The sequence below is a fragment of the Phoenix dactylifera genome, unplaced genomic scaffold (genome assembly GCF_009389715.1).
Source record: "Phoenix dactylifera cultivar Barhee BC4 unplaced genomic scaffold, palm_55x_up_171113_PBpolish2nd_filt_p 001388F, whole genome shotgun sequence".
Lineage (NCBI taxonomy): Eukaryota > Viridiplantae > Streptophyta > Magnoliopsida > Arecales > Arecaceae > Phoenix > Phoenix dactylifera.
In genome coordinates, this window is record NW_024068710.1 from 24,843 (window position 1) to 96,931 (window position 72,089).

A 72,089-nucleotide genomic window follows, 5' to 3' on the forward strand; every position below is an offset into this window, starting at 1 on the left:
ATATAGTCTTTATGTTTTTCTGATGATCATCACGTGATGCAGTTTTTATATGTGCCTTTGTGAAAATAAGCATTGTAGCTGGCATTTTACTTTTTTGGATAAAAAATGCATTCAGAACAATGGTGGTCATTTCATTCACCTAGCAAACTGGAAATTGCCAACATAATATACCCCAGCCAAGATTTTAGTAATGTTTAAGGAGATTGTAGGTGGTAAGTCGGCCATCACAAGACTGCCCAACACAAACTAAGCAAGCACCTAGTCAGGCACCAAGTGAGGCAAATATGACAGAAATAACAAAGAGAAAGATAAAAAGATAGTCATAATCCCCAAACTGAAACACAACACATTAACAAAGATGCCAGTAAGAAGTACCAACTCACTGACATCGTGCACAAATTCAGAAATCAATTTCATCCTTTATGCTCAAGCATGTTATAGAACACTAAGATGACAATTACGTGATGCCGCCTAGGGCCACCACCTTGGCATCCGCCTAGGCCATCTATTGAAGCACTGGTCTACTAATATAAGGAACACTATTGTAGACAAAATTCAAAAGTTCAATCCTGTTTTTGGATTCAATTCAGGCTTGTTGAGTTTCAATGTCTCAGTCCAACTTCAGTTACTAAGATAATTTCAAGGAAAACCAGAAGCTAATACAAGCTAATACATACATACATGCATACATACATCTAGGCTTTTACTATATTTTGCAGTATATTGTTAGACCATTATCTTTTTTTCCCTTCTTATCATTGAGGTTGCCTATCATCACAGAGAATTTTTCATAGCTTTTTAATGGTTGGCAGAGAGGTGTCTGCTCTCTATTTCTGTGTTGCAAAGACCTGACTTCATCTGGCATTCTCCTAGAGGATCCCACCTCTATAGACTCAGCAGCAAGGTTCGTCGTCTCGGTACCGGACCCCATACCGGTGCCACACAAGCACTGTGTTGGTACGGTACAGTTTTTTTGGTATACCGAGTGTTGGTACGCCATCCGTATTGAGTACCGGTATCGAACCGATACGGTATGCTTCGTACCGGGTATCAGTACCTTACAATCTGTACCACTTGGTTCGGGCCAGTACGACATACCTTGCTCAACAACATCCATATTTGCCTCAAAAGCCAAGAAAAATGTTATTCCTTATTCTTGGCAAAGTGTGATATATTAAAGTGACTTCTCTTTCCGAACTCCTTGGGACTTGTTCCAAACTATATAGTTTAGCATGTTCGGATGTCTCCATTGTCTCCAACATTCAAAGTTGCAAACCTAGGGCCAATAGGCCTGGTTCAATCTTTTTCCCTCGTAGGAACTCTTTGACACCATTAAAGGAACCCTTACCCATGTCATCTTTTGAAACAACAATGGCATCACAGATCTTGGTACTGATCTTGCCACAACACTCATGCCCAAGGGCCATGTGAACTCATGGCAGAAAAGCTAAAGAGAAGAGATTTTGTTATGGTTCAATGTATTATTCAATTGTTTGATAAAAAACCTATTATCAAGTACATATAATGTGGTTGTACTACCAATATGAGACTGATAATGAAGATTAGTATCACAACAAACACCAACTACCAAGACAACAATTGAATGCAGCTCGTTCAACTACAGATAAGATTCCAGTACAGAACTCACAAAACAGATCTTTCTAGGGACCAAGGCGGTCTCAATCTACTCCTTGTAGGCTATATTTTTCTTCTTCATCAAAATATCTTTCAAAAGCCCCAAAAATCTCTAACATTTTGAAAAGGTTAACTCTGTGAAATTCCAGATATCTTAAAGCCATCAGATCATAGGACATACCTGAACATAATTGATGCTTATCATTTGACACAAGAAATGAATCCAGAAAACAAAAGCAGTCATCTCTTATTGAGATCAATTCTTCTACACTGGCTATCATTGCTAATGGAAATTTATTCTAGTTCTCAAACCAAGGATTGAAGTTTCATCCAAAAAGAAATCCAATTTATTTTAGGCAGAATCAAAACTGAAATTGAAAAGTTCGAGATTAAGATTACGATATAAAGAAGCTGCTATGGGGTGAAAAGGAAAAAAAAATTGAAATAGCTGGTGTGGCAAACGAATATATGAAAAAGACTTTATTGATAGAATTTGTCTGCAAGTGAGAGATTTCATTTAGTTGCAAATGCTTAAGACTAAAAGTTTCACATGATATGATGGTTATGAGGGAGCTGATACATGACATATTGATGAAATGCATGGAAAAAATAAAAAGAATGTAATACTGCTTGATGAATTTCTGATGTTCTGGATCTTTAGCTTTCTAATCAGTGCATCTTTAAAACACAACACGGATAGCTTTACACTAAGACTTCTTTAGTTTCATAAAGCAACCCAAATTAAAGACTAATAAATAATCTAAACAAAAGGTCCTTAAATTCTGAAACTATATTAATATGTAAACCTAACATATACATGATCAAAATGGAGGGATAAAGTACAAAGAATAGACAAATAAATATACATTCTGAAGAACAAATTACAAAGAATGGCTTACTCTGTCATGTCATTAACACAATTACAATATGTAAGATGGATCCAATTAATGAGAGATTGAAGGTAGCTTAGGTAGTTTCACCAATGACAAAACTAAACAACTCGATGCACTAGATCATGCCAAAGAAATTATACCGCATAGCACCAGCTTGAACGCTAGTAGAAATTGATGAATAACCCAATCTAATTCCAAATTGCTCGTCATACTAAAAAACTGATCATTGTGTTTGATCGCCACCTCCCCAAACCGTTTTAATTTTGTTCATATGGGAAGCATAGACTTCTTGTATTCAACTTGTGATTTCATATTAGCTGACTTCTAGCTCTACAGTCTGAAATGATCCAGAGGAGGAAGCTGTTGTCCTCAAAAGCCAATGGCAGCCTAAACCTCCACGGCCTTTTGCAGATTAGGCATGACATGCAAAGAATTATGCAGATCGATCCTCTTCATCTCACTCCTCCATCAAGTCTATCTTTTTCAAACCAAAACTCTTCTCAAACCACTTCATATGAACTTGCAACCCTGCATCTCTTAAAGCATTCAAGGCTGACTCGTAGAGTCTCTCGTCCAACCCCGTCCCCTCAGATTTCATGTCCTGCAGCAGCTTGACTAACTCATCAAACCTACTACCCTTCGAAAAAACACCGACCATTATCCCAGCCAAAACCCTATCAACCTTTCCTCGATTCATCTTAAACTCTTCATAAAACCTAATGCACTCATCCAATTTTCTAGCCTTGTTATATGCACTAATAATGCTTGTATAGCTAATCTTATCTGGTTCTACTCTCCTTCGTTTCATTTCCTTCCAAACTTTTTCCACCTGCCTTAGGTTCAAGCGTCTTCCATGCATGTCTATGAGAGAATTATAAACATAAACATTAGGCTCACATCCCTTCTCTTTCATCTTGGCCAAAAGCCTCATAGCATCCCTCACCCTCCCAACCTTCCCATACATCGATATCATATTCGAGTAGGCAACCACACATTTGTCGAACCCCTTCTCCATCATCTCCAGAAACACCATCTCTGCCTTCTGGAAGAGCCCCAAACGGCCATAGACATTAATGATGGAAGCATAGGTCACTTGCCCTGGCTCACATCCATTAAAGATGCATTGGTCGTATGCCCAGACCGAAGCCTTAAGTCCTCTTTTCTTAGCAAAGCCATTAACAACTGCACATAAAATGCAATCTGGTACCTTGAGTCCCATCTCCATCATCGCCTCCACAATCCTAATTGTCTTCTCTACCAGCTCCACTTCCACATACATCATCACAAGCTTCATAAAGACAGATGAGTCTCTCACCATTCCCTTCTCTCGGGCTTTTTGAAGGAGGTCTTCTGCCATCTCCACCTCTCTAGTCCCTGCAAAGGAACAAATAAGTGAAGAATAGATGGAAGGATTGGGCTGTATTTCCTTCTTTTCCATCTCTTTGAAGTATTTAAAAGCTTCAAAAGCTCTCCCTGCTCTACCCAACGAATCCAACAAGATCGAATAAATCTCAACAGAAATAGCCAACGAGTTCCAACTTTTCGATTCAAACTCGAGAAACAGGGCAAGCACAGTCTCAGTGTCCCCCATCTTCCGGTATGCATCCATGATCCAGCGATAGCAGCCAGAGTTTAGAGGAAGACCAGCCATCCTCACCTGATCGTACACTGCAACCGTACAATTGTGCATATGAAGCTTGTTGTAACCATGCATTGCGGAGCAAAAAGTTGAGATGGCAGTCGTCCCCTTCCTGGTTGCGAGAATTCGAAGCAAAGACTCGGCAAGCTTGAACCTTCTCGCTTTAACGCAACCACTGACCAATCTAGTACACATGGATCGATCAGGAAACAAATTGAAGACACCAAAATCTTCTACTAGAGCTGAGATGGAGCCCCATTGCTTATGTTTGAGCAGAATCCTGATCAAAAGATTGAAAGTCCTGCGGTCTGGATGAAACTTTGGTTGTTCTCTGGCTTTTTGATAGTATTCGAAGGCGAGAGCTTCTGTTTGAGGAACCCTGCACAAACCGCAGATGAATTCGTTAGTGAGGTCAAGGTCTGAGATGGGAGACGGTTGTCGGGCTGGAGAATTGGAGGGGACTTGGATAACTGGGACACCATTCGCCGCCTCTTCAAGAAGATGGGAAGGAGAATTGGAGAAGTTGACATTGAGGATTCTATGTCTTTTGGAGGAGAAGGTGATGGATGAACCATGAGAAGTTGAGATGGAAAGAGAAGTTCTGGGGAGGGATTTGCGAGAAGGGATGGAAGCCAGGGAGAAGTCGGAGCTCCATATGGCCATCGAACTTACCCGAAGCACCGGGGAAAAGATGGAGAACATGTCGTTTTTATATACGCACACCCCTTATCCTCTTCATACCAAACCAGCGAGTTATAAGAGGACGCGTGGAAGAAATGATAACCGCTGTAATTATCTGAGATTTACGACCGTTTGGGCTCGTGCAAATGTGGACTACCGCTCGCTAGATAGAAAAATATGGCATTTTTTGCATGAATAATTTTTTAAAAACCGAATTTTGCATGAATATTCTTTTAAAATTGATATTTGTATGTATGCCCTTATAAAACTCTGTTATTGTACAAATGTCCGTAATATAACGGTTGTTCTAACGATATTAAAAAAAATCATATTTATATTAATTAAAAATAAAATAAAATTTTAAAATTAAGCTATTGTCCTTAATTTCTTCTTCTGCTATCGGGATCGCGATCTATTTGTATGTCTACCTATTAAGGATATTTTAGTCATTTTAATTTGAAAACGTTAATTTTTTAACGTCGTTAGATAATATGGGTACATATGTAAAAACAAAAATAAAAAAAAAGGATAAAATGGCAAAACAAGTGTTTTACGAAGGTATACATGCAAATATCAATTTTGGAAAGGGTATTCATGCAAAATTCGATATTTAGGAAGGTATTCATACAAAAAAATCCAAAAATATATATATATAAAAATATCAGCCTTAAGGCCTACTTTAACACTGTACAGAAAATTATAAACGTAATATATAAATTGTACAGTAAATTATAAACGTAATATATAAATTAAAATTTGGTTGAACTGAAATATTAACAGGTGTATTCCGCGCAAAACCATGAAAAGGGAGTCAATTTTTCAAGAGAGTTGATTTTGTTAATTGATATCCATCAAATATTAATTAAAAATTATTCAATTACTCACCACATATCGCAAACGAGTATTTAAGAAATCTCTCTAAATTATAAAATAAAAATACTATATTTCAGGTATCTCAAACAAGTGAAAACCCTAATATTTTTGATAATTATCTAAAAAGGATCTAATAAGGAAGAGAACAACAGTGTACGTAGGAGTTCCATTTTGAAAAGGAGGCAAGACCTAAACTAACAGGAGGCTGAAAGCGAGAGTTCTATTATAAGAACTTGCAATAGTATTGAAGGTAACCTGAAAGAAGAATTATTAGAAACAACACATCAAAACGTACTCCACACTAATGGGGCAAACTTCTTGATCAATCAGATAATTACGCCTATTTTGTATGTCTAATGCATACTGTTTACCTCAAAAAAAAAAAAAAGACTTTCAGCTGGTTTCCAGTCCTTGAGCACATAAATAATCAAGAATGAGACATGTCAAAACAAGTTCTAAAATCAATCCTTTCACTAATCATGTGCCAATGGGTCTAACAACAAAATAACAGTCAATACAGGTTCTGTGAACAAGGCACCACCAACGAGCATCAATAACCATGATGCTAATTTCTTTCGCAAGAACCTTGGGGGAAAAACAAGGGGAGACTTCATCTATAGATCTGAACCAGATTGCACAATATAAAAAATGTATCCTGGCAACAAAATCACCAATTAACATCATCTTGACCCATTTTGGTGGAGGCAAGTATAAGCCAACACGAATGAATTAAAATTCCTGTCTGGAAGCAAGCTAAATAAAAGAAAATTTTCTAAGTTGCATTTGACCACCATATCAGGAAACATCACACGATAATGAACCATAAACCAGTCAATTGGAATCAGAACTTAATGACTGCTGGAGTAACAGTGCAAGCTGGCACTATATTTTTAACTGATATACAGTCCATACCCAAAAAATAAAAAAAAAACAAAGATGCATGGAATTGTATCTCGAGGTAGCAATGGTGCTACTAGAAATGCTTACAACTCAAAAAGCATTCACCTCATAGTAAACTTTTAACAATACCAGGCCAATCCCAGAAAATTTAACCCTGTAAAGTGCTACTCAGCAGAATGCTCTTTTCCATTTACAGTCACCATCAATGCAAGCCACCAATACTTGAACACAAGGTCTCATAACAACAAGCTCTCCCCTTGATACACACAAAATCCAATACCTCAGCAAATTAACCTTTTTCCTCCAAACCACTTCAAATTTCTACAGGCACAAATAGAGAAAGTGGCTAAATGCAAAAACTCAGACAGCACAGAAGTCCAGAAACAGACCCAGCTTCTGTACGAGGATCTCACGGGCACCATATAGAGGCTTTCCCTCACCGATCCAATTCTTCTCCAAGACTGAAGCTTTTGCATTTGCCTGCATATCAGCCTGGAAAGTGGAAATTATTTGATAAACCGATGTTCTAAGGACATCAGCCATGGTATAAGCTTTAGCATGCAGCGCAGCACCTCTCTTTTTACTTGTAATTGCAGTCACTCCATCTTTTCTGCCTGTGTTGACTGTAGCCCACCTGATGCTTGCAGGACCCATCAGGTGTGCAGGCTGTGGGTTGGTCTTCTTCCCTAGACAAGCCTCAACAGCTAGCAGGCAAGACAACAAAGTCGAGACCACAGCACTGTTGCAACCTGTGAGCTGAGAAACCCCATATCTATCCTCCCAGTGGGATCGTGCAGTCAATGTTGCTAGTGTCCTTGCACACCACGTGCACAGCTGTTGCAGAACCGAAGAGAATTAGCCTCACAAACAGACATAAGAATAAGCATAGGAAACTTCCAAATAACAGAAATAAGAGGCAGCTAATCCTTGTGGATCCTAACCCAAAAAAGGCATTATCTTATTGCAAATACACAAGTTTCCTAAGTTAATTAAGCAAATCAATTATATTGCAATTGTTACTTAAAAACTGTATTTACATCAAAAATTCAACTCCTGGAGGATAACTGAACCCAAAAAGAGGTCAAACAATTCTGACAAATGGTTAGCTGGGGCGTAAAAAGTTACGAAAAGATTCAGTTAGACTTTAAACTGCTCACTTCAGTAATATATTTGTGTATCAGAATAGAAGATATAAATAACAATGTAATATCAGGCTGCTCCTTTTTTTATTGGAGGCAAACCTGTAGGAACATCTATAAAGAGGATCATGAACCAATAATGAAAGGAAGCATACCTGGATCCATAAGCAATCTGATGAATGATCAAGTCCTTCTTAGTATCTCCCTCTTGGCCCTACGTTAATGACACACCCCGATGGCTGGTTCTATATCGATCAATAGGCAGAGGGTGAGACCCATAAGCCTTATCCTTCCATCAAGGATTAAGGGAGTTTCCACTTCTCTAGGAGTCAGTTACGGGATTCATTCTGTAACTGACCACGTTGTGGTCATGTGGGTCAAAACCCAACATTCTCCCACTTGGCCCATATGACCATACTTTAGTTAGAATGATATAAACATTAGGCGCGCATCATTCTAATCCACAGTCAGTTGGGTCATCATAATACCATAATTAAACAACTTACTAATGCGAGTCAAGGCGGTTCCACATCAACATAATGACATAGTTCCTTCCAAGTACTACAACACTAGCAAATTATTTAACCACAGTCCATAAATGAGAAGAACATTATGTCTTTGTCAGAGACAATTCCTGTAATCATACATTCAAAACCATACATGTACATATATTTGAAGAACAGGAAAATCAGAAACATAATCAATTATATCTAAGTGTCAAAGAAATAAACATAATACAATCCTCAACTAATATCATGGATTACAACTAAGACCCATTCTTTCAACATGCTCTTTAAAAGTCTTCGGTTGTAAACCTTTCGTCAAAGGATCTGCAATCATGAGCTCTGTCCTCATATTTTCTATAGACACATTTTGTTTCTGAACTTCCTCCTTGACAACAAAATATTTAAGCTCAATGTGCTTGGCACCATTAGAATATTTGTCGTTTTTGGAGAAATGGACGGCTGCAGTATTGTCACAAAAGATTCTCAGCGGCCTGGCAATAGAGTCGACAATCCCAAGTCCCGAGATGAAGTTACGCAGCCACAAACTATGAACCGTGGCCTCAAAGCATGCCACAAATTCTGCTTCCATGGTGGACGAAGCAGTGCTTGTCTGTTTGGCACTTTTCCATGAGATTGCTCCTCCAGATAATAGGAACAAATAGCCAAACGTTGACTTTCTACTATCCACACATCCAGCAAAGTCTGAATCCGAATAGCCAATCACCTCAAGGCTATCTGACTTTCTATATGTAAGCATGTAATTCTTTGTTCCTTGCAAGTATCTCATCACCTTCTTTGCAGCTTTCCAGTGATCCATCCCTGGATTACTTTGGTATCTGCCTAGCATTCCAACTGCAAAACTGATGTCCGGTCTGGTACAGGTCTGAGCGTACATCAAGCTACCAACTGCAGAAGCATAAGGTATATTTTCCATCTGCTTACGTTCCAATTCATTCTGTGGGCATTGCATGAGACTAAATTTATCCCCTTTCTGAATTGGAACAACACTGGCTGAACAATTCTCCATACCAAATCTCTCTAGAACTCTGTCTATATATGCCTTTTGAGACAACCCTAACAATCCACGTGATCGATCACGAAATATTTCAATGCCTATCACGTAGGTTGCCTCATTCATATCTTTCATTTCAAAGTTCTTTGAGAGAAAAACCTTAGTTTCATACAATAAGCCAAGATCACTACTGGCAAGCAATATGTCATCAACATATAGGACCAAAAAGATAAACTTGCTCCCACTGACCTTCAGGTATATACACCGATCAACAGTGTTTTCCTTAAAAACGAAGGAAATGATGGTATCATTGAACTTGCGATACCATTGTCGGGAAGCTTGTTTAAGACCATATATTGACTTCTTTAATTTGCAAACCATGTGTTCTTTTCCCTTTAATGGAAAACCTTCGGGCTGGTCCATATAGACTTCTTCATCTAAACTCCCATTCAGAAAAGCAGTTTTTACATCCATTTGGTGCAACTCTAAATCATAATGTGCAACCAAAGCCATAATGATTCTAAATGAGTCCTTTTTAGATACAGGAGAAAAGGTCTCTTTATAATCAATGCCTCCTTTCTGAGTGAAACCTTTGGCCACCAGTCTGGCTTTATGTCGTTCAACATTACCCTTTGAGTCGAGCTTGGTCTTAAAGACCCACTTACACCCAACTGTTTTACAACCTTCGGGCAAATCAACAACATCCCAGACTTCATTCTGATCCATTGATTTCAACTCATCTTTCATGGCATCAATCCATTTAGTAGAATCAACACTTTCTATGGCTTGTTTAAAAGAAACCGGATCTTTTCTTGTCCCTATATCAAAATCAAATTCTTGTAGATAAACCATATAATCATTTGAAATGGCAGATCTCCTTTCTCTTTGAGATCTCCTTAATGTCATCCCTTGTGGTTCTTCTACAACTTGTTCAGTGGTGATAACTTCGTTATGGAGTGTTTGATCATTAATTTGTTGTTCATTGTTATTAAACTGTGTGACAATTGTAGGAACAACAATTTTCTTAGAAGTCATGGGTAAAGGGACTTGCACCCTAACTTCTTGAATTTTCACATTTTGTGGTTTATCACTCCCACTGGTTTCACCATTCTCAATGAATTTGACATTACCGGTCTCTATAATTCTCGTACTATGGTTAGGACAGTAAATCCTATACCCTTTGGATTTTTCGGGATAACCTATAAAGTATCCACTAATCGTTCTAAAATCCAATTTCTTTTCATGTGGATTATAAATTCTGGCCTCCGCTGGACAACCCCAAACATGCAGGTGTCTTAAACTCGGTTTCCTTCCTGTCCATAACTCAAAAGGAGTTTTTGGAACTGCCTTACTAGGAATCCGGTTTAATATGTATACAGCGGTCTTAAGGGCTTCCATCCACAACGATATGGGTAACGGAAAATTACTTAACATACTCCTAACCATATCCATAAGTGTACGATTACGCCTTTCAGCTACTCCATTCTGCTGTGGCGTTCCCGGCATAGTGTATTGAGCACGTATGCCATGCTTTTCTAAGAGTTTAGCAAATGGGCCAGGGTGTTGTCCTGTTTCATCATACCTACCATAATATTCACCACCTCTATCAGACCTGACAATTTTCACCTTTCTATCTAATTGTCTTTCAACCTCAGTAATGTATACCTCTAGGACATCCACTGCCTGAGATTTTTCATGCAACAAATAGACATAACCATAACGTGAAAAATCATCAATAAAGGTAATAAAATACTTCTCTCCACCAAATGATGGGGAGTCAAAAGGCCCACAAATGTCTGTATGGATAATTTCAAGAAGTTCTTCACTTCTTGTGGCAACTTTCTTTGTGTGATGGCTTATATAAAGTGAATCTTGATAATCATTTTGCTTAACCACAAGGTCGAAGGTTCAAGCCCTTCCTCTAGCGCCATCTGATGCGGGATTTGCACCCCGTCACCAGCACAGCCCGCACACCAGCCGAGCAGGGAAAGTGACCGCGTCCTCACCGAGGTATTGTCCGCTTTGGGGATCGGGGATCGTGACCGCTCCCGGGGGTCCGTGCTCTGACGGCGCCCCGGGTGGAACCACCCATTCCACCCCTCACGGGTTTGCCCTTCAAAAGGCGCCTCGGTGAGAAGAGGTTATTGAGCCCCCCATTTAAGGCACGGACCTTTCCGCTAATTAGCCGATGTGGGACTAAATTCGGGGAACCCCCCGTAACACAGCCCCCCCAGCGGGAAGGTCCTGTGCCCGGGTCGGCTCCTTGCTGGATAGGCGGAGGGCCAGGCCCTCCTTCTAGCGCCATCTGATGCGGGGTTTTCACCCCGGCACCAGCCCACACACCGGCCGAGCAGGGAAAGCGACTGCGTCCCTCCCGAGGTATTGTCCGCTCTGGGCAGGCCCCGTGGGCGCGGAGCTCGCACGGGGTGCGCACCCACCTGCAGGCGCGGAGCTCGTACAGGGGGCTTGGGCGACCCTCACGGTTTTGTCCTATAAAAAGCGCCTCGTGAGGAAAGGTTTTAGGCCTCCTCATTATAAGGCACAAACCTTTCCGCTGATTAGCCGATGTGGGACTAAACTGGGAACCCCATCCCACAACACAGCCCCCCCAGTGGGAAGGTTTGTGCGTGGGCGGGGCCCTTCCTCTAGCGCCATCTGATGTGGGGTCGGAACCCCGACACCAGCCCACACACCGGCCGAGCAGAAAGAGACTGCGTCCCCCACGAGGTATTGTCCGCTTTGGGCCCCGCTGGCGCGAAGCTCGCACGGGGTGCACACCCACCCGCAGGCGCGAAGCTCGTACGGGCAGGCTTAGGCGTCCCTCACGGTTTTGTCCCACAAAAGGGCCCTCGTAAGGAAAAGGCTTCGCCCTCCTCATTATAAGGCACAGAACCTTTCCGCTCTAGCCGATGTGGGACTAAACTGGAAACCCCATCCCACAACACAGCCCCCTCAGTGGGAAGGACTTTGGGTTTTGACCCACATGACCACAACGTGGTCAGTTACAGAATGAATCCCGTAACTGACTCCTAGAGAAGTGGAAACTCCCTTAATCCTTGATGGAAGGATAAGGCTTATGGGTCTCACCCTCTGCCTATTGATCGATATAGAACCAGCCATCGGGGTGTGTCATTAACGTAGGACCAAGAGGGAGATACTAAGAAGGACTTGATCATTCATCAGATTGCTTATGGATCCAGGTATGCTTCCTTTCATTATTGGTTCATGATCCTCTTTATAGATGTTCCTACATGTGGTATCAGAGCCTGGTTCATCCTAGAACCAGATCACAGTGAAAGGGTAGATCACAGGGACAAGGCAATGATCGTTTTGGCCAGCATAGAGGCGATCTGATCATCGCCATGTTGACTGGCCGTCACTGGGATGTCGGGATACTGTGCCGAGAGTCGACCATTGCGTTGTCCCTGGATGGCTTTGGCACCATAGAGGCGATCTCATCACCTTCTGGCCCTTTGATAAAGGAGGGGGCAGCCAACACTGGTGCTTTGACCCTGCTGACGCCGGATCTGGCCGGCATATGTCGCCGTGAGCCATAAGAGGATCCGGCGTAGACGCCGGCCATGGTCTCCCTCCCACTCCTAAAAAAAAAAAAAAAAAGGGACGGGTCGGAAGATAAAACTCACCGGATGATCGCCGTCGGTCGGCGTATTCCTGCGGGTGACGCCATCGGGCGGCGTTTCGTCCGGCGTCGGGCCCATCCCGGTGGCGCCGTCGGGCGGCACTTCGTCCGGCGGCATGATCGCCGCCCGCCTCTCCTAAGGGCCGACGGGCTGGGTTCGGCGGAACCCTAGCCCGCCGGCGTTGCCCCTGCTGGCGTGCGACCGCCGGTGGGCTCGCCTCCGGGCGGCGAGTCCACCGGAGGGAGGCGGCGCGCTCACCGCCCCGGAGATCGGAGGCTGGCGGGCTGGGTTCGGCGGAACCCTAGCCCGCCGCTAAAAGAGGAGGAAGACGGGTCGGGACCCGACCCGTCTTCAGTTCTTTAAAAAAAAAATATATATATATTATTAATTTATATTCATAACGGGTCCGGGTTTTGGGTTTCGACCCGAACCCGTAATTGGTAACCCGTCTGCATCTAAAAAAAAAGGGCATAACGGGCATAACGGGCATAACGGGTTCGGTATTTTGGGTTTCGATCCGAAACCCGAATTCGTTTGGCCAGTAAAAGAGGAATTTTCAGTTAAGCCCCTATGGAACATTTTATTTATGCATACAGCCCTTCCAGGATGTTAAAAGGAATGAAAATGTTTCTGTTAAGTCCCTGTGAAACATTCTATTTATACTGAAGTCTTAGAGGGCTGTTAAAAGATAAAAATGTTTCTATTAAGTCCCTGTTAAATATTTTATTTATACTGAAATCCTTAGAGGGCTGTTAAAAGATGAAATTGTTTCTGTTAAGACCCTGTAAAATATTTTATTTATGCAGACATCCTTCCAGGGCTATAAGAAACAAAATATGTTAATGTAGTCCCTGTAGAATATATTATTTATGCAGAGGTCCTTGTAGGGTAATGTGATAAAATTTTCTGTCTTTTATTCTACATTTTTTGTATACTTGATAGCATGATATGACACATGTATTAATTGTGTAGATTAGAAAAATATTAAATATATGTTTTATTTTAATTTGTCATATTATGAATTGTCAATTATGTGCAATGTCATTATTTTAATTTGATGTCTATATTATGAAATAGTTTGGTAGTTGCCAAAGTAACCCAACTAGAATGTTTAATAGACATCAAGTCATCAAATACTCTAATCCCAGGTATTAAGATAATGACTTTGCAAATTATGACTTACAGTTTTTCAATCATGAGATATTATGGATTGACCCAAAGGTGCACCACTTTCAAATGATTGATTTGCTGAGTTAGGATAATTAATGAGTATCCTTGATTTAATAGGTATTGGATGCTCAAAGGCAACAGACCTATTTGAATTTTGGACCTATATCATTAATTATTCCTAGGTGAATTGGGAATCACCATAATAGTAATTTAGTGTTTCATAATTACAACCCAAAGGTGTATTATGGTAATACTGTTTATGTTATTCATCATTATTGCTAACTCAAAGTGTTAATGTTGTAAGCATTTTCTTATTGTTAATTTTCTTATTGCAGTATCTATTCCTGTTTCGCTTCATTCGCAAGCTTCATCTGTTACGATCTTTAATGGATCTAATTTCTCAGAGTGGAATGAACAAGTCCAGTTTCACCTAGGTGTTCTGGATCTTGATTTAGCACTCCGATCTGAGAAACCGGCTGACATTACTGATTTGAGCAGCTCGGAAGAAAGGTCTTTTTATAAGACTTGGAAAAGATCGAACAGATTGAGCATTATGTTTATGCGGATGAGTATAGCGAACAATATCAAGTCAACGCTTCCTGAATGTGACAGTGCTCAAGCATTATTGAAAACTGTGGAAGAACGTTTCCGATCTGCTGATAAGTCTCTAGCTGGGACATTAATGGCTAAACTTACCACCATGAAATTTGATGGTACTTGTGGGATGCATGAGCATATCCTTGAAATGACAAATATAGCTGCTAAGCTGAAGGCTCTTGGGATGGATGTGAATGAATCCTTTTTAGTTCAATTTATTTTGAACTCCTTGCCTCCTCAATTTGGATCATTTCAAATTCACTATAACACTATTAAGGATAAGTGGAATGTGAATGAATTGACCAGTATGCTTGTTCAAGAGGAGACAAGACTTAAGCAACAAGGATATCATTCTGTCAATCTTGTAAGTCATGGAGCCAAGAAGAAATGGAAGAAGCCAAGAAAGGGCATGAAGAGTGGACCATCCAAGGGTAAAGAGCCTCATCATGATACCGAGGTTCATAAGAAGAAACAAAACAAAGATAGATGCCATTTTTGCAAGAAATTGGGACACTGTCAGAAGGACTGCCATAAACGCAAGGCATGGTTTGAAAAGAAAGGTAAGCCTTTGGCTTATGTATGTTTTGAATCAAACCTTACTGAAGTTCCTTCTAATACTTGGTGGTTTGACTCAGGTTCTAATGTTCATGTTTCAAATACGATGCAGGGATTCCTTACAACCCAGATGCAAGATCCAAATGAGAGTTTTATCGTTTTGGGGAATGGGGTTAGAGTTCCTGTAACAGCAGTTGGAACCTATCGTTTGCTTTTAAATACTGGTTGTCATTTAGATTTGCTTCAGACTCTTTATGTTCCTTCTATTTCTAGAAATTTAATTTCTGTTTCTAAACTTGATGTTGAAGGTGATGAGATCGCCTCTATGGTGCCAAAGCCATCCAGGGACAACGCAATGGTCGACTCTCGGCACAGTATCCCGGCATCCCAGTGACGGCCGGTCAACATGGCGATGATCAGATCGCCTCTATGCTGGCCAAAACGATCATTGCCTTGTCCCTGTGATCTACCCTTTCACTGTGATCTGGTTCTAGGATGAACCAGGCTCTGATACCACATGTAGGAACATCTATAAAGAGGATCATGAACCAATAATGAAAGGAAGCATACCTGGATCCATAAGCAATCTGATGAATGATCAAGTCCTTCTTAGTATCTCCCTCTTGGCCCTACGTTAATGACACACCCCGATGGCTGGTTCTATATCGATCAATAGGCAGAGGGTGAGACCCATAAGCCTTATCCTTCCATCAAGGATTAAGGGAGTTTCCACTTCTCTAGGAGTCAGTTACGGGATTCATTCTGTAACTGACCACGTTGTGGTCATGTGGGTCAAAACCCAACAAAACCCACACAAATTTATTAGTGAGAAGAGAAATTACAATCGAAAAAATAGAGCATAGAAGATAAGGAAAAGCACACAATATTAACAATTTACATCCCCAATGAGGTTCCATAACTTAGAAACAAGAGGAAGTTGTCTGAGAGAGCAGAGGATGGACCAATCATTGAACAACTTAAAGCTTGTTGGGAACACCTGATTTTCTGATTGTATCCGATTATAGAAAATTCAGGAGTTTCTTTGTTTCCAGAAGGAACATAATATGCTGCCACTAATACTTGGAAAACCAGGTTAATGACCTTCAGATTATTTTGTTTCTTCCAATCTACTCACAAGGCTCTAAGTGTGTGGGCATAATACCGTATGTTGAGAGAATTTAATACTTCTGCCCAAATAGCTTAAAAGGACAATCTGATGAATAAACTAGCAAATTAAGATCAGAGGGTTAATGACAAGGATGAAACTGAATACTTTGTTCCTGCATCAAGCTATTAAATGACACTTTGTCTAAAAGGATCAAGCTTATTGTTTCAAATTTGTCCTAGAAGAAAGAAAGAAATAGGCAAAGCTTAGAAGCCAAGCCAAAAAAAAAAAGAAAAAACTCTTCTGATTTGCATGTAAAAGGGAGGTAAAAAGGAGACAAAGATGGGATTTTGTTGAATTCTGTGCTAAGCATGGCTTCATATTGCAAACACACCTTTTAAACACAATGAAGCTTCACTCGAAGCCCACTACTAAACAAAAGACAACCAATCTGGCTTATTTGGGCCCAAATCTCTCAAATGACAAAATATATAAAAAATTAACTTCATTACATTTAAAGTGCATGAAATTTTGTAAATGAAATAAAATTTGAAATAGATAGAAGTTACAAAGGGAATATGACATGATGCAAAATATTTTAAGATATTAACTAGAGAATTATATAAGAACCAACTTTATCCAAAGTGCTTATCTATAGAACCATGTTAGCAAGAATTTGTGATTGGCTCTACAAAAGGGCCAATAGCATGGTAGACTGAGACTTACACCCTGCTAGGAAAAAGCTGAGAATTTTCTTGTAACCAATGGATTATTCCAATATATTAGACGATGTCCACTAAGATATAATACAACTAATCTTCAACTACTATCCTCCCAAGCTCTTAACTACCAAGAAATGATGGGACTTTCTCTCCTTTTTGTTCATTTATCAACTATTCTTCTTGCTGTCAAAGGCCTTGATGGCTTGATCAAAAGCAGAATATGCTGTATCCAGAGGAAGTTGAATAAATCAAGCATAGATACAAGACCTCTATGGTTTAACTGCTTCAAAAACAATTCCGATTACAATTTGGCAACACCTCATACTACTCCCTTGTTCAGTGCCTACTTGAACAATGTTTATGAAGGAGAATATGTTTTTGTGGCACAAAAATGTCAATTTTTGTTTTTTAGAAATCAACTTTCCTAAGCAATTTTATATATAGTCTTTATATTTTTCTGATGATCATCATGTGATGCAGTTTTTGTATGGGCCTTTGTCAAAATAAGCATTGTAGCTGGCATTTTATGCTTTTTTGGATAAAAAATGCATTCAGAACATCTTGTGAACAACGGTGGTCTTTTCATTCACCTAGCAAACTGGAAATTGCCAACATAATATGTCCCAGCCAAGATTTTAGTAATGTTTATGGAGACTGTAGGTGGTAAGCCAGCCATCACAAGACTGCCCAACCCATACTAAGCAAGCACCTAGTCAGGCACCAAGTGAGGCAAATATGACAGCAATAACAAAGAGAAAGCTAAACAGATAGTCATAATCCCCAAACTGAAACACAACACATTAACAAAGATGCCAGCAAGAAGTACCAACTCACTGACATCATGCACAAATTCAGAAATCAATTTCATCCTTTAGGCTCAAGCATGTTATAGAACACTAAGATGACAATTATGTGATGCCACCCAGGGCCACCACCTTTTCATTCACCTAGCAAACTGGAAATTGCCAACATAATATATCACAGCCAAGATTTTAATAATGTTTAAGGAGACTGTATGTGGTAAGCCGGCCATCACAAGACTGCCCAACCCATACTCAGCAAGCAGCTAGTCAGGCACCAAGTAAGGCAAATATGACAGCAATAACAAAGAGAAAGCTTAAAAGATAGTCATAATCCCCAAACTGAAACACAACACATTAACAAAGATGCCAGCAAGAAGTACCAACTCACTGACATCATGCACAAATTCAGAAATCATTTTCATCCTTTATGCTCAAGCATGTTATAGAACACTAAGATGACAATTATGTGATGCCACCTAGGGCCACCGCCTTGGCATCTGCCTAGGGCAACTATTGAAGCACTGGTCTACTAATATAAGGAACACCATTGTAGCCAAAGTTCAAAATTCAATGCTGTTCTTGGATTCAATTCAGGCTTGTCGAGTTTTCGGTTTAGTACTTAGAGTTATTTTCATCTGAGTTTCGATGTCTCAGTCAAAACTTCAGTTATTAAGATAATTTGAAGAAAAAACAGAAGCTAATATAAGCTAATACATACATACATCCAAACTTTTATTATATTTTGCAGTATATTGTTAGACCATTATCTTTTTTTCCCTTCTTATCATTGAGATTGCCTATCATCACAAAGAGTTTTCCATAGCTTTTTAATGGTTGGAAGAGAGGTGTCTACTCTCTATTTCTGTGCTTCAAAGACCTGACTTCATTTGGCATTCTCCTAGTGGATCCTACCTCTATAGATTTAACAGCGACGTTTGCTGTCTCGGTACCGGACTCCACACCGGTGCCACACAAGCATAGTGTCAGTATAGTATGAAATTCTTTTGGCATACCGAGTATCGGTACGCCACCTGTATCGGATACCGGTACCGAACCGGTAGGGTATTCACCGTACCGAATACTGGTACCGAACCAGTACGGTACGCTCCATACCACCTGATTCGGGCCGGTACAGCATACTTTGCTCAACAGCATCCATATTTTCCTCAAAACCCAAGAAAAATGTTATTCCTTATTCTTGGCAAAGGGTGATATATTAAAGTAACTTCTCTTTCCGAACTCCTTGGGACTTGCTTCAAATTCAACAGTACAGCACATTCGGATGTCTCCAGTCTCCAATATTCAAGAGCTGCAAATACCGGTAACGAACCGGTACGATACGCTCCGCACCACCTGATTCGAGCCTATACAGCATACTTTGCTCAACAGCATCCAAATTTGCCTCAAAACCCAAGAAAAATGTTATTCCTTATTCTTGAAAAAGGGTGATATATTAAAGTGACTTCTCTTTCCGAACTCCTTGGGACTTGCTCCAAATTCTACAGTACAGCACATTCGGATGTCTCCATTGTCTCCAACATTCAAGAGCTGCAAACTTAGGGCCAATAGGCCGGGTTCAATCTTTATTCCTTGTAGGAAAACTCTCTTTGACACCATTTAAAAAACCCTTACCCATATCATCTTTCGAAACACCAATGGTATCACAGATCTTGGTACTGATCTTGCCACAACACTCATGCCTCGAGGTCGCTGTCTTTCCGTGGAGAAGCAATCCAAGGGCCATTTGAACTCATGACAGAAAAGCTAAAAAGAATAGATTTTGTTATGGTTCAATGAATTATTCAATTGTCTGATGAAAAACCTATTATCAAGTACATATTATGTAGTTGTACTACTAATATGAGACTAATAATGAAGATTAGTATCACAACAAACACCAACTACCAAGACAACAATTGAATGTAGCTCGTTCAACTATTGATAAGATTCCAGTACAGAACTCACAAAACAGATCTTTCTAGGGACCAAGGGGGGCTCAATCTACTCCTTGTAGGCTATATTTTTCTTCTTCATCAAAATATCTTTCAAAAGCCCCAAAATTATCTAACATTTTGAAAAGTTTAACTCTCTGAAATTCCAGATATCTTAAAGCTATCATATCATAGGACATACCTGAACATAATTCATGCTTATCATTTGACATAAGAAATGAATTCAGAAAACAAAAGCAGTCATCTGTTATTGAGATCAATTCTTCTACACTGGCTATCATTCCTAATAGAAATTTATTCTAGTTCTCAAACCAAGGATTGATGTTTCATCCAAAAACAAATTCAATTTATTTAGGCAGAATCAAAACTGAGCCCCCTCCCCCCACCCCAAAAATAAAAAAAGAAAATTGTGGAGTGATTGAGTAAACCCCTAATTGATTTTGATGAGCTCAAAGCATTTGAGTATGTTTTATGTTGTTCTAATGAATTCAATCTAGTGTTTCAGGTAAATCTTTGTGAATTTCTGCCTAAGTACCTCGGGCTTTGGTTCAAGATATTTTGATTAAGTATTGAACTCTATTTGAACCAAAGTCTAAATCACGAGTCGACTCCTGAATCTTGCGAGTCGACTCCTGCACACTTTGAGTTTCTGGCACAAGCTCGAGTCGACTACGGGACTCTCCGAGTCGACTCCGACTGAGAACAGACAGAAAGACAGAACGATGATTTTTGGACCCTGTTAACAAGTCGACTCCAAAAGGTTGCGAGTCGACTCCGATGCTTGGCGGGTCGACTCCAAAGGATAACAGACAGAAAGACAAAACAATGGATTTTAGATCCTGTTACCGAGTCGACTCCAGAAGGTTGCGAGTCGACTCCGACGCTTGGCGAGTCGACTCCGAGTTTGTCCGAGTCGACTCCCAGAGGAAAACAGTCTGAAAGGCAGAGACTCAGTTTCGGAGACCCTGTGAACGAGTCGACTCTAAGTGTTTCAGAGTCGACCCCCAAGTTAGCCGAGTCGACTCCAACAAGGCCCGAGTCGACTCCGAGGCAGATCAGTTCAAAAAACAGAGAATCAGTTTTTACGTTCTCTGAGAACGAGACGTCTCCTGAAGATCTCGAGTCGCCTCTCTAAGTCAGCCGAGTCGACTCCAAGTAAACCCGAGTCGACTCGAGGAAGAAAAACAGAAAGTTGAGTTTCTGGAACCCTGAGAACGAGCCGACCCCTATGTGCCCGAATCGTCTCCAGCTGTTGGCGAGTCGACTCCAGTTTGGTCCGAGTCGACCCCAGGACGAGGCATGCACTTTAATTCAAATCTGGAACAGCGGGCGAGTCGTCTCCAGTAAAGCGCGAGTCGACTTCAGTAATAGCCGAGTCGACTCCAGTAACAGCCGAGTCGACTCCATATCGCACGAGTCGACTCCGATCCCAACGAATACATTGTCAGGATGTGCAGACGGGATAGAACGGCTCCAAATCACTCTCTAACGGCTAGTTTTCGAAAGGAACCATTTAAATAGCCTGAGTGAACAGTAATAGACAACAAGAGAGCTAATCCATTTGAGCATTAAAGCATTTCAACCACCAAGGGCTTCCAAAGAGTGAATCCAAAAAAAAGAAGGAAGAAGTGCATTCAACTCAACCAAAAAAGTGCTTCCTTCGCATTCAAGAAAAAAAGTGTTTCCTTCGCATTCAAGGCTCTACTACTGTCCTCCATCCTTCGGCACATTCAAGAGGAGACTCAGAAATCGAGAAGCCCCCACTTCCTCATCTAAAATCTGTTTGAGGGCTTCCAACTCAACTTTGTTTATATTGTTTCACACTTGCTTTTTAGAAGTTTCTTTCTGTGAACTTTAAACTCTTATTTTATATACTTGATTCAATTAGGAGATTGAATCAAGGGTTGTAAGGTTTGTTGGTGAGCCAAAGATAAAACCAACAGTGTAAGGTTGTGGTTGGTGTACCGGAAAAAATCGAGTTTGATTATGACCTCGGAAAAACAATCGTTTGGTTCTAGTCAGTGAGCCTGTCAAAACCGATCGAGTTCGTTGTTACCTCGTGAAAACAAGAAGTTAGGTTGTGAGGTTGTAAAACAACCGGCTGTAATCCTAGGGATTATAGTGAACTCCTAAGTACGGCTTGGGGAGTGGACGTAGGAGCAAGAGTTGGCTCCGAACCACTATAAATCTTTCTGTGTTTGTATTGCATCTTGTCTCTCTCCACTCTCTTTACTCATTGCATTTAGTGATCTAACTGATTCTCTAACAATATATTTAGTTAATCACTAACTTTATTTTTAATTGATCAATATTTAATTAAAACCCAATTCACCCCCCTCTTGGGTTGTCTCCTTGGGTAACAAGTGGTATCAGAGCAGGTGCTCTCATATCGATTGGTATTCCAATCCTTAAAAAGAGTAAAAGATTAAAATGACAACCCGTTTTGGATCTTTCCTTAGTGAGGGGCAATCCACCAATAGGCCTCCATTGTTAAACGGAGCTAACTATACCTATTGGAAGGCTAGAATGAGGATATTTATCCAAGCTCAAGATTATGATGTTTGGAGCATCATAGTTAATGGACCATATGTTCCTTCTATCTATGTTGATAACATTGCTATACCCAAACTTGAAAAAGATTGGGATGATAACGATAGAAGGAAGGCACAACTAAATGCCAAAGCAATGAATGTTCTCTATTGTGCCTTGGACCCTAATGAATTCAATAGAATCTCTACTTGTAATTCTGCAAAAGAGATTTGGGATAGACTTGAAGTGACCCACGAGGGCACAAATCAAGTCAAAGAATCTAAAATTAACATGCTAATCCATAAATATGAACTATTTAAAATGGAATCTAATGAAACCATCTCTTGCATGTTCACCAGATTTACTGATATTGTCAACGGCTTAAAAAGCCTTGGCAAAAATTACACTAACAGTGATCTTGTCAGGAAAATTCTTCGCTCTTTACCAAGGTCATGGGAAGCCAAGGTCACGGCAATCTAAGAAGCAAAAGACTTGAACAAGCTGCCACTCGAGGAGCTTCTTGGATCTCTTATGACACATGAGCTCACAATGAAACAACACAGCGAAGAAGAATCCTCCATAAGAAAAAGGTAATTGCCCTCAAGTCTACTTCTTCTAACAAAGATCTATCTAGCAGTAGCAGCAGTGAAGAAGAAGATAATGAGTAAGATGAAGAAGAAGCTCTTCTTGTGCGAAAATTCAGAAGATTCATCAATAGAAAGAAGCCCTTCCATAAGTAGAGAGTTCCCTCGAGTTCCTTCAACAAGGATAAAGGTAAGAAAAGTGAAAGTGAGGGAATCGGATGCTACGAATGCAAGAAGCCGGGTCATTTTAGAGTCGACTGCCCCTTGCTGAAAAAGGGCAACAAGTATAAGAAGAAAAAGGCCCTTATCACCACCTGGACTGACTCCGATAAGTCATCATCATCATCGGAAGAGGAACAAAAGGAGAAGGCCAATTTCTGCTTTATGGCAAACGAAAATGAGGTAATATCTGAAACTCATTTAGATTTTACCTTTAAAGAACTATATGATGCCTTTAATGAACTAATAGATGAATATAGGACAATAAACTTTAAAAACAAAGAATTGAAGCTAACTAATCAATCTTACATTCATAAAAATGATAAATTGATTAAGGATAAGGACTCTATTGTCAAAGAAAACTTAGAACTTAAAACAAGCAACCAATTGCTAACTCAAAAAACTGATTCCTTAATTAAAGATAAAGAAGACTAACTAAGAAAATTTCAGAACTTAAAAATAGTAATCATACTTTAAAAGATAATTCAATTACTAATGTTAAATCATTGAGTGAAGAAAACTTGAAATTAACTAAAGAACTTGAAAAATATAAACCCATTGTTGAGAAATTTACTTATAGCTCTGAAAAACTAGAAATGATCCTTAATAGTCAAAGAGCTGTGTTTAATAGAGCCGGGTTAGGATATAAGCCTAATAACAAGCAAAAATTTCTTAAAAACTTCTTTGTAAAAGCCGGTAAAAGTAAAGCTAAAGATGTAACCTCTTTTTGTTGTGATAGAGTAGGACATAAAGCTAATATGTGCAACTATAGAAAAACAAAAGCTAAAAGAAAAATTAAAAAGGTTTGGGTTCCAAAAGGAACTAACATAACTAACCTTGAAGGACCCAAGAAAACTTGGGTACCTAAGACTGTATGATTTTCTTGTGTAAGAGTGTCTTGCAGCCAAGCTCAATAAACATTGTTGGTACTTGGATAGTGGCTGCTCAAGACACATGACGGGTGACAAGGAGCAATTCTTCACCTTAGAGTCTAAGAAAAGAGGTGCGGTGACTTTTGGAGACAATAACCAAGGTCACATCATTGGTATCGGTAAAATACAAATCACACATTCTACCTTTGTTGATAATGTTCGGTTTGTAGATGGTCTCAAGCATAACTTACTTAGCGTTAGTCAATTATGCGATAGAGGTTTTGATGTTTTGTTTAAGCCATCTATGTGCATCATAACCAATTCAATTGATAATAGCTTAGTTTTCAAAGGACTAAGACGTGGCAATATTTATGTAGTAGATCTTGATGATCTTGCTAAAAACAGCCGCTGCTTAGTAGCTAATGATACTAAGCTTAATGAGGCAAGTTGGTTATGGCATCGTAAATTAGGTCACGCAAGCATGGACACACTATTTAAATTAATTAAAAGAGATTCTGTGATTGGTTTGCCAAAGCTGAAATTTGAGAAAAATAAAATTTGTAGAGCGTGTCAATTTGGCAAACAATCTAGAAGTTCTTTTAAATCTATAAATTATATCTCTACTACTATACCCCTTGAGCTACTTCACATAGATCTTTTTAGACCAACTAGGACCACAAGCCTTGGTGGAAACAAGTATGGTCTTGTCATAGTAGATGATTTTTCTATATATATATGGGTTATGTTTTTAGCTCATAAAGATGAAGCATGTTCAGTGTTTAAGAAATTCCATAAGGAAGTAACTAACGCAAAAAATACTTCAGTTATAGCTATTAGGAGTGATCATGGAACGGAATTTGAAAATCATCTATTTGAAAAATTTTGTAGTAAAAAGGGGATAACTCATAATTTTTCTGCACCTAGGACTCCACAACAAAATGGAGTGGTGGAAAGAAAGAATAGAACCCTAGAGGAAATGGCTAGGACCATGTTGTGTGAAAGTGATCTCCCAAAGTATTTCTGGGGTGAAGCTATTAACACATCATGTTATATTCTAAATAGAGTTCTATTGAGACCAATTATAAAGAAAATACCTTATAAACTTTGGAGAGATAGAAAGCCCAAAGTAAACTACTTTCATGTTTTTGGTTGTAGGTGCTTCATTCATAATAATGGCAAAGATAACTTAGGTAAATTTGATTCCAAATCTGATGAAGGTATCTTTTTGGGATATTCTACATCAAGTAGAGCATATAGAATCTTCAACAAAAGAACTCTTGTTATTGAAGAATCTATTCATGTTGTTTTTGATGAGACTAATGATGCTTCCTCTAGCAAGAGAGTAGCTTTTGATGATGATGCAGGGATACTTGAGAAAAAGATGGATGACATGATCTTACAAGAGGATGAACCGAAGCAATTGAATAGACTTCAACAAGTCAAGAGGTAATTGCTGACATGGGCTTACAAAGGCTTGGAGGTATGTTCACAGTCACCCTAAAGAGTTAATCTTAGATGATCCATCTCAACCTGTTAGAACTAGAGCCTCTCTTAGAAACTTAAATAATCATCTTGCATTTGTTTCACATTTAGAACTTAAAAACATTGAAGAAGCTGATAATGATGTAAATTGGATAAATGCTATGCAAGAGGAACCAAACCAATTTACAAGAAACAAAGTATGGAACTTAGTTGAAAGATCCTCTGAATACTCAATAATTGGAACCAAATGGGTGTACAAAAATAAGCTTGATGAAAATGGAGTAGTGGTTAGGAATAAGGCTAGACTAGTAGCAAAGGGCTATAATCAAGAAGAAGGTATAGATTTTGATGAGACCTTAGCTTCTGTGGCTAGACTTGAAGCAATTAGACTATTACTAGCATTTGCATGTTTCAAAGATTTCAAATTATTTCAAATAGATGTAAAAAGTGCTTTCTTGAATGGGTATATTAATGAGGAGGTTTATATAGAACAACCTTCTGGTTTTGAAAATCATCAATACCCCAACCATGTTTACAAATTAAATAAAGCACTTTATGGTCTAAAACAAGCCCATAGAGCATGGTATGAAAGGCTTAGCAAATTTCTATTAGACCATGAATTTTCTAGAGGGAATGTTGATACAACCTTGTTTTTGAAAAAGAAAAACAAAGATATGTTAGTAGTGCAGATTTATGTAGATGATATTATTTTCGGTGCTACTAACAATCGTTTTTGCGAAGAGTTTGCTGAATTAATGCAGAGTGAATTTGAGATGAGCATGATGGAAGAGTTGAACTACTTCCTCGGACTTCAAATCAAACAATCTAAGAAAGGAATTTTTATCAATCAAGCTAAGTACATCAAGAAAATGCTAAAGAAGTTTGATATGGATGGAAACAAGTCAATTGGCACTCCCATGAGCTCATCATACAAACTAGACAAAGATGAATCAGGTAAGTCAGTAGATCAAAAGCTGTATAGAGGTATGATCGGATCATTATTATATCTTACAGCAAATAGACCTGATATCATGTTTAGTGTATGCATGTGTGCTAGATATCAATCTAATCCTAAGGAATCATACCTAATTGCAGTTAAAAGAATCTTTAAATATTTAATAGGAACAAAAGATATAGGATTGTGGTACTCTAAAGAATCAAGCATAAACTTAATAGGGTACACTGATTCTGATTTTGCTGATTGTAAACTTGATAGAAAAAGCACCAGCGGGTCATGTCAATTCTTAGGAGAAAACTTAATCTCATGGTTTAGCAAAAAACAAAACTAAGTTGCACTATCTACGGCGGAGGCCGAATATGTTGCTGCCGGAAGTTGTTATACTCAAATCTTGTGGATCAAGCAACAACTTGAAGATTATGGCATTAAGCAAGATAAGATTTCCATAAACTGTGATAATACAAGTGCCATAAATCTAACTAAAAATCCAATTCAGCACTCAAGAACTAAACACATGGAGATAAGACATCACTTCATAAGAGATTATGTGTTAAATGGTGATGTGATGCTTGAATTTGTTTGTACTGATGATCAACTTGCTGATATCTTCACAAAATCCTTGAGTGAAGATCGATTTTGTACTCTTAGAAGAGGGTTAGGAGTGATTGATCCATTTCTTTGATTCTTTTCTCTCATTCATTGATTTTGATCATTAATTTACGTTTGATATAGTATTCCACGTCTATGATCATATCATTCCTTGAGCTCTAAAGATTACCATATCTCTCTTTTGGCACGGTATTAACTAAGATTTTGGTTATGTGCCAGAACTCGAGTCGACTCGGATGATTCTGAGAGTCGACTCGTGGGCGAGTCGACTCGCGAATTTTCAGGAGTCGACTCGAGGTCGGGAATCCGTCTTTTAACCCTAAATGAAATGACTTTTTCCAATCTTTCTTTCCGGCCGTCACTGTTCCAAAACCCTCGAGTCATCTCCCCCGATCGTCTCCGCCTTCTCTCTCCACTTCTCGGTTTTTTTTCCTCCCTTTTCACGTCTCTCCATCCTTGGGTAGGTCAAGATGCCTAGGAAAGTCGTTGTCCCTAGCCAGAAGAGACCCCTTGCAGCGAGCGGCGCCGAGAGACGGTCCAAGGCGCGGAATGAACCCGTGAGGTCACCACCTCCGGTTCCCTCTCCGCCTCGGTCGATTCCCTCGCGTTCGTGCGCCGGGAGGGTCGTCACTACCAGGAGGAAGGTCGATTTTGACTTCCTCTCCCGTGAAGGGTTCACTCTAGAGCATCGTCTTAGGATTCAGGGCTTAGAGTATTTTTGTTCCTTTGACCTTCCTACCTATCCCGGGTTAGTCCGGGAATTCTATGGCACTGTCACACGGGGTGGCGGTGGTATTCAAAGAAGGGTAGCCAACATCCCTATCTGCATTTCGGAGAACCTCATTGCACGAGTCCTCCACCTCTCTCGAGAGGGGATAGCTCCCACTCACCCCACCAATAGGTCTGAGGCCCTTACGGCCATCCTAGGGAGAGTACCCCAATCGCCCATTGAGGAGATTTTTGCAAATCAGCTCTCTGCTTAAATGCGCCTCCTACTTAGTATCATCTCTCGCACCCTCTTTCCCAAAACCGGTAGATTTGATTTCATTTCCGAAAAAGACTTAACCTTAATGTTCAATATCTTACATGAAGTCCCTCTCAACTTTCCAAAACTCATTTACAGTTATATTAGTGAACCCCAAGATAAACCTAGATTGAGTCTTCCCTACGGTATACTCTTCACATTGATCTTTAGGGAGTTAGAGGTTCCCATCCCTGAGGGGGAACCCTCTCGTTCACTCCGTTTCACTGACCATATGGGCGAGGGAACTCTTCCCCGAATGGGTTTCCACAAGGTTGAGGGTACATGGGTTAGAAAATCCTCTACCTCCATACCATCTGACCCTGCTCCTCACTCTCCCACCTCTGATCATGACCAGGACATCTCCGCAGATCCTCCCACCTTCCCATCCACTACTGGCCCTTCATCCACTGCCGGCCCTTCGTCCTCTGCTAGACCTTCATCCACAGTGCCACCACCTCAGCAGCCTCTAGAAGTATGAATTAGTCCTGAGCAGCTTAAAGCTTTGAGGGATGACATTGTGAGAGAACTCAGAGGTATCACCAGTACACCCTCCACTGAGTTGACTCCCTCCACAGTAGCAGTGTCTGTCATGGTAACTGAAGTCAAAGAGGAGCTGTCCAGTCTGAGGAATCTAATTCAGGGTCAGTATATGAGATTCTCCGAAATTCAGGAAGCTATCAAACAAATGCAAGACTCGGTGAGGTCCAAGCTACTAAACCTGAATCAAGGAGCAGAAAGGGTTGCAAACGCAATGATAGATAAGCTTGATACAATCAACGAAAGCGTAACCCAACTGACCCAGACTCAAGCTAGGACTACTTCAGAAATAATTGCGCAACTGGGAAATGTCTCTGAAGGAATTAGTTTGGTTTTGCAGTGTCAGCGAAGAAATCTGGGAGCTTCATCTTCTTCTTCTAGACGTCCTTAGACTTGTATTTTGTTTTTATTATCAATTAAAATCCTTTTGGACTTTCAATCATTTTACTCAAATTTTGTAATACTTAAAATGAATTGAAGTCTTTTTCTAAAAACTTGTGTACATTGTGCTTTCTGTGTGATGAGCATTGTCTACATTGATTCTTTGATACTTCACCTTTTTGCCATGATGACAAAAAGGGGAAGAACATATGATATATTGTATGTAAAGGAAATCACTAAACAAGAAAACCTTTAAGCAAAATGAGATTTGTTCTCAGTGGATTCGATACCTCGAGGCTCATTATCTCTCTGTTGGGGCTCCTCAAGGAGTAATCTCCAGAATCTATTCAAGGGATATTCGGAGATTAGTTGAATCATATTCAAGAACAAATCGTCAGATTTTCTAAGAGACCGCAAAAACAGTTTGCGGACTCGAACCAAACAGTAGTAGACAACAAGAGAGCTAATCCATTTGAGCATTAAAGCATTTCAACCACCAAGGGCTTCCAAAGAGTGAATCCAAGAAAAAGAAGGAAGAAGTGCATTCAACTCAACCAAAAAGTGCTTCCTTCGCATTCAAGGCTCTACTACTGTCCTCCATCCTTCGGCACATTCAAGAGACTCAGAAATCGAGAAGCCCCAACTTCCTCATCTAAAATCTGTTTGAGGGCATCTAACTCAACTTTGTTTATATTGTTTCACACTTGCTTTTTAGAAGTTTCTTCCTGTGAACTTTAAACTCTTATTTTGTATACTTGATTCAATTAGAAGATTGAATCAAGAGTTGTAAGGTTTGTTGATGAGCCAAAGATAAAACCAACAGTGTAAGGTTGTGGTTGGTGTACCGGAAAAAACCAACTGGGTTTGATTGTGACCTCGGAAAAACAATCGTTTGGTTCTAGTCGGTGAGCCTGTCAAAACCGACCGAGTTCGTTATTACCTCGTGAAAACAAGTTAGGTTGTGAGCTTGTAAAACAACCGGCTGTAATCCTAAGGATTATAGTGAACTCCCAACCAGCTCCAATCCCATTTCAGTGGCTTCAGCTAAAATCGACCAGAACTAGTTGTGGATATTGTCTTTATTCATTATGCTGGTATTTAGGTGTAGTTTCAGGGACATTTCTCTGTTAAGTAAATCTGACTAAAAAGTGTCCATTTTGAATAAAGTTTTTATTTTTTGAGTTGAAGAATACTTACTCATGGATGATAAATCTAAACTTTAAGTACCTTTTTCATTTAAAAATATAAAATTTTAGAATTTGTAATGAAATTTAAAGCATTTAATAGTTTGGCACTAAAGAGTTGAACAGAAAGGCAGACTTTTCTAAATATTGGAGAAAAAAACTACTTTTTTTTAAGTCAATCAAGCACTGGGAATAGTGTGCTTCATTTGTATCTAATTGCATTATTTTTCATACATAATAGACTACAAGTTAAATGTTGGTACTTGTGCTTGATATGATAGTAAAGTATCAAATCAAGTTTCATATTCATATGCAATCCATGTTGATGCATTTTCTTTTACAGATATTTAAATTGTTTGATGTAATAAGAATTAAATTGCTATTAAACAATTGAATGCAATACAGTTTTCTGACATCATTAATTTTTAATATTTTTCATACATAATAGACTACAAGTTAAATGTTGGTACTTGTGCTTGATATGATAGTAAAGTATCAAATCAAGTTTCATATTCATATGCAATCCATGTTGATGCATTTTCTTTTACAGATATTTAAATTGTTTGATGTAATAAGAATTAAATTGCTATTAAACAATTGAATGCAATACAGTTTTCTGACATCATTAATTTTTAATATTTTTTCAGAACAACACACCTAAATGTAAAAAACAATGAATCTAAATATATGTTCTTAATAACTTTTCCAAAGTCATTTAATTTTAATATTTTTTTCAAAATAATGCATCTAAATATATGTTTCCTTGGTTTGCTTTATTTATCTTACTTTCCTGATTATTTCAAATTTTTCAGATTGGCTGAATCCTAGAAGCTAGATACAGAAGTACTAAAATCGAAACTCAACAGGCCCGACTGAAACTAAAACCAAATACAAGTTTATCAAGCTTGGTTGATACTAAATATGAAATATTAAAAATTGACCAACCAACTATGAAATATTAAACATTGAGAACCAACTTTTTAAATTGCATTTCTATCAGCAAAAACGTAAGTTTGAATTGCACATTGATAGGTTATGTAGCATGAAACAAACAAACTAATTACGCTAATATCTACTATTTGGAAGAAAGCAAATGAATGTCAATTATTTGGAAGAAAGATAAGGGACATATCTACGAATTCACACCTCTAACAGAACTCTAATAATCTTAGGTGGCTTAAGAAGTTAATCAATGCTGGCAAAGGAAAAATTATCATACATGTGGGAAATCAAGCCCCAAAAAATGAGGAATGCTAGGAATCACTGTGTCAAGCCTACTGTCTTATTGAGTGATAGTTGATGATCTTTTATGGATCTTATAGGGACATCATGCCAAACATGGTAAATTTGACAAGTCATCCTGCCAAGTTCAGCTGACCTTGATCTTCCCATCGCTTAGAGACTGTTTGGCTCCCCGCAGTTGAAGATACACTGCAGAGCTGCTTGTAGCTGGTATTGCAGCAATTCGAGCTGCATGTAACTTTTCAATACTATGTTTGACTGGATACAAATTGCAACTACTTTTCATTTGTTTGGTTAAATGCACTTGTAAGAAATATTTTCACCCTACAAGAGAAGTGGTGTTTAGCTTCTCCTCTTTCCAGAAAAATCTTCATCATGAAAAAGGCCTCTCCAAAACCAATAACCTGTTCTTTCAGTTCTCTTCTCCAACTATGACTAGAATTCTTTTCTAGTCCTCCTCCCCTTCATAAAATGAATTACTTTTTCTTTTAATTCTCTTCTCCACCCACCACAACAGCACCATGTGGATCCCCATTCTTAAGGAGATGTTAGATCTAGACTTCACCTTTCTTCCCCAACATGAAATCATAAGAAACCCCACCAAAATATTGCATATTTCTTAATCACAGCAAGGATACTGGAAGCCCTTGTCCTAGCTGGTAAAAACCTTGATCTTGAACCCTGAGAGGAGATCTTGGTTGGAGCTGTCTCGAATGGAGAGGTGAAAACAGCACAGATGCAGCTAATAGGAAGATGGAGGGCGACGAGGGCTTTGGAGTTGGATCATGGTGCGAGCAGGATCATGCTATGGCTGAGAGAGAGGATTGTCTCCCTAAGGAGGCTGAGGTGAGGAGACAAAATATAAAAGGCAAGGTCTGGAACTTGAAATTGTTGATGCCCCTGTCAATGACGGTGAGGAAGAGAAGAGATACCTCTTTGATAGGAGAGAAGGATCGAGGTTTGGGGAGGGGAATCTTGAATGGAGCTTTGTTCGAGATCAAGAAGCATGGTGATCTTTTACCTATATATCTCAGAAGCATGTATAAGCATTGAGTTGTTATAGCTCGACCCATGCTCATTTTCGCGACAAGTCAAGTTGCCGCAAATCAGCTCTGAACTGCAGCCTTCCAGCAGCTCGAGTTACAGTGCTCAAAGGAGTTGTAGCCTGCCAAACAACTGGGCTGAGCCATAGCTGCAGCTCGACTCGCATCCGGGTCCAATTGCAGCCAACCAAAAAGCCCCTTAGAGCATCTAAGTCAGAAACAACGTTGCTATAGACATCAATCAACTAAGAATAGGAGACTTAGAACCAATGACTCCTAATTCATCTAAAAGAGACATCACGAGCTGAAGTTAAGGACTATATCTCTGATTTCCCAAGTTAGATGCCTACCTTAGTAGGAGTCTTCCATCTAAGGTGGCAAACCACTTTAGAATCTCTCCAAAAACTCATCCTTGCACCGACTTATTGAATTTATTTTAAGCCCAAATCTTCTACCACAACCACATTCCCTTCTAGTAACTAAAGAATCTACCCAAGCTATGCCATACCGTACCAAACCGGACGGTATAGACATACCGTACCATCTGTTTCAGTACTGGTACAGTCGATACGCCGAACCAACCTCCGTGCCAGATGTACCGACACAGTAACAGAGTAGCACTGGTGGGGCCTGGTATCCAAATGGCGTACATTGAATCTACCACTTCATTTACCTACTAAAAAGTTATGTTTAGTGAAGTTTCTGGTTATTTTAAATCATTTTTAACCAATAACACAATTTGTTTTCTTTCAAAAACAGATATTATGTTCACAGCAATGTCCAAGTGATTCCATATTCTTGATAATTGAAAACAAACTATAACAATCAACATGTTTAAATGTTGGACGTGTTATACTAGGAAGACTAAATTGAAAAGGTTGTGTCATCCACATTTTTATGAAATGAGCTTTTGTTCTTCCTCCAATTAGATGCATCCAAAGGATTGTCGATAAGCAACAAGTAAGAGAGAAAATTCAGAAGTCAGAAGTTATACATCCAAATTAAGCAAAGTACCTGGGAGTCATCAAAAGCTTCATTAAGCTTTGAGTCCCCTTGAATAGTTGCTGGTGAATTTAATTGTTGGGACAAGAAATCTGATTTGTCCATAGGAAAAGCTTCCAAACCCTCAGCAATCCTTGATGTTAGCTGTTCAAGAGGCCTCAAGCACATATTTACAACTCTTCTGTAGGTTTCACCAGTTTCTTCAAAAACAGCAGCTCGACGCCAAGGTTCAACATTGTTCTCTGCAACCATGCATAAATCAAGATAAGCAAGATATTGCAGAAGCGATCTTGGACTGCTCTGCTCCAAAGTTTCAAGGAGAGTTTCACTTGGGTTTGTTTCTGCAGCAGCTGATCCCTGTGGTGGTGCAAATATACACCTCCTTGTATGTACCACCTAAAACATCACAGCAGAAGCTTTACATGATATGTAAAAAGGAAAACAAAAAGAAGACATGTCACAGTACATTCACCAAGATGAAATATAAAGTCAAACTGATAACAAGATGAAAGCATAACTTTAGCAATGAAAATGGAAAGCAATGAAAAGAAGCATGGGGTGGTGATCAACGAATAGTAAAAAGAGGGGATGGAAAGTCTGATCAGGGTCATATACATAAAACAGATCAGTCTAAATAAATTTTGAAAGAGCTAACCTGGAGCAAGTGGTGACTTATTTCCCAGCAGAAAGAAATAGCAAATGTCCCAATGTAAAATTTGATCTGCTGCATAATATATTTTCTCATTGTGTTTGTGTATTTAAACTGATCCGGCAAAAACAGCATCAACAGGCTTGAACAGAAGAATGCCTGAATTGACACCTTTAGAGCTCGTTTAAATGACGATGAAATCCCCATTTTGAAGCTGTAGAAAAGAGGTCGCTGCAGATGTAACCAGTTGAGAGAACAGCCAAACTAAGATAATACATATTATTTAGCAGATGCATCATAAGGAGCACCTTGAGCTAAAGCTTCCAATATTGCAAATTAAAGGGTAAGCATCATCATTGAGAATTTATCATATAATCCTGCAGTTAAGTAATCATCAACTTATTGCTTCCAAATGTTATTGGACCAAAGTGAAGCTAATTATTTTTTCTGTTTTAGTCTATTCATCCTTTTGGATTATTCTTGGAGAGATTTTCTTCTTGGCATTGATTATTAACTTCTTCAACTTATGGCTAATTCTGGAAAGCATGGAGAAAAGACAAGTAATGCACATAAAATAAGTGATATTAAGTAATGGAAGAAGCCTTGCTTTGTGCATGAAGGTGGCGCTATAGAATGTAGTCTTGGGATCAAAATTACAGCTCGAGTATTCTTATTTTAGCCTTCCTTTTCTCTTCTTTTCTTTGTAGCAACACATAAGATAGAACTGGTTAATTGTACCAAAATCATGTTAGCTTAAATGCACTTCTGATAGCTTGTAACAATTTCAACTGAAATCAAGCCAAATATTTGGAACTGAAACTTGAAATTCTTGATGCATTAGTTCCAACTTCTAAATATATAGATGTGCATTAGATATCTAATCTGATATTCCAATAACCTCTCCTCACTACTAAGACCAGATATCAGCTCAGGTCACCGGAACACTCTATCTCCAGAAAGCTATTCTCTTTCCTAGGGAACGTGAGCATCATATGATAAAAGCATATGAAGCATTTCGCACCACAATGAATAAAACTTAGTTCTGCACGGTGAAATGTAGTTTCCTGTACCACCTTAAACCCTACGCTCGCACAAATCATAAAAACTCATATACTGTCATCTAAGTATCAACTCAAGAGTTTCTTCTACCATAACCCCCCCCCCCCCCCCCCCCCCCCCCCCCCGCGACAACCAACCGAAAAAAAAAAAAATCAAGTAACCAATAAGAGTAAGGGAAATGGCAAAAGAAGAAAGAAAGATATATGCTACAAAAACAGATAGATAGTTTCCACGCTCACCTGAATGATTGGAAACTTAAGGATCCACCTTTTCCTGAAAACATAATGCAGGCCATAAACCAATCCAAAGATCGACCCTCTCAGCCCCAACCCGACCAGCCTCAATCCGTACAGCAGCTCCCTCTCCCCGCACACCGCCGCCACAGAGAGAAACCCCGAGACGGCGCAAATCACCAAGAACAGCGCCGATGCCAGGGCCCTCCTGGCGCGGCGGCGAGCATCGGGGGTGGAGGAGGGGTGGGAGAAGCCGCCGACGAGGGAGCAGAGGGAAGCACGGAGGAGGGCGGCCGCGAGCTCGGGGAGGGAGGCCGAGGGGTCGGGGTGGGGGGAGGAGAGGAGGAAGAGGGAGAGGGTGAGGAGGAGGAGGGAGAGGTGGAAGGCGAGGAAGGAGAGGATGGCGAGGGGGGAAGGCCGGTGGAGGAGGAGGAGGAGGGAGGTGGAGAGGTAGACGGTGGTGGAGGCGATGGACTGCCAGATGAGGAACCCTAGCCACCGGTTCTTGACGACGACGTAGGGGGAAGACATGGCGGAGGAGAAGAGGAGAAAGAGAAGGGCCTTGCTTTGGGGGTTTTAGGAATTAGGAGTAGGCGGTAAGCGAGACGGGCTCCATCACAATGTCGTCTCTTGACCAGACGCCGATGCTCTCACCCCGTTTAAATTTTAAAATAAGGCTTGGGGTGCCTGGATGGTCGCTGGCAAGGGTCCCATATATTGAGACTAAGGCTGCAAATGGGTCGGGTCGACCCGTGACCCGACCCGATCCGATCCGCATAGATCCGATCCGATCCGAATTTTAGGACCCGCGGGTCCGGGTCGGGTCCTAAAATTGGACCCGAATCATTTTCTGGGTCGGATCTGGGTTTACCAAACGGACCCGACCCGACCCGAATGGACCCGAAGAGAGAGAGGAAAAGCAAAAGAAAGTTTTTTTTTTTCTTTTTCTTTTTTTTTTTGGCGTGGGTTGTGGTACTGTTAGTCAGTGTGGGAGGATAGCAAGTTAGCAACAAGCATAGGTTCACAGAATCCAAAGGAACGTCGGCCCGTCAGGATTCTCTCTGGATCTATTACACTGTTGAGACCTCTGGTGTCTCGGTAGCTGCCTTTTTTTTTTTCCTTCTGTTTTTTGGTTTTTGTTTCTTTTAACTTTTGAAGGGAGAAAGTGAGGGAACACTGCAACTGAATATGGGTCATGTGCCAGTTTTCTGTAATGGAATTGGATTTTGGAAGAAGGTCTGGGATTTTTTTTGTCCTCGTGAGAGGGGAGCTGGGAGACACCGAGTTCCGTCCAATCAGTCATATAGATAAAAAATAGTGTGATATGAAATTTGGCTTGTAGACCGACTTACTTAGTAAGTCATGGGTCATCTGTTCTGACTGGAGCTCAATTGCAAAGTCTTTCAAGTCATGGGTTACCCAGCACCTCATAATTATGATATGACCAAATTAGATTTACCCAAATTTTTTCCCAAAAGCACAAAAAAATTGGACCCGATCGGACCCGGACCCGACCCGAATCAGACCCGGACCCGACCCAAACCCGACTCGGACCCGACCCGACCCAACCCGATCTTCAACCGGGTCGGGTCCGGGTCCAAAGTTGGGACCCGAACAAAAAACCGGGTCGGATCGGGGTCACCTAGGACCCGACCCGACCCATTTGCACCCCTAATTGAGACTGCGTTGCGACGGTGTCCGCACAACATAGTTTGTTCGGTTGAAAACGTGGTGATTAACCGGTTAATTTTATTTTTTTTAAAGGATGGATATATTATATGATCCTGGAATAAATAAAAAATTCTGAAGGTCAGGAGAAGCAGCAACAGTTGAGTTCCACAGGATTACCACATGCAGTACTATTTACTTCTCTTTAAACCTGTACCACCTTAAAGGAGTGCAGAGTAGTCACCACCGACAATCCAGATCAAAGGATGAGAACCGCTATTGTTGCTGGAAAATAGACCCGGGAGTGACCGCGAACCGAGGAGGAGGAGCTTCTGCTGCAGCGCGGTGGCGGACGACTGTCTCCGGCGGACCTGCAAAAAGTTTTTGGCCGGGGAATCCGGCAAAGGCTCCCGATGCTTAAGTCAGAAAGTGTGGAGTGATTGATTATAACCCTATTTGATTTTGATGAGCTCAAAGCATTTGAGTATATCTTATGTTATACTAATGAATTCAATCTAGTGTTTCAGTCAAATATTTGTAAATTTATGTTCAAGTGTCTCTAGCTTTGGTTCAATACACTTTGGATAAGTAAGGAATTCAATTTGAACCAAAGTCTGAATCTCGAGTCGACTCCGGAAGATTACGAGTCGACTCCAAGCGTATCAGAAGCTCTGGCACAAGCTCGAGTCGACTCCTGCACATTACGAGTCGACTCCGACTGAGAACAGACAGCCGGACAGAAAGATTCATCTCGGAACCTGTCAACGAGTCGACTCCTGAAGAATTTGAGTCGACTCCGATGCTTGCCGAGTCGACTCCAGCATAGTACGAGTCGACTCCATGGAGTAACAGACAGAAAGACAGAGAAGCCATATTGGACTCTGAGAGCCGAGTCGACTCCCGAAGAACTCGAGTCGACTCCGACGGTTGGCAGGTCGACTCCTAAGGAAGCAAGAGTCGACTCCCAAAGAAATGCAAGGCTAAAAGTCAGAGAGCCAACTTCGATGTCTGAGAGCCGAGTCGACTCCCGCAAAGTCCGAGTCGACTCCAAGGCAGTTCAACTCCAAAGACAGAAGACCGATATTTCGTGTCTGAGAGCCGAGTCGACTCCCGCAAAGTCCGAGTCGACTCCGAGACAGATCAAGTTCAAAGACAGAAGACCTGTCTTTCAGGCTCTGAGAGCCGAGTCGACTCCAAGGAAATCCGAGTCGACTCGAGGAAGCAAAACCGAGAGGATGAGTTTTGAAGCCTGAAGATCGAGTCGTCTCCAGAAGGAAAAGTCATCTCCGGACAATTGGCGAGTCGACTCCAGGTTCAGCCGAGTCGACTCCAGAATGGGACGGCACTCGATTTCAAATTTTGAACAGTGGGCGAGTCGTCTCCAGTAAAGCATGAGTCGACTCCAGCAACACTCGAGTCGACTCCTGATCGAGCGAGTCGACTCCGATCCCAACGGGCATTTTGTCAAGAGTTGCAGAATGTGCAGAACGGCCTTGAATCTGTGTCTAACGGCTATTTTTCTTTGGGAATGGCTTAAATAGCCTGAGTGAACAGTAATAGAGTAAGAAAGAGAGACTCCATTCAAAGCTAAAGGGATTTCCACCAACCAAAAGCTCTCTAGAGTGATTACACGAAAAAGAAGGAAGAAGTGCATTGAAGTCGACTCTCCAACTGTCTTCCTCACATTCAAGGCTCTCCTCCTGACAGCAAGTCTACATCAAATTCAAGAGGAGTCAAAGAGTTTGAAAAGCCCCTTCCTCCATCTCCAAAATCAGTTTGAGGGCTTCTTACTCTTCCTTGCTTAAATTGTTTAAATACGCTTTTGAGAAGCTTCCTTTTTGTTTGTATCAAACTATTTGTTACTTACTTGATTCAATCAGGGGATTGAATCAAGGGTGTTAAGGTTTGTTGGTGAGCCAAGGTTAAAACCAACGGTGTAAGGGTTTGATTGTGATCCTGGGAAAACAATCGGGTGGTTCTAGTCGGTGAGCCTGTGAAAACCGACCGAGTTCGTTGTGATCTCGTAAAACAACAAGTTGGGTTGTGAACTTGTAAAACAACCGGCTGTAATCCGAGGGATTATAGTGAACTCCCAAGTGAGGCTTGGGGAGTGGACGTAGGAGCAAGGGTTAGCTCCGAACCACTATAAAATTGCTTGTGTTTGTGATTGTTTCATTGTCTCTTCCTTTCCCTTCATCCACTGCATATAGCAACTAATTAATCCACTCGCAAAAGTTTTAATTAGTTACTCACAAAGTCTTTTAATTGCAATAATTATTTTAAAACCCAATTCACCCCCCCTCTTGGGTTGTCTATCTGGGCAACAAGTGGTATCAGGCCGGAACTCTTTTACCAAAAGAGTAAAAGATGAAAATGACAACCCCATTTGGATCTTCTCATATTGAGGGCCAGTCCACCTCCATTCTTCAATGGATCCGACTACTCATATTGGAAGGCTAGGATGAGAATATTTATCCAAGCACAAGACTATGAGATGTGGACCACCATACTTAATGGACCATACATCCCATCAATTTTTGTAGAGGGTGTTACTATACCCAAACTTGAAAAGGATTGGGATGACAATGATATAAGGAAGGCACAACTAAATGCCAAAGCAATGAATGTGCTTTATTGTGCTTTAGACCGAAATGAATTCAATAGAGTCTCTACTTGCAATTCTGCAAAAGAGATTTGGGATAGACTTGAAGTGACCTACGAGGGCACAAATCAAGTAAAAGAATCTAAAATAAATATATTAGTTTATAAGTATGAATTATTTAAGATGGATTCCAATGAAACTATCACTTGCATGTTTACTAGATTTACTGACATTGTCAATGGCCTAAAAAGCCTTGGCAAAAATTATACTAACAATGACCTTGTCAGGAAGATTCTTCGTTGTTTGCCAAGGTCATGGGAGGCCAAGGTGACGGTAATCCAAGAAGCCAAGGACTTGAACAAGCTTCCACTTGAGGAGCTTCTTGGATCCCTAATGACGCACGAGCTCACAATGAAACAACACAGCGAAGAAGAATCCTCTCATAAGAAAAAGGTAATAGCTCTCAAATCTACTTCTTCTAACAAGGATTTATCTTGCAGTAGCAGCAGTGAAGAAGAAGATCATGAGGGAGATGATGATGAGGCTCTTCTCGTGCGTAAGTTCAGAAAATTCATCAACCGAAAGAAGTCCTTTCATCAAAGGAGAGGTCCCTCAAGTTCCTATTACAAGGATAAAGGTAAGGAAAGGGAAAATGAGGAAATCGGATGCTACGAATGTAAGAAGCCGGGACACTTCAGAGCGGACTGTCCTTTGCTCAAGAAGGCCAGCAAGTACAAGAAAAAGAAAGTTCTCGTCTCCACCCTATCGGACTCCGATTCATCATCATCATCATCGGATGAGGAACAAGAAGAAAAGGCCAACCTATGTTTTATGGCAAACGAAAATGAGGTAACATCTGAAACGCATTTAGATTTTACCTTTGATGAATTGTATGATGCGTTTAATGAATTAATGGATGAATATAAGACAATAAATCTTAAGAATAAAGAGCTAAAACTAACCAATCAATCTCACCTCCATAAATACGATAAATTAGTTAAGGATAAGGATTTTATCATTAAAGAAAATTTAGAACTTAAAACAAGCAAGCAAATGTTAATTCAAAAAACTAATACCTTAATTAAAGATAACGAAAAACTAACCAAGGAAATTTCTGAACTTAAAAAGGATAAACAAACTATTAGAGATAATTTCACAAAAGATTTAAATGCACTAAAAACAGAAAAACAAAAGTTGGCACTAGAACTTGAAAAGTACAAACCTTTTGTAGAAAAGTTTACATATAGTTCTGAAAAATTGGAAATGATACTTAATAGTCAACGAGCTGTGTTCAATAGAGCTGGTTTAGGGTATAAACCTAAAAATAAGCAAAAGCTCCTTAGTAATTTCTTTGTAAAAGCAGGGGAAAGCAAAACTAAGAAAATAACCTATTTTTGCTGTGGAACAATAGGACATAAAGCTAATGTGTGTGATCATAGAAAAGGAAAAGCTAAAGAAAAAATTAAAAGGGTTTGGGTTCCAAAAGGAACCAACCTTACTAACCATGAAGGACCCAAGAAAACTTGGGTACCTAAAATTGTATGATTTCCTTGTGTAGGATGTTAGATGTATGCCCTAGAAGCCAATTTTGGCTGACACATTATTAATTCTAGGACATAATTTGTACTTGACTTTATTATTATTGAATAAATGAAAGGCATCTTTTTCATTCATATTATTATTGTGTCTATGAATCGTCCAAGGAATTAATAAGATGATGATGCATATTCTCAAGAGTTGAGAATTTGAGCCATGTATCATTAGTGATTAATTTCTGAACGCTCCTGATCGATGGATCATCACGAGGACGGTGATCGATCCGATGAGATCAGTGCACAGATTACTTTCCTTATGGATGGACGAGACTCGAGTCCACAGTGTGGCGACACTGAAGTAATAGTGCAGGTGCTTATTAAGAACAAGGATACTGAGCGTGACCAATACAAGAAGTCACTTGGATGTCTATCCACTCGTCAGTGACTTGCTTGATGTTGCAGTAGTGTGACTGGTCCTTTGACCTGCGGTGCTTCGGCTACTCACAGTGAGGTTATTGTAGTTTGTGTTAGATGTATGCCCTAGAAGCCAATCTGGCTGACACATTGTTATTTCTAGGGACATAATTTTGTACTTGACCATTTATTATTGAATAAATAAAAGGCATCTTTTCATTCATACTATTTATGTGTCTATGAATCGTCCAAGAAATTAATAAGATGATGATACATATTCTCAAGAGTTGAGAATTTGAGCCATGTATCATTGGTGATTAATTTCTAAATGCTCCTGATCAATGGATCATCACGAGGACGGTGATCGATCCGATCAGTGCACAGATCACTTTCCTTCTGGATGGACGAGACTTGAGTCCACAGTGTAGGGACACTGAAGTGATAGTGCAGGTGCTTGTTAGAGAACAAGGGTACTGAGCGTGACCAAGACAAGAAGTCACTTGGATGTCTATCCACTCGTCAGTGACTTGCTTGATGTTGCAGTAGTGTGACTGGTCCTTTGACCTGCGGTGCTTCGGCTACTCACAGTGAGGTTATTGTAGTTTGACTGCACACATACATGGTCTCTAGCCATATAGGTCCATGCAGTGTAGATTGGCTGCAGTAGGTTCACTGTAGGAGTAGGGTATGCACCTACAAGGAATCTATCGACCTTGATAGAAGAGGAGTGATCCTATGTGATTTGTTAGACTGAGTTCTAAGACCTTGGCCAGGGCAGTAATATAAAGTGGAGAAAGAGTTTTCCACTATCGAACTCGAGTCGAATAAATCTTGACATATGACAGACGATGGGGTTTGACGAGTTGTCCATGACCTCCGTCCTGTAGGGATCCATGATAGTAGGACTGTATCACACGTTAACTGCACCTAGAGGTTCATCATTCCATTCTGCTGGGTAGCCACTACATGCTGCTAGGTGTCACTGGTGGATGGTGGGACTCACAGGGATTATCTCGATGATCGATAAACCCTAATGAGTTGAGTTGGAATCGTTCCAACCCATTGAAAGGAGTTTTCAATGATATAGTGATAGAGATCACAATATATCTCACTACCAGTCAGAATAGAACCTATGGGGTCACACACACTAGAAGTATTGACCGATCCGATGGTTGAAAAGTGATTATGAATCACGTGTAATCAATTCGATTGATAAGAAGTTGAAGAAGGAAAGGGAATTAATTAATTGGACTTGAAACAAGAGTCCTACTTCGAGTAGGATTTCTAAAGTCCTAATTAGATTAGGACTGGGAATCCTAGTTGGAGTAGGACTAGGATTCCTACTTGGAATAGGATTCCTGCAATCCTAATGAGATTAGGAGTTTTGAATCAAAATTGGATTCCTACTTGGGTAGGATTCCTAGAGTCCTAATCGGATTAGGACTTCGGATTCAAATAGAGTCCTAATTGGATTAGGACTAAAATTAAATATGTCCTAATTTGGATTAGGGTTTCTTAAGTCACAATTAATTATTAATCTAATGAATCAATAAGACTCCTAATTGGATTAGGATTGAAGAGTTCAATTGAGTCAAAATTGATTTAAGTTCTAATTGGATTAGGACTTACCTAAATTGGATCCAAATTGGTTCACCCTTGGGCTAAGCCTAATTGGATTGGGGCTTGACCACATTAGGGCATTCCAATCCCTACCTAATATGGATTAGGGTTTACTATGAGGAAGGGGATAAGCCCCTCCCCTTTCCACGTGGAGAAGGGAGAAGAGACGGCGCCCCCTCTTAGGAAAGACATCAAGAGCTCCTAAATGTTAGGAGCTCCACATGTCCATAAAAAGGGACTTGTGGGCGGCACCTAGGGCATAGAAGAAGTCCTCTTCCTCCTTGCCGTACGCCTCCCTCTCCTCTCCTCTTGGTTCAGCCGCAAGCAAGGAAGATAAAAGCCAAAGGTGTTGGCGGCATCCTCTTCCTCCCTTCTTCCTTCCAACGCAAGGAAAAGAAAGAAGGCTGCGTGGGGATTCTTCTTCTTCCTCTTCTTCATCCTTCTTCTTCCTCCTCTCAAGTGCATTCAAGAGTTGAAAGAAAGAGAGGAGATCAACCATCAAAAGTCATCTCTGCAAGGGAGCTAGCACCCCGGTGAGATAGAGAGCTTGGATCGATTCGTGCTTCGTGTGGATACCCGTAGAGGCCGGGCACTTGAACGGCTTCAAGCGAACCTTCATCCTAGACCACGAACTTCAGTTTGCGGTGATCATCTACCCGCACAAGGTGAAGATCTGATCTTCTAATGTATTTAAAAGTTTTTAATTCTTATCTAACTACGAACGGTTCATGAAACAACGTTCATGCGATGAACGTCGATCCCGCTTATGCCGATTCCGCTGCCATCTGAATTTTTTTTTGAAATATCAGCGGCATGGGCGGGTTCCCAACAGTTTGACTGCACACATACATAGTCTCTAGCCATATGGGTCCATGCAGTGTAGATTGGCTGCAGTAAGTTTACTGTAGGAGTAGGGTATGCACCTATAAGGAATCTATCGACCTTGATAGATAAGGAGAGATCCTATGTGATTTATAAGACTGAGTTCGTAAGACCTCGGCCGGGGCAGTATGCACAGCGGAGAAAGAGTTTTCCACTCTCGAACTTAAGTCGAATAAATCTTCACATATGACAGACGATGGGGTTTGACGAGTTGTCCATGACCTCCGTCCTGTAGGGATCCACGATAGTAGGACTGTATCACATGATAACTGCACCTAGAGGTTCATCATTCTATTCTACTGGGTAGCCACTACATGCTGCTAGGTGTCACTGGGGGATGGTGGGACTCACAGGGATTATCTCGATGATCGATAAACCCTAATGAGTAGAGTTGGAATCGTTCCAATCCATTGAAAGGAGTTTTCAATGATATTATGATAGAGATCATAATATATCTCACTACCAGTCAGAGTAGAACCTATGGAGTCACACACACTAGAAGTATTGACCGATCCGATGGTTGAATCGTGATTAGGAATCACAAGTAATCAATTCGATTGATATTCAGTTGAAGAAGGAACAAAGGGAATTAATTAATTGGACTTGAAACAAGAGTCCTACTTCGAGTAGGATTCCTAGAGTCCTAATTGGATTAGGACTGGGAATCCTAGTTGGAGTAGGACTGGGATTCCTACTTGGAATAGGATTCCTACAATCCTAATGAGATTAGGAGTTTTGAATTAAAATCGGATTCCTACTTGGAGTAGGATTCCTAGAGTCCTAATCAGATTAGGACTTCGGATTCAAATAGAGTCCTAATTGGATTAGGACTAAAATTAAATATGTCCTAATTTGGATTAGAGTTTCTTAAGTCACAATTAATTATTAATCTAATGAATCAATAAGACTCCTAATTGGATTAGGATTGAAGAGTTCAATTGAGTCAAAATTGATTTAAGTTCTAATTGGATTAGGACTTACCTAGATTGGATCCAAATTGGTTCACCCTTGGGCTAAGCCTAATTGGATTAGGGCTTGACCACATTAGGGCATTCCAAACCCTACTTAATGTGGATTAGGGTTTACCATGAGGAGGGGCGTACGCCCCTCCCATTTCCATGTGGTGAGGGATGAAGAGAGGGGGCCGGCGCCCCCTCTTAGGAAATAACTCTAGGGCTCCTAAATTGTAGGAGCCCTAGATGGGTTTAAAAGAGGAACAAGGGCCGGCGCCCTAAGGTGCTTCCTCTCCTCTCTTCAGCCGTCATCACCCCCTCTCCTCTCCTCTTGGTTCAGCCGCAAGCAAGGAAGAACAAGTCCAAGGTGTTGGCGGCATCCTCTTCCTCCCTTCTTCCTTCCAACGCAGGGAAAAGAAAGAAGGCTGCAGGGGCTGTGTTCTTCTTCCTTGGTTGCTTCTTCTTCTTCCTCCTCTCAAGCACAATCAAGGGTTGATTGAAAGAGAGGAGATCAGCCATCAAAATATATCTCTGCAAGAGAGCTAGCACCCCGGGGAGATTAGAGCGATTGGATCGGTCCTCTGCTTCGTGTGGATACCCGTAGAGGCCGAGCACTTGAACGGCTTCAAGCGAACCTTCATCCTAAACCACGAACTTCAGTTTGCGGTGATCATCTACCCGCACAAGGTGAAGATATGATCTTCCTAATTAGATTAAAAGTTTTTAATTCTTATCTATCTACGAACGGTTTTTGAAACACGTTCATGCGATGAACGTCGATCCCGCTTATGCCGATTCCGCTGCCATCTGATTTTGTTTTGAAATATCAGCGGCATGGGCGGGTTCTAACAGTGGTATCAGAGCTTAGGCTTCGTAGATTAAGGTAAGAATTAATTATCTAAAGGCATATTAGATCTGAAAATTGAAGGATTATGCGTGCTGAAAATTTCTGCATGCAGATTTTTCAGGGTTGCTGAATTTTTGCATGCTGATTTTTATGTGATAAGATGATGATTCTAATTGCATTGATATGAGATTACAAAGTTTAGAATCATGATTAGCATGATCAGCAACCTATGTCATAACATAATCAATTAATTCTCAGATCTGAAAATTATAATTGTTGCATATGGTGATGATCATAGGATTCAAACCCTTTTGGTATTAAATGTAAAGACCTGCGATGTGATCTGCAATGTCATGTAATTTTTCAGATGCTTGCATGCATCTTATTTAATGTTTTGAGAGGCCTGCGTGCCTCCTAAAAGGGAGATGTAATTTATTTTTGTTTTTATTTTATATCTGGTTGTATTTCTGTGATGTGATGTACGTCAACGATCAAGTCGAAGATAATGCATGAGATGAGCAGGGGTCTAAGCGGTTGATGGCGATTGGATCAAGAGTTGGTCAAGGATCGAATCAAGGAGGCTTGGAACCAATTCAAGAGTTGAAGACCAGTTGATCGATTGACGTGCATGTGCTTGTAATACGACCTAACTAGAATCCATGATCATCACCTATTTAAAGTTTAGCTTTAATTATTGCTGCGATTATAACTGCCTGCAATGTGCCGTTTGCATGTGATGTGAATGAGAGTCGGGTAGATAGGTTTACATGTGATGTAGCAAACCCAATTGAGACCTAAATTAAAACCTCCTCAATCAAGTCGAGAGTGAACCGACATGAGCAAGTCATATTAGATTAATTGATCTAATTGGTGTCTAGGAAAGCATGAAAGGTGGTTACTTAACTAGGACCTTACTCTCTGAGTAAGGGGACCCTCCCACCTGCTTACCTGGCCAATTGTTCGATTACCTCTTATGAAGAGCTCAAGTTGCAAACACTAAGACCTGATTAACCAATATTAAGTCAATAGGTCTTTCACTGTAGTAGAGCTGCTAAGGTCTTTCTGATGTTGATTTGTCTCGGCTGGACACAGTGGGCAAGTTGCATCGGGGGGCTGGACCTCTCTATAGACATGAGATGTTGTAGGGTAAAGGTAGGGTTGGGCACCAATAACTGTTAGGTGAGGACCCAATGACGACTTTATTCCTACGGTTATGCGGTGGGTCTGACTTAACTAAGAAATGGGACCAATAACTGTTAGGTGAGGTTTTCATGGCTTAGAGACCAAGTTACACTGCAACATGCTTGAGAAGCATTGTACAAGAGTTGTACATTCATCAATCTATGTGTCACCAATAACTGTTAGGTGAGGTGGCATGTAAATCGGTGGGACCGCAGTACCCACTAGAAATCCTAGTCGTGTGGGATTTCCGTTTCCCTACCAGGGGAGTGTGAGGGATTCGAGAAAATAGTGGGAGTTACATTTGTTCTAAAAGACCTTAGAACAGATTAATGATCAAGTACAAAAGTCTAACTAGAATCTTTACTCTCTGCAGATACAATGTCAGCTTCAAACCCTTTGACCCATATTCTTGAGACCAACCGACTGACCGGAACCAATTACAAGGACTGGCTTAGAAACCTCAAAATTGTTTTGGACTGTGAGAAAATAGGCTACATACTCGATTCAGATAGCCCCACACTACCAACACGTCCTACTGATGTTCAGCGACAGATGCATCAAAAATGGATGGATGATGACATTAGAGTTAAATGCTATATGATGGCATCCATGTCAAATGAACTCCAATGCCAGCATGAAAATATGAAGACTGCTAGGGACATACTGGCACACCTGCAAGAGTTGTATGGTGAGCAGAGTCGCACAGCTCGTTTTGAAGTGTCCAAGAGGCTCTTCAAGACAAACATGCGCGAAGGGCAGTCTGTCCATGATCACGGTCTGACTATAATCAAGGACCTAGAGGAGCTTGAGAAGCTCGGAATGAACATGCACAAGGAATTGCAAGTGGATTTGATCCTACAGTCACTTTCTGATTCATTTGGTCAGTTTATAGTAAACTACCACATGAATAAGATTGAATGCACTAAGACTGAACTGATAAACATGTTGGTAACTACTGAGGGAGCCTTGAAAGGTTCAAGGGGCAATGTCCTTGCTGCTGAGTTGACTTCTGGTTCCAAGAGAAAGTCTACTTGGAAGAAAAAGAAGCCTGCTAAGAAGTAGAAGAAAGACAAGAAGCCAAAGAAGGAAGTTCAAAAGAAAAAGGCTAACGACAAAGGAAAATGTTTCCACTGCAATGTCGACGGCCACTGGAAGAGAAACTGTCCTTCATACCTCGAGAGCCTGAAGAACAAGAAAGGTGACACACCTTCAGAAGGTATAGACTTGCTCATAATTGAAACTAATCTAACGGTTTCTTCTACTTCTAGTTGGGTTATAGATTTTGGTTCTAGTGCTCATTTGTGCACTACCATGCAGGGTCTAAAGAAAAGTAGAAGGCTGGCGGAAGGTGCGGTAACCCTTCGGGTTGGCAACGGGGCAAAAGTTGCTGCTGTGGCTGTGGGCACCTACCATCTGCGACTACCGTCTGGTTTTAGTTTGTTGCTTAGAGACTGCTATTATGTACCTGCTGCTAGCAGAAATTTGATTTCTGTTTCATGTCTAGCACAGGAAGGTCATGTTTTTACTTTTGACAAAGACTGCTGTTCTATTTATTTCAAAAATAAAATAGTTGCACGTGGTTTTATGATTGACAGTCTCTATCATTTACATATGGACGTATCTGTGAATGTTACCCGAGCAAGAAGTGAGTGCCAAAGAATCCAAGAGATCTAGGGATGGGATAAACCAAAAATATTTGTGGCACCTCAGACTTGGCCATATTGGAGAGGATAGGATGAACAAAATGGATAAAGATGGGCTTCTCGGCTCATTGACTTCTGTGGAGTGATTGATTAAAACCCTATTTGATTTTGATGAGCTCAAAGCATTTGAGTATATCTTTTGTTTACTAATGAATTCAATCGAGTGTTTCAGTGAAAATCTTGTCTAAGTGTTTCTAGATTTGGTTCAAGATATTTTGGATAAGTTAAGAAGTCAGTTTGAACCAATGTCTGAGACTCGAGTCGACTCCGGGATAGTACGAGTCGACTCCAAGCGTATCAGAAGCACTGGCACGGGCTCGAGTCGACTCTGGAACATTACGAGTCGACTCCGACTGAGAGCAGACAGATGAACAGAAAGACGCAATTCAAAACCTGTCAGCGAGTCGACTCCTGAAGTGCGCGAGTCGACTCCGATGCTTACCGAGTCGACTCCGGAGTAGTTTGAGTCGACTCCAGGGAGTTACAGACAGAAAAGTCAGAGAGCAATTTTCGACCCTGAGAGCCGAGTCGACTCCTGAGGAATGCGAGTCGACTCCGATGGTTGGCAGGTCGACTCCAAAGAAAGCGAGAGTCGACTCTCAGTTGTATTCAAGGCAAAAGTCAGAGAGCAGTTTTCGGACACTGAGATTCGAGTCGACTCCCGCAATGCCCGAGTCGACTCCGAGACAGCGCGACCCCAAAAAGACAGAAGACCAGATTGTTGTCTCTGAGAGCCGAGTCGACTCCAAGACAGCTCGAGTCGACTCCAAGGCAGCGCTACACCAAAAAGGCAGAAGACTGTATTTCGGAAACTGAGAGCCGAGTCGACTCCGGAACAGTTCGAGTCGACTCCAAGACTGGACGAGCCAAAAGACAGAAGATCGGGAGTTCGGGCTCTGAGCGCCGAGTCGACTCCCAGGATTGTCGAGTCGACTCGAGTGAGCCAAATTGAAGAACAGCTCTATGGATTCCATGGGATGAGCCGACTCCGAAAATGCCAAGTCAGCTCCAGATGTTGGCGAGTCGACTCCGGGTTAAGTCGAGTCGACTCCCAGTCGAGGAGGTCACTTTAATTCAAATCCGGAACAGTTGCCGAGCCGACTCCAGAAAAGCATGAGTCGACTCCCGCTACAGCCGAGTCGACTCCAGATCGCGCGAGTCGACTCCGACCCCAACGGACACATTGTCAGGATGTGCAGAGTGTGCAGAACGGGCAGAAAAAGGTGTCTAACGGCTAGTTTCCGTGGGGGATGGCTTAAATAGCCACAGAGGACTGTAGCAAGGTAGAGAAGCACCATTCCACTCAAAGAAATCAAGCATCCTTTCTCTGCAAACTGGTTTTCAACGGAAAAGAAGGAAGAGCGCCATTAACTCCATCCAACTACCTCTTTCCAGCATTTAAAGAAGTCTCCTCCTGCCTTCAAGTCTTCCAGAATTTCAAGAGGAGACCCAAAGTTCAAGAAGCCCTTCTCTTCTCCAACTTAAACGTGTTTGAGGGCTCTTAACTTTACTCTTATTAATATCGCTGTATATCTGCTTTTTAGAAGCTCTGGTTTTCTGTTTGTCCTTGTTCTTTCCATCTTGTCTTTGGCTTGATTCAATCAGGAGATTGAATCAAGGGTGTATAGGTTTGTTGGTGAGCCTAGGTTGAAACCAACGGTGTAAGGGTTCGATTGTGATCCCGGAAAAACAATCGGGGTGGTTTTAGTCGGTAAGCCTGGGAAAACCGACCGAGTTCGTTGTGAGCTCGTAAAACAACAAGTTTGGTTGTGAGCTTGTAAAACAACCGGCTGTAATCCGAGGGGTTATAGTGAATTCTCAAGTGAGACTTGGGGAGTGGACGTAGGAGCAAGGGTTAGCTCCGAACCACTATAAAAACATTGTGTTTGTGATTGTTTGTGTCTCTTTCTCTTACTCTCATTTCACTCACAGCACATAGCAACTAATTAATCATCTAGTAAAAGTATTAATTAGTCATCCACAAATATTTTAATTGCAAAATTATTTAAAACCCAATTCACCCCCCCTCTTGGGTTGTCTATCTGGGCAACAAGTGGTATCAGAGCCTAAACTCTTCTACCCTAAGAGTAAAAGATCAAAATGACAACCCCATTTGGATCTTCCCACATTGAGGGTCAGTCCACCCAAAGACCCCCATTCTTTAATGGATCCGACTACTCATATTGGAAGGCTAGGATGAGAATATTTATCCAAGCCCAAGACTATGAGATGTGGACCATTATATTGAATGGACCATACATCCCATCCATCTATGTAGAGGGTGTCACTGTACCCAAACTTGAAAAGGATTGGGATGACCATGACATGAGGAAGGCACAACTCAATGCCAAAGCAATGAATGTGCTTTACTGTGCATTAGATAGGAATGAATTCAATAGGGTCTCTACTTGCAATTCTGCAAAAGAGATTTGGGATAGACTTGAAGTGACCCATGAGGGCACGAATCAAGTCAAAGAATCCAAAATAAATATATTGGTTCATAAGTATGAACTATTTAAGATGGATTCTAATGAAACAATCACTTGCATGTTCACTAGGTTTACTGACATTGTCAATGGCCTAAAAAGTCTTGGCAAAAACTATACTAACAGTGATCTTGTCAGGAAGATTCTTCGCTGTCTACCAAGGTCATGGGAAGCCAAAGTGACGGCAATCCAAGAAGCAAAGAATTTGAACAAGCTTTCTCTTGAGGAGCTTCTTGGATCCCTAATGACTCACGAGCTAACAATGAAGCAACACAACGAAGAAGAGTCCTCCCATAAGAAAAAGGTAATAGCTCTCAAATCTACATCATCTAACAAAGACTTGTCTTGCCAGTAGCAGCAGTGAAGAAGAAGATCATGAGGGAGATGATGATGAGGCTCTTCTCGTGCGCAGTTCAGAAAATTCATCAACCAAAAGAAGTCCTTTCATCAAAGGAGAGGCCCCTCAAATTCCTATCGCAAGGATAAAGGTAAGGAAAGGAAAAATGAGGGGATTGGATGTTATGAGTGCAAGAAGCCGGGGCACATCAGAGCTGAGTGTCCTTTACTAAAGAAGGGGAGCAAGTACAAGAAGAAGAAAGTCCTTGTCTCCACCCTATCGGATTCCGACGCATCATCATCATCATCGGATGAGGAACAAGAAGAAAAGGCCAATTTCTGCTTCATGGCCAATGAAAATGAAGGTAACATCCGAAACGCATCTAGATTTTACCTTTGATGAACTGTATGATGCATTTAATGAATTAATGATTGAATATAAGGCTATAAATCTTAAGAATAAAGATCTAAAGCTAGCTAATCAATCTTACCTACATAAATACGATAAATTAGTTAAGGATAAGGACCTTATCACCAAAGAAAATTTAGAACTTAAGACAAGCAACCAACTCTTAATTCAAAAAACTAATACCTTGAGTAAAGATAATGAAAAACTAACTAAGAAAATTTCAGAATTTAAAAATAATAAACAAATCTTAAACGAGAATCTCACAAAAGACTTGAACATTCTAAAAACGGAAAAACAAACACTAACTAAAGAACTTGAAAAATACAAACCTTTGGTTGAAAAATTTACATATAGTTCAGAAAAATTGAATATGATACTTAATAGTCAACGAGCTGTATTCAATAGAGCGGGTTTAGGGTATAAACCTAAAAATAAGCAAAAACTTCTTAGTAACTTCTTTGTTAAAGCAGGGGAAAGTAAAAACTAAGAAAATAACCTGTTTTTGTTGTGGAACTTTAGGACATAAAGCAAATGTATGTGACTATAGGAAAGGAAAAACTAAAAGAAAAATTAAAAGAAAAATTAAAAAGAATTTGGGTTCCAAAAGGAACCAACAATACTAACCATGAAGGACCCAAGAAAACTTGGGTACCTAAAACTATATGATTTGCTTGTGTAGGAGTGTCTTGCAGCCAAGGTCGACAAGAATTGTTGGTACTTGGATAGTGGCTGCTCAAGACACATGACGGGTGACAAGGATCAATTCTTCACCCTTGAAGCTAAGAAGGGAGGTGCTGTGACTTTTGGAGACAATAACCAAGGTCACATCATTGGTATAGGTAAAGTACAAATTACTCCTTCAACCTTTATTGATAATGTTCGATATGTTGATGGTCTTAAGCATAATTTACTTAGCATTAGTCAATTGTGTGATAGAGGTTATGAAGTTATGTTCAAACCATCACTATGCATAATAACAAACTCAAATGACAATAGTTTAGTGTTTAAAAGAATAAGACGTGGGAATGTGTATGTTGTAGACCTTGAGGATCTTGCCAAACATAACCCATGTCTAGTGGTTAATGAAACTAAGGATAATGATGCTAGTTGGTTATGGCACCGCAAGTTAGGTCATGCAAGCATGGACACAATATCTAAACTAGTTAAGAGAGATTCCGTGATAGGTTTGCCAAAACTAAAATTTGAAAAGAATAAAATATGTGAAGCATGTCAATTTGGCAAACAATCAAGGAACTCCTTTAAATCTATAAATTGTGTCTCTACCTCTAGACCTCTAGAACTACTACACATGGATCTATTCGGACCAACTAGAACCACAAGTCTAGGTGGAAATAAATATGGTCTAGTTATTGTAGATGATTATTCTAGATACACTTGGGTCATGTTCTTAGCTCATAAGGATCAAGCATTTTCAGTTTTCAAGAAATTTCATAAAGAAGAAACCAATGCTAGAGATACTTCAGTCATAGCAATTAGAAGTGACCATGGAACCGAATTTGAAAATCAGTTATTTGATGAGTTCTGTAGTAAAAAGGGGATAACTCATAATTTCTCTGCACCTAGGACACCACAACAAAATGGAGTCGTGGAGAGGAAAAATAGAACTCTAGAGGAAATGGCTAGAACTATGTTGTGTGAAAGTAACCTCCCTAAGTACTTTTGGGGAGAAGCCATCAATACTTCATGTCATATATTAAATAGAGTTTTATTGAGACCCATTATAAAGAAAACACCTTATGAACTTTGGAAAAACAGAAAACCAAAGGTAAACTACTTTCATGTTTTGGATGTAGGTGTTTTGTTCATAATAATGGGAAAGATAATCTAGGAAAATTTGATTCTAAATCTGATGAGGGTATATTCTTGGGGTACTCCACAACTAGTAAAGCCTATAGAGTCTTTAATAAAAGAACCCTAGTTATAGAAGAATCCATACATGTTGTTTTTGATGATTCTAGTGATATCTCTTCTAGTAAGAAAGTTAATCTTGATGATGATGGCTGAAATTCTTGAAGAAAAGATAGATGAGATGACATTACAAGATGATAATCAAAAATTAATTGGAAATGCATCATCAAGCCAAGAGGCTATTGTGGATCATGGGCTGACTAAGGCTTGGAGGTTTGCTCACGGGCATCCTAAGGAATTAATTCAAGATGATCCATCTCAACCTGTTAGGACTAGAGCATCCCTTAGGAACTTAAATAATCATCTAGCCTTTGTCTCACATTTTGAGCCCAAACACATAGAAGAAGCTGAAAAAGATGTAAATTGGATAAATGCAATGCAAGAAGAATTAAACCAATTTACTAGAAACAAGGTATGGAATCTAGTTGAACGACCTTCTGAATATTCAATTATAGGTACCAAATGGATCTATAAAAATAAACTTGATGAAAATGGAATTGTAATAAGAAATAAGGCTAGACTAGTAGCAAAGGGTTATAATCAAGAAGAAGGTATAGATTTTGATGAAATCTTTGCTCCTGTAGCTAGACTTGAGGCAATTAGACTTTTACTAGCATTTGCATGCTCTAAGGACTTCAAATTATTTCAAATGGATGTAAAAAGTGCATTTTTAAATGGGTATATTAATGAGGAGGTATATGTAGAACAACCTCCTGATTTTGAAAATCATCAATACCCTAATCATGTATATAAATTGAACAAAAGCACTTTATGGTTTGAAACAAGCACCTAGAGCATGGTATGAAAGACTTAGCAAATTTCTACTAGATCATGAATTCTCTAGGGGAAATGTAGATACAACACTATTTTTGAAGAAGGAAAACAAAGATATGTTATTAGTGCAGATTTACGTTGATGATATTATTTTCGGTGCTACTAACAATCGTCTCTGCGAAGAATTTGCTGACTTGATGCAGAGTGAGTTTGAGATGAGCATGATGGGGAGAGCTGAACTATTTCCTCGGGCTTCAAATCAAACAATCAAAAGAGGGGATCTTCATCAATCAAGCTAAATACATCAAGGAGATGCTTAAGAAGTTTGATATGGAGGGAAACAAGTCAATCAGCACCCCCATGAGCACATCATGCAAGTTTAGACCAAGATGAATCAGGTAAATCTGTAGATCAAAAGTTATATAGAGGTATGATAGGATCTTTATTGTATCTCACTGCAAGTAGACCTGATATCATATTTAGTGTTTGCATGTGTGCTAGATATCAGTCTAATCCTAAGGAATCTCATCTAATTGCAGTCAAGAGAATCTTTAAATACCTAATAGGAACAAAAAATATAGGTCTATGGTATTCTAAAGAATCTAGCCTGAACTTAATAGGATACACAGATTCAGACTTTGCTGGATGTAAACTTGATAGAAAAAAGCACCAGCGGGTCATGTCAATTCCTAAGAGAAAATTTAATCTCATGGTTTAGCAAGAAACAAAATTCGGTTGCATTATCTACTGCTGAAGCTGAATATGTTGCAGCCGGGAGTTGTTGTGCTCAAATCTTGTGGATCAAACAACAATTGGAAGATTATGGCATTAAACAGGATAAAATTCCAATTAATTGTGATAATACAAGTGCCATTAATCTAACTAAAAATCCAATTCAGCATTCAAGAACTAAACATATTGAGATAAGACATCACTTCATAAGAGATCATGTACTGAATGGTGATGTGACACTTCAATTTGTTTTGCACTGATGATCAATTAGCTGATATTTTTTACAAAACCTTTAAGTGAAGAGAGATTTAGTGTGCTTAGGAGGGGATTAGGAGTGATTGATCCATCCTAGTGGTATTTTCCACTAGTTCATTGATTTTGATGATTAGATTGTGGTTAATATAGAGTTTCTTTTCAATGATCATCAAATCAGATCATAACTTAGTGTTTTTCCCTCATTCGGCATGAACATAGCATGATTTTAGGTGCGTGCCAGAGTTCGAGACGACTCGAGTAAGTTTCAGAGTCGGCTCGTAAGGGGGAGTCGACTCGCACATTTACGGGAGTCGACTCGAGATCGATGGCTGCAGAGGAGGAGTCGACTCGCATACAGTCGGGAGTTCGACTCGAGGTCAATAGGCGCATAAGGAGAGTCGACTCGCGCATATTTTGGAGTCGACTCGAGGTCGAGTCGACTCGAGACTTACAGGAGTCGACTCGCAGTCGGGATCCGACTTTTTAACCCCTAATCCAAGCGTTTATTCAACACTTCTATTCACCGCCGCCACTGTTCACAAACCCTAGAGCCGACTCCTAGATCGGTCTCCGGCCGCCCTTAGGGTTTTTTCCCGTCGACCTTCCTCCATTCATTAGCGTCTTACCCCATTCTAGGTCGACCATTGCCTCGTAAAGCCGTTGTCCCAAGCCGGAAGAGGTCCCAACCCGCGACGGTGCCGAGAGACGTTCCAAGGCTCGGAACGATCCCGCGAGGCCACAACCTCCGGTTCGTTCCCCGCCGAGGGAGGTTCCCTCGAGGACCGTGCGCCGGGAAGGCGGTCTCCACCGGGAGATACGTCGATTTTGACTATCTCTCCCGGGAGGGCTTTACCATAGGAGAGAGATTGCGGGCCCAGGGTTTAGAGTATTTTTGTTCCTTAGATCTCTCCACATACCCTGGCCTAGTTAGAGAGTTTTATGGTACTGTCCATAAGGGGCAATGGGGGAATAGAGGGAACCGTAGCCGGTGTCCCATTGTTTATTTCCGAGGATTTTATAGCCCAAATCCTCCACCTTCCACAAGTAGGGGTAGCTAACCCCACACACCCCGAAGATAGGACTGAGGCCCTTACGGCCATTCTAGGCATCCACCTCAGTCCCCTTTAGATGAGGTGTCCGCCAGCTCACTTTCAGTTGAGATGCGGCTCCTCTTGAGCATCATTTCTCGGTCTTTGTTCCCTAAGACCGGCCGGTTCGATTTTGTGTCTGAGAGGGACCTAGCTCTCATGTACTACATTCTCCAGGACACCCCTATAAACTTTCCAAAATGATCTATAGATATCTGTGTGAATCACTAGATAGACCTAGGTCACCCTCCCCTATGGCATGCTATACACCCCTCATTTTTAGGGAGGCCGAGATTCCTATTCCTGAGGGGAACCCTCTCGCGCATTGCAATGGAACAGATCGCATTGCGTCGGGAACCCTACACAGGATGGGGTTTCGTAAGGTCGAGGGAACTTGGGTTAGAAAATCCTCTACTTCCACACATACTACCAGACATTCCCCTAGTCCTGACCCAGATTCAGATTATCCTACCTTTCCCTCCACTTCAGTACCCTCCACTTCAGCCGGACCCTCCTCCTCCGCTCCACCCACTCAGCTGATGGAGGTCCGGATCTCTCCTGTGCAGCTCCGGGAGTTGCGACAGGATATCGTGAGGGATCTTCGGGACGACCTGCTTAGGGAGCTCCAGGTCCAGTGACTGCTCCCTCTCCTGCACCCTCTTCTGCATTGGTTCCTTCCCTGTCAGCCGTAACCGAGATGACGGCCCATGTGCGGGAAGAAATCTACAATGTCAGGAGCCTGCTACAAGCCCAGTTCTCTAGCATGAGCGATGTCACGAGCACCACTCGGAAGATGCGCGATGACATCCGACATGACATGGGCACCACTAGTCAGAGGGCAGAGCGCTTGGCGAATGTGCTCATCGCCAAGCTGGACACACTTCAGCAGTTGGTGACCGAGCTCGATACGACACACAGCAGGGCCACCTCTGCCATTATCCGACAGTTAGAGCACGTCACCAATGCGGTCACCCTACTCGCGGAACGAATGCCCCGGGGAGCCGCATCCTCCTCGAGGAAGCCTTAGATCTTTTTGTATTTTGACATGTATTTTCTGCTTTACTTATTGTATTCACAAATGTATTTACATATACATTAATACAATGAGTAGACATATTCTCTTCAATTTTGTGCAATTTGATCTCTAATTGCTTGCGTGTTCTACTCACTTCCTTTTTGATACAATGACAAAAAGGGGGAGAAATATGTAATAGATATGTAAAAGGAATCAATGAAAATCAATAAAAAAAAACTTTTAAAACACACAATAATTTGTTCTAAGTGGATTTGATACCTCGAGGCTCATTATCTCTCTGTTGGGGCTCCTAATGGAGTAATCTCCAGAATCTATTCAAGGGACATTCGGAGATTAGTTGAATCCTACTCAAGAACAAATTGACAGATTTTCCCTCTAAAAACCAAAAATTTAAGTTCAAAAAACTTCAATGCATTAAAAGAAAATTCAGAGAATCAAAACAAAGTTGAATGCATATGTTGAGGGGGAGAATCTGAATTTTTAAGAAAGCCAAATCATTAAATATATATAAGCCAAACAATTGAGTGCATGACATGAAGGCTTATATAATTCCAAATGAAAGGGGGAGCTTTAACTCCAAAATTTATTGTTTCACACCTTTCAAGTTTGGATAAATTAAATAACCAGACACTTGAATTCATTTATAGATTTTATTTCTTGTTTATTGAGCAATTCACTTTACATATACTCAATGTTTTGTCATCATCAAAAAGGGAGAGATTGTGGAGTGATTGATTAAAACCCTATTTGATTTTGATGAGCTCAAAGCATTTGAGTATATCTTTTGTTTACTAATGAATTCAATCGAGTGTTTCAGTGAAAATCTTGTCTAAGTGTTTCTAGATTTGGTTCAAGATATTTTGGATAAGTTAAGAAGTCAGTTTGAACCAATGTCTGAGACTCGAGTCGACTCCGAGATAGTACGAGTCGACTCCAAGCGTATCAGAAGCACTGGCACGGGCTCGAGTCGACTCCGGAACATTACGAGTCGACTCCGACTGAGAGCAGACAGATGAACAGAAAGACGCAATTCAAAATCTGTCAGCGAGTCGACTCCTGAAGTGCGCGAGTCGACTCCGATGCTTACCGAGTCGACTCCGGAGTAGTTTGAGTCGACTCCAGGGAGTTACAGACAGAAAAGTCAGAGAGCAATTTTCGACCCTGAGAGCCGAGTCGACTCCTAAGGAATGCGAGTCAACTCCGATGGTTGGCAGGTCGACTCCAAAGAAAGCGAGAGTCGACTCTCAGTTGTATTCAAGGCAAAAGTCAGAGAGCAGTTTTCGGACACAGAGATTCGAGTCGACTCCCGCAATGCCCGAGTCGACTCCGAGACAACGCGACCCCAAAAAGACAGAAGACCGAATTATTGTCTCTGAGAGCCGAGTCGACTCCAAGACAGCTCGAGTCGACTCCAAGGCAGCGCTACACCAAAAAGGCAGAAGACTGTATTACGGAAACTGAGAGCCGAGTCGACTCCGGAACAGTTCGAGTCGACTCCAAGACTGGACGAGCCAAAAGACAGAAGATCGGGAGTTCGGGCTCTGAGCGCCGAGTCGACTCCCAGGATTGTCGAGTCGACTCGAGTGAGCCAAATTGAAGAACAGCTCTATGGATTCCACTCAAAGAGGACTGTAGCAAGGTAGAGAAGCACCATTCCACTCAAAGAAATCAAGCATCCTTTCTCTGCAAACTAGTTTTCAACGGAAAAGAAGGAAGAGCGCCATTAACTCCATCCAACTACCTCTTCCCAGCATTTAAAGAAGTCTCCTCCTGCCTTCAAGTCTTCCAGAATTTCAAGAGGAGACCCAAAGTTCAAGAAGCCCTTCTCTTCTCCAACTTAAACGTGTTTGAGGGCTCTTAACTTTACTCTTATTAATATCGCTGTATATCTGCTTTTTAGAAGCTCTGGTTTTCTGTTTGTCCTTGTTCTTTCCATCTTGTCTTTGCTTGATTCAATCAGGGGATTGAATCAAGGGTGTATAGGTTTGTTGGTGAGCCTAGGTTGAAACCAACGGTGTAAGGGTTCGATTGTGATCCCGGAAAAACAATCGGGTGGTTTTAGTCGGTGAGCCTGGGAAAACCGACCGAGTTCGTTGTGAGCTCGTAAAACAACAAGTTTGGTTGTGAGCTTGTAAAACAACCGGCTGTAATCCGAGGGGTTATAGTGAATTCTCAAGTGAGACTTGGGGAGTGGACGTAGGAGCAAGGGTTAGCTCCGAACCACTATAAAAACATTGTGTTTGTGATTGTTTGTGTCTCTTTCTCTTACTCTCATTTCACTCACAGCACATAACAACTAATTAATCATCTAGTAAAAGTATTAATTAGTCATCCACAAATATTTTAATTGCAAATTATTTAAAACCCAATTCACCCCCCCTCTTGGGTTGTCTATCTGGGCAACAACTTCCGAGTCATATCCAGTTTGCGAGTCCTGTCTTCAAGAAAAAATGGCTAGATTGCCCTTTGTAGGACATGGGGAGAGGACCACTGAAATACTTACCCTAGTACATACAGATATATGTGGCCCATTCGATGTGCTAGCCAGGGGATGTTATTCGTACTTCATTACCTTTACCGATGATTATTCACGGTATGGGTATGTGTATCTTATGAGACACAAGTCTGAATCTTTTGAAAAGTTCAAAGAGTTCAAGAATGAAGTAGAAAAACAAACTGGAAAACCTCTTAAGGCTCTTCGATCAGATCGAGGAGGAGAATACCTTAGTGGAGAATTCCGGGACTATCTCAAGGAAAACGGCATAGTCTCACAGTGGACACCTCCGGGTACACCTCAACTCAACGGGGTGTCAGAGAGGAGGAATCGGACCCTATTGGATATGGTCAGGTCCATGATGAGCTTCACTGATTTACCTATGTTTCTTTGGGGAGATGCCTTACTTACCGCAGTATATCTACTGAATAGAGTTCCCTCTAAATCCGTTCCTACCACACCGTATGAGATATGGCATGGTAAGAAACCAAGTCTTGGTCATCTCAAGATTTGGGGATGTCCGGCCCACGTCAAGAGAACTACAGGCAGACAAGTTAGAGGCTAGGACCATAAGTGCTCGTTTTATAGGATATCCTAAAGAGTCATTAGGATACAATTTTTACGTCTCAGAGGATCACAATGTGTTTGTGAGCCGTCATGCCATCTTCTTGGAAAACCAGTTTATCCTTGATAGAGGCAGTGGGAGGAAAATTGAGCTTGAAGAGAAAGTCTCTGAAAAGCAACGAGTCATGGATCCTATTGAACCCATTCATACAGAGCCAGTACACGATGTCCCTCGACCACCTCGTAGATCTAGTAGGGTCTCCCATCCTCCCGATAGATACTTAGGTATACTAGAAGAGGATACCGAGGAAATGTTCCTAGTGGGAGATAGGGATCATACACAAGATCCCAAAACCTACGACGAGGCAATATCTGATATCGATTCCGAGAAATGGCTGGAAGCCATGAAGTCAGAGTTAGACTCCATGCATTCCAACCAAGTCTGGACCTTAGTAGACCCACCAGAAGGTATTGTACCTATTGGATGAAAATGGATCTACAAAAGGAAAATAGGTTCGGATGGAGAGGTAGAGACCTATAAGGCAAGGCTTGTGGCGAAAGGGTATAGTCAGCACGAAGGCATTGACTATCAGGAGACCTTTTCACCTGTAGCCATGCTAAAATCCATCCGAACATTGCTTGCCATTGCAGCATTTCATGATTATGAAATCTGGCAGATGGATGTGAAAACTGCTTTCCTGAATGGATATCTTGATGAAGATATCTATATGGAACAGCCTTTGGGTTTCACTTCCAGTGATGGAGATCACAAGGTCTGCAAGCTGCAAAGGTCCATCTATGGACTAAAGCAAGCATCTCGGAGTTGGAACACTCGTTTCGATGACGCAATCAAAATGTTTGATTTCAACAAAAACGAAGAGGAACCGTGTGTTTACAAAAAGGTTAGTGGGAGCGCTGTCGTATTTCTCGTACTGTACGTGGACGACATCCTACTGATAGGGAATGATATTCCCATGCTAACCTCGGTCAAGGTCTGGTTGTCAAAAGAATTCTCCATGAAAGACCTTGGGGAAGCATCCTATATTTTGGGAATAAAGGTCTATAGAGATAGATCTAAAAGGATGCTTGGCCTATCACAGAAAATGTATATAGAGGAAGTGCTGAAAAGGTTCAGCATGGAAAACTCCAAAAGGGGTCTCTTACCCCTTAGGCATGGAATTCATCTCTCCAAGAAGATGTGCCCCAATACATCTGAAGAGATTCAACGCATGAGGAAGATTCCCTATGCATCAGCAATAGGGAGCCTCATGTATGCCATGCTATGTACACGACCTGATATAGCTCTTGCTGTGAGTGTCACAAGCAGATATCAGTCAAATCCAGGTGAAGAACACTGGACAGCTGTGAAGAATATTCTTAAGTACTTGAGAAGAACTAAAGATTTATTCTTGGTTTTTGGAGGATCATCAGAGTTGAAGGTAGAAGGATACACAGATTCAGACTTCATGACTGATGTCGATGATAGGAAGTCAACATCTGGATATGTGTTCTTGTACAATGGTGGTACGGTGAATTGGAAGAGTTCTAAACAACCGATCATTGCTGATTCTACTATGGAAGCTGAATACATCGCCGCCTCTGAAGCTGCTAAGGAAGGCTTCTGGTTCAAGAAATTCATTGCGGAATTGGATGTAATGTCATCAGATGCCATAACACTCTACTGCGATAATAATGGCGCCATAGCTCTTGCTAAGGAGCCAAGGTCTCACCAGAAGTCCAAGCATATAGAGCGGCGCTTCCATCTCATACGCGACTATGTTGAGAAGAAGTATGTCGAAGTGCAGAGAGTAGACTCCGCGAACAATGTGGCAGACTCGTTCACTAAACAGCTAAGTCAGCAAAAGACTGAAGTCCACCTTGAGAAGATGGGACTAAGATATATGACTGATTGGCTTTAGTGCAAGTGGGAGATTGTTAGATGTATGCCCTAGAAGCCAATTTTGGCTGATACATTATTAATTCTAGGACATAATTTGTACTTGACTTTATTATTATTGAATAAATGAAAGGCATCTTTTTCATTCATATTATTATTGTGTCTATGAATCGTCCAAGGAATTAATAAGATGATGATGCATATTCTCAAGAGTTGAGAATTTGAGCCATGTATCATTAGTGATTAATTTCTGAACGCTCCTGATCGATGGATCATCACGAGGACGGTGATCGATCCGATGAGATCAGTGCACAGATTACTTTCCTTATGGATGGACGAGACTCGAGTCCACAGTGTGGCGACACTGAAGTAATAGTGCAGGTGCTTGTTAAGAACAAGGGTACTGAGCGTGACCAATACAAGAAGTCACTTGGATGTCTATCCACTCGTCAGTGACTTGCTTGATGTTGCAGTAGTGTGACTGGTCCTTTGACCTGCGGTGCTTCGGCTACTCACAGTGAGGTTATTGTAGTTTGACTGCACACATACATGGTCTCTAGACATATGGGTCCATGCAGTGTAGATTGGCTGCAGTAAGTTCACTGTAGGAGTAGGGTATGCACCTATAAGGAATCTATCGACCTTGATAGATAAGGAGAGATCCTATGTGATTTATAAGACTGAGTTCGTAAGACCTCGGCCGGGGCAGTATGCACAGTGGAGAAAGAGTTTTCCACTCACGAACGTAAGTCGAATAAATCTTCACATATGACAGACGATGGGGTTTGACGAGTTGTCCATGACCTCCGTCCTGTAGGGATCCACGATAGTAGGACTATATCACACGTTAACTGCACCTAGAGGTTCATCATTCTATTCCGCTGGGTAGCCACTACATGCTGCTAGGTGTCACTGGTGGATGGTGGGACTCACAGGGATTATCTCGATGATCGATTAACCCTAATGAGTTGAGTTGGAATCGTTCCAACCTATTGAAAGGAGTTTTCAATGATATTGTGATAGAGATCGCAATATATCTCACTACCAGTCAGAATAGAACCTATGGGGTCACACACACTAGAAGTATTGACCGATCCGATGGTTGAATCGTGATTAGGAATCACAAGTAATCAATTCGATTGATATTCAGTTGAAGAAGGAACAAAGGAAATTAATTAATTGGACTTAAACACAAATCCTACTTTGAGTAGGATTCCTAGAGTCCTAATTGGATTAGGACTGGGAATCCTAGTTGGAGTAGGACTGGGATTCCTACTTGAAATAGGATTCCTACAATCCTAATTAGATTAGGAGTTTTGAATTAAAATTGGATTCCTACTTGGAATAGGATTCCTAGAAGTCCTAATTAGATTAGGACTTCGAATTCAAATAAGAGTCCTAATTGGATTAGGACTAAAATTAAATATGTCCTAATTTGGATTAGGGTTTCTTAAGTCACAATTAATTATTAATCTAATGAATCAATAAGACTCCTAATTGGATTAGGATTGAAGAATTCAATTGAGTCAAAATTGATTTAAGTTCTAATTGGATTAGGACTTACCTAGATTGGATCCGAAATTGGTTCACCCTTGGGCTAAGCCTAATTGGATTAGGGCTTGAGCACATTAGGGCATTCTAAACCCTACTTAATGTGGATTAGGGTTTACCATGAGAAGGGGCGTACGCCCCTCCCCTTTCCATGTGGTGAGGGATGAAGAGAGGGGGCCGGCGCCCCCTCTTAGGAAATAACTCTAGGGCTCCTAGATTGTAGGAGCCCTAGATGGCTTTAAAAGGGGAGCAAGGGCCGGCGCCCTAAGTAGAATTGGATTCCTCCTCCTCCAAGCCGTGGCCACCCCTCTCCCCTCCTTGGTTCAGCCGCAAGCAAAGGAAGAAAAGAAGAAGCCATTGGCGGCCTCCTCCTCCTCTCTTCCTCCTTCCAACGCAGGGAAAAGGAAGTAGGCTGCAAGGGCTTTGATTCATCTTCAAGTTTCATCCTTCTTCTTCCTCCTCCCAAGCACAATCAAGGGTTGATTGAAAGGAAGGAAATCAGCCATCAAAAGAAGTCTTTGCAAGGGAGCTAGCACCCCGGGAAGACTAGAGAGCTTTGATCGGATCTCTGCTTCGTGTGGATACCCGTAGAGGCCGGACACTTGAACGGCTTCAAGCGAACCCTCTTCCTAAAACCACGAACTCAGATTTGCGGTGATCATCTACCCGCACAAGGTGAAGATCTGATCTTCTAATGTTTTTAAAAGTTTTTAATCCTTGCCTAACTACGAACGGTTCATGAAACAACGTTCATGCGATGAACGTCGATCCCGCACATGCCTCTTCTGCTGCCATCTGTTTTTTTTTGAAATATCAGCGGCATAGGCGGGTTACCAACAGAAACATGTGAGGCAATAGGAAGATTTATCAAGGTCAAATTATTTTTTTGTTTTCAGAATCAATTTAGCTTGGATTCTATTTGCTAAAGATAATTATCAATATATACAAGTTAAATTTTGATCAAATTATCTTAAATAGTTATTTCTATTAAAAATTCTGATTATGATTCAGATTGTGACATAAAGCAAAATGATAAACTATATTCTCAATAGAAGATCTAGTTTTGATAAGAATAGTATGAATTGATATTTCTACAACTAGTATCTTTTCATTGAGTATTCTATATGCATTATTTGAAGAGTAATATCTAAAGAAATATTTGTTTTATCAGATTTGGCATTATTTTCATAAGAACATATCAAGCATGACAAGTATGATTGATAAATATGAAGGATATGCAATAGTTCGTTTTCCATTTTTCAGAAGATCAAAAGAAGTTATCATCAAAAATAGATCTAATAGAAACCATATGTATGACATGCAGTGATGATAGCCTTTAACAAAAATCATTTAAGCAGATGGCTATCATACAACATTGTCTTTTTCATTTCTTCAAGGATTCTATTAATCCTATTTTACTTATGGTGTTCTTGGTGCAAAAAAGAATATTCTGTTCAATTTTATTTTCTGCATCAACCTTATCAGATTCGCAAATACAGAAAATACTTTAATTTTATTTGCCAAGAACAAATGTAAGCTTTTGAAAACTTAGTAATTTTACATCTTTAGATTTAGAAATTGACTCTTGTTTGTTTCCTTAGTTAACATGCATAGTAAACTTTGACCTTGCAGAAGATAATCTAAGTAAGCCAATGACAAGGTCTTTTGAGATTAAGTACATACTAGCATGAGTTGATTTTATCTGCCAAAAGTGGTTTCTTTAGTCTTGGTATTCATAATGCATATATATAAAAATATACCAAGTACACATTCTTATGCCTAAGATCAATAAAAGATAATGCCATGGATAAAAACTCTCAATCAAGCATATAGAGGACTCAAAAAGATATTTTAAGAAAATTGATTAATCATTAACAAAGTATCCATCAATAAGTAAAGTATAACATAGAAAGATGAAGGAATTTGAATTTATTTCTTTTATTTTAATTGCTTTTCTTGATTATATTTTAAGTTCCATTATTTAACGTATGTCTAGAACACCCATTTGTGTGAAAGTTCTATTTATTCCATGGGTATCTTTGCACACTTACATCTATACCCTCATATTTTTATTTTGGGTACCCAAGCTTGCTTGGGTCCTTGAGAGTTAGGACATATGGTTCCTTTTGGAACCCAAATCTGTTTAATAGTAATAACTTTACCATTTGATTTAATTGTACTAGAACTATAGGTAAAGTTGTTATGGCCCATTCTTTTGATGTTTGAAATACGTTATCCTTTTTGATGATTTGCTTGACGAATTTATAACCTTTTTCTTTAGGGATTCATTGCTAAGCGAAGGAGTCAAGCCAAATTTTGATTTATCAAAAACAGCATGTTGGCTTTCAAACATCATTTTTAATCTTTCTGAACTGACAGTGAATTTGTTAATAAAAGATTTTAATTGGTTAATTTCTTCACTTAAGTTTTAATTTTTTTTAATTAAATTCTGATTTTTCTGAATCAATTGTTCTGAATTTAACCTTAAGCTTTCATTTTCAGAATTTAGTTTGTCTTGTATTTCAGCAATAGAATTTCTTTCTTTTGAAATTTTCAGATTTAGTTTTTTAAGATTTTTATTCTTCATAGCTAATTTTCTACATTCACCATACAAATCATGAAAAACATTTAATAATTCATCATAAGAGAATTCTTCTTGAAAAATATTTGATGTAAAAGTAGATTCAGATTTTTACCTTATCTTCTTATGCCATAAAACACAAGTTAGTTGTTAGATGTATGCCCTAGAAGCCAATCTGGCTGACACATTGTTAATTCTAGGGACATAATTTTGTACTTGACTATTTATTATTGAATAAATAAAAGGCATCTTTTCATTCATATTATTTATGTGTCTATGAATCGTCCAAGAAATTAATAAGATGATGATGCATATTCTGAAGAGTTGAGAATTTAAGCCATGTATCATTGGTGATTAATTTCTAAATGCTCCTGATCAATGGATCATCACGAGGACGGTGATCGATCCGATCAGTGCACATATCACTTTCCTTCTGGATGGACGAGACTTGAGTCCACAGTGTAGGGACACTGAAGTGATAGTGCAGGTGCTTGTTAGAGAACAAGGGTACTGAGCGTGACCAAGACAAGAAGTCACTTGGATGTCTATCCACTCGTCAGTGACTTGCTTGATGTTGCAGTAGTGTGACTGGTCCTTTGACCTGCGGTGCTTCGGCTACTCACAGTGAGGTTATTGTAGTTTGACTGCACACATACATGGTCTCTAGCCATATGGGTCCATGCAGTGTAGATTGGCTGCAGTAGGTTCACTGTAGGAGTAGGGTATGCACCTACAAGGAATCTATCGACCTTGATAGAAGAGGAGTGATCCTATGTGATTTGTTAGACTGAGTTCTAAGACCTTGACCAGGGCAATAATATAAAGTGGAGAAAGAGTTTTCCACTATCGAACTCGAGTCGAATAAATCTTGACATATGACAGACGATGGGGTTTGACGAGTTGTCCATGACCTCCGTCCTGTAGGGATCCACGATAGTAGGACTGTATCACATGTTAACTGCACCTAGAGGTTCATCATTCCATTCTGCTGGGTAGCCACTACATGCTGCTAGGTGTCACTGGTGGATGGTGGGACTCACAGGGATTATCTCGATGATCGATAAACCCTAATGAGTTGAGTTGGAATCGTTCCAACCCATTGAAAAGAGTTTTCAATGATATAGTGATAGAGATCACAATATATCTCACTACCAGACAGAATAGAACCTATGGGGTCACACACACTAGAAGTATTGACCGATCCGATGGTTGAAAAGTGATTATGAATCACGAGTAATCAATTCGATTGATAAGAAGTTGAAGAAGGAAAGGGAATTAATTAATTGGACTTGAAACAAGAGTCCTACTTCGAGTAGGATTCCTAGAGTCCTAATTGGATTAGGACTGGGGAATCCTAGTTGGAGTAGGACTAGGATTCATACTTGGAATAGGATTCCTGCAATCCTAATGAGATTAGGAGTTTTGAATCAAAATTGGATTCCTACTTGGAGTAGGATTCCTAGAGTCCTAATCGGATTAGGACTTCGGATTCAAATAAAGTCCTAATTGGATTAGGACTAAAATTAAATATGTCCTAATTTGGATTAGGGTTTCTTAAGTCACAATTAATTATTAATCTAATGAATCAATAAGACTCCTAATTGGATTAGGATTGAAGAGTTCAATTGAGTCAAAATTGATTTAAGTTCTAATTGGATTAGGACTTACCTAGATTGGATCCTAATTGGTTCACCCTTGGGCTAAGCCTAATTGGATTAGGGCTTGACCACATTAGGGCATTTCAAACCCTACTTAATGTGGATTAGGGTTTACCATGAGGAGGGGAATATGCCCCTCCCTTTTCCATGTGGAGAAGGGAGAAGAGAAAGGTAATTACTCTAGGGCTCCTAGATTGTAGGAGCCCTAGATGGTTATAAAAAGGGGCAAAAGGGGCCGGCGCCCTAGATGAGACCTTCTCCTCCTCCAAGCCGTGGCCTCCCTCCCTCTTTTCCCCCTTGGTTCAGCCGCAAGCAAGGAAGAACATCCAAGGTGTTGGCGGCTTCCTCCCTGCTCCATCCTTGTTCCAATGCAAGGAAGAAAAGAAGGCTGCGTGGGGATTCTTCTTCTTCCTCTTCTTCATCCTTCTTCTTCCTCCTCTCAAGCACAATCAAGGGTTGATTGAAAGAGAGGAAATCAGCCATCAAAAGAAGTCTTTGCAAGGGAGCTAGCACCCCGGGAAGACTAGAGAGCTTTGATCGGATCACTGCTTCGTGTGGATACCCGTAGAGGCCGGACACTTGAACGGCTTCAAACGAACCTTCATCCTAAAACCACGAATTTCAGTTTGCGGTGATCATCTACCCGCACAAGGTGAAGATCTGATCTTCCTAAAGGTTTAAAAAGTTTTAATTTTTATCTAACTACGAACGGTTCATGAAACAACGTTCATGCGATGAACGTCGATCCCGCTTATGCCGATTCCGCTGCCATCTGAATTTTTTGAAATATCAGCGGCATGGGCGGGTTCCCAACAGTGGTATCAGAGCCTAGGCTTCGTAGATTAAGGTAAGAATTAATTATCTAAAGGCATATTAGATCTGAAAATTGAATGATCATGCATGCTGAAAATTTCTGCATGCAGATTTTTCTGGGGTGCTGATTTTTGCATGCTGATTTTTATGTGATAAAAAGATGATTCTAATTGCATTGTTAATGGGATTACAAAGTTTAGAATCATGATTAGCATGATCAGCAACCTATGTCATGATATAATCAGTTAGTTTTCAGATCTGAAAATTATAATTGTTGCATATGGTGATGATCATAGGATTCAAACCCTTCTGGTATCAAATGTAATGACCTGCGATGTGATCTGCGATGTCATGTAATTTTTCAGATGCTTGCATGCATCTTATTTGATGTTATGAGGGGCTTGCGTGCCTCCTAAAAGGGAGATGTAATTTATTTTTATTTTATTTTATATCTGGTTGTATTTCTGTGATGTGATGTACGTCAACGATCATGAAGACAAGGCATGAGATGAACAGGGGTCTAAGCGGTTGATGGCGATTGGATCAAGAGTTGGTCAAGGATCGAATCAAGGAAGCTTGGAACCAATTCAAGAGTTGAAGACCAGTTGATCGATTGACGTGCATGTGCTTGTAATACGACCTAACTAGAATCCATGATCATCACCTATTTAAAGTTTAGCTTTAATTATTGCTGCGATTATAACTGCCTGCAATGTGCCGTTTGCATGTGATGTGAATGTGAGTCGGGTAGATAGGTTTACATGTGATGTAGCAAACCCAATTGAGACCTAAATCAAAACCTCCTCAATCAAGTCGAGAGTGAACCGACATGAGCAAGTCATATTAGATTAATTGATCTAATTGGTGTCTAGGAAAGCATGAAAGGTGGTTACTTAATTAGGACCTTACTCTCTGAGTAAGGGGAGCCTCCCACCTGCTTACCTGGCCAATTATTCAATTACCTCTTATGAAGGGCTCAAGTTGCAAACACTAAGACCTGATTAACCAATATTAAGTCAATAGGTCTTCCACTGTAGTAGAGCTGCTAAGGCCTTTCTGATGTTGATTTGTCTCGGCTGGACACAGTGGTCAAGTTGCATCGGGGGGCTGGACCTCTCTATAGACATGAGATGTTGTAGGGTAAAGGTGGGGTTGGGCACCAATAACTGTTAGGTGAGGATCCAATGACGACTTTATTTCTACGGTTATACGGTGGGTCTGACTTAACTAAGAAATGGGACCAATAACTGTTAGGTGAGGTTTTCATGGCTTAGAGACCAAGTTACACTGCAACATGCTTGAGAAGCATTGTACAAGAGTTGTACATTCATCAATCTATGTGTCACCAATAACTGTTAGGTGAGGTCGCATGTAAATCGGGGGGACCGCAGTACCCACTAGAAACCCTAGTCGTGTGGGATTTCCGTTTTCCTACCAGGGAAGTGTGAGGAATTCGAGAAAATAGTGGGAGTTACATTTGTTCTAAAAGACCTTAGAACAGATTAGGATCAAGTACAAAAGTCTAACTAGAATCTTTACTCTCTGAGGATTATAAAGTCAGCTTCTAGACTCTTAACTCATATCCTATAGAACAACCGTTTGACCAAACCCAATTATAAAGATTGGCTCAGCAAATTTCAAAAAATAGTTTTGAATTGTGAGAAATTCGGGTATATGCTAGACCATGGAATCCCCATGTTACCAATCCATCCGATCACTGATCAACGTAAGACGCTTGTTAAGTGGACGAACAATGACAATAAAGTTAGGTGCTGCACAATGGCATCCATGTCCAATGCATTACAATGCCAGCATGAGAACATGAAGACTGCCAGGGACATATTAAATCACCTGCAAGAGTTGTATAGTGATCAGAGTCACGCAGCTCGGTTTGAAGTGTCCAAGAAGCTCTTCAAAGCCAAGATGCACGATGGGCAGTCTGTCCACGATCATGGTTTGACCATGATAAAGGACTTAGAGAAGCTTGAGAAACTTGGCATGACCATGCATAAGGAATTGCAAACGGATTTGATCCCGCAATCCCTTCCAGCTTCATATGAATAGTTTATAGTAAACTACCATATGAACAAGGTTGTATGCACTAAAATAGAATTGTTAAATAAATTGGTAACTACCTTAGGGACCTTGAAGAAGTTCAAGGGGCATCGTTTTCGCTGTCAAGTTGGTTTCTACTTTCAAGAGAGAGTCTATTTGGAAGAAGAAGAAGCCTGCGAAGAAGCAGAGTACTAAGAAAACACCAAGTAAGGAAGTTCCAAGAAAAGGGCCAATTGCAAGGAAAAGTGTTTCCATTGCATCATGGACGGCCATTGGAAGAGGAACTGTCCTACATACATGGGAAGCATAAAGAACATGAAGGGTGACAGACCTTCAGAAGGTATGTCAGATATGCTCAGGATACTTAGGGACTGTTACCTATTGCTAGCAGAAATTTGATTTCTGTATTTTATTTAGCACAGAAAGATTTTTATTTAAAAAAATAAATTGATTCAACATGGTTTTATGATTGACAGTCTCTATCACATACATATGGATGTATCTGTGAATATATCTGAGCAAACAGTGAATACCATAGGATCTAATAGATCCAAAAATGAGATAAATCTAAAGTATTTGTGGCACCTCAGGCTTG

General features: G+C 40.5%; 3 protein-coding genes across 4 annotated transcripts; 1 reads left to right on the forward strand and 2 right to left on the reverse strand.

The window, feature by feature from the left end:
* Window positions 1–2,407: 2,407 nt before the first annotated feature.
* Window positions 2,408–4,844, reverse strand: LOC103698560 (pentatricopeptide repeat-containing protein At5g13770, chloroplastic). Its single transcript, XM_008780594.3, has one exon. The coding sequence runs from the start codon at window positions 4,828–4,830 to the stop codon at window positions 2,986–2,988; it is 1,845 nt and encodes a 614-aa protein (XP_008778816.2). The 5' UTR covers window positions 4,831–4,844; the 3' UTR covers window positions 2,408–2,985.
* A 1,693-nt stretch (window positions 4,845–6,537) lies between these two features.
* Window positions 6,538–36,108, reverse strand: LOC103698227. Of its 2 annotated transcripts, XM_039122175.1 has the most exons (5): window positions 35,437–36,108; window positions 34,145–34,369; window positions 33,819–33,885; window positions 33,502–33,731; window positions 6,538–7,455 (listed from the first exon to the last, which is right to left on the reverse strand). In XM_039122175.1, exons 1-5 carry the CDS (start codon window positions 35,959–35,961, stop codon window positions 6,982–6,984), a joined length of 1,521 nt encoding a protein of 506 aa, XP_038978103.1. In that variant the 5' UTR covers window positions 35,962–36,108; the 3' UTR covers window positions 6,538–6,981. The 2 variants fall into 2 exon arrangements, with proteins under 2 accessions (XP_038978103.1, XP_038978102.1); XM_039122174.1 differs by having other exon boundaries at window positions 33,502–33,885; window positions 35,437–36,106.
* On the forward strand, window positions 13,912–15,550 carry LOC120108546. Its single transcript, XM_039122176.1, has 2 exons — window positions 13,912–15,246; window positions 15,354–15,550. The coding sequence occupies exons 1-2, from the start codon at window positions 14,643–14,645 to the stop codon at window positions 15,386–15,388; spliced, it is 639 nt and encodes a 212-aa protein (XP_038978104.1). The 5' UTR covers window positions 13,912–14,642; the 3' UTR covers window positions 15,389–15,550.
* Window positions 36,109–72,089: the final 35,981 nt, after the last annotated feature.

Excerpts from the sequence above, each read along its gene's own strand:
- LOC103698560 (XM_008780594.3), bottom strand. The coding sequence starts at position 4,830 with ATGGCCATATGGAGCTCCGACTTCTCCCTGGCTTCCATCCCTTCTCGC.
- LOC120108546 (XM_039122176.1), top strand. The coding sequence starts at position 14,643 with ATGTTTATGCGGATGAGTATAGCGAACAATATCAAGTCAACGCTTCCT. Across the intron at positions 15,247-15,353 it reads GGCATGGTTTGAAAAGAAAG|GGATTCCTTACAACCCAGAT; the intron begins GTAAGCCTTTGG and ends AATACGATGCAG.
- LOC103698227 (XM_039122174.1), bottom strand. The coding sequence starts at position 35,961 with ATGTCTTCCCCCTACGTCGTCGTCAAGAACCGGTGGCTAGGGTTCCTC. Across the intron at positions 33,886-34,144 it reads TAAGTCACCACTTGCTCCAG|GTGGTACATACAAGGAGGTG; the intron begins GTTAGCTCTTTC and ends GTGATGTTTTAG. Across the intron at positions 7,456-33,501 it reads AAGCTTTTGATGACTCCCAG|CTGTGCACGTGGTGTGCAAG; the intron begins GTACTTTGCTTA and ends GTTCTGCAACAG.